At 35.1% G+C, this 72,089-nt stretch overlaps 2 protein-coding genes and 3 pseudogenes across 2 annotated transcripts; 1 reads left to right on the top strand and 4 right to left on the bottom strand.

The window, feature by feature from the left end:
• Nucleotides 1-22,371: 22,371 nt before the first annotated feature.
• LOC116117843 lies at nt 22,372-24,232 on the top strand. The gene is made up of 2 exons (XM_031403853.1): nt 22,372-22,654; nt 23,964-24,232. Exons 1-2 carry the CDS (start codon nt 22,372-22,374, stop codon nt 24,230-24,232), a joined length of 552 nt encoding a protein of 183 aa, XP_031259713.1.
• A 3,419-nt stretch (nt 24,233-27,651) lies between these two features.
• Nucleotides 27,652-28,956, bottom strand: LOC116118166 (annotated as a pseudogene).
• A 6,991-nt stretch (nt 28,957-35,947) lies between these two features.
• On the bottom strand, nt 35,948-37,302 carry LOC116118138 (annotated as a pseudogene).
• Nucleotides 37,303-55,541: 18,239 nt separating this feature from the next.
• Nucleotides 55,542-56,637, bottom strand: LOC116117837 (annotated as a pseudogene).
• Nucleotides 56,638-69,115: 12,478 nt separating this feature from the next.
• On the bottom strand, nt 69,116-70,443 carry LOC116118154 (probable F-box protein At4g22030). The gene has a single exon (XM_031404125.1). The coding sequence runs from the start codon at nt 70,418-70,420 to the stop codon at nt 69,116-69,118; it is 1,305 nt and encodes a 434-aa protein (XP_031259985.1). The 5' UTR covers nt 70,421-70,443.
• Between the last annotated feature and the right edge of the window lie 1,646 nt (nt 70,444-72,089).

Raw genomic sequence — 72,089 nt, 5'->3', positions numbered from 1 at the left:
CTCATCAAATAGACATAACTATATCTATTGAAGTCATTAGTAAATGTGATGAAGTAAGAATATCCTCCTCTTGCCTAAACTGTCATAGGACCACATACATCACTATGGATGGTCCCTAACAATTCTATAGATCTTTCATTGTTTCTAGTGAAAGGCGTCTTGGTCATCTTGCCTAGAAGGTATTACTCGCATACTTCATATGATTAAAAATCAAATGGGTCCAAGACTCCATCCCTATGGAGTTTTGCTATGCAAGTTTGATTGATATGACCAAGCCTACAGTGCCAAAGGAATGTTTGGTTAAGATCACCAGTCTTGACTTCCTTAATTTCAAGATTGAATATCCCTTTATCCCTATCTAGAGCATATAAACCATTATGTAACCTATCATTTCCATAATGAATACCATTCAAACTAAAAGGCATCCATTAGATATTCCAAAATGATATCCAAAACTATCCAAAGCAGACACCGAAATAATATTCTTAGAAATAGAAGGTACATAATAACAATCCATAAGTTCTAAGATAAGGCCCGAAGGCAAAAATAACTGATAAATGCCTACAGCTAGAGCAGCAACTCTGGCTTTGTTCCCAATGCGTAGGTCTACCTCCCCTCGACTGAGCGATATACTCTGCCATAGTCTCTACACATTAGTACAAATGTGAGATACACATCCTGTGTCAATGACCCAAGATGTGTTAGGAGATAAGATTATTTTAATCATGAACAAACCTTTAGAAGAAGATGCAACAACAATCTTTTTCTTGTTCACCAGGAAGTCCTTGCAATGTTTTATCCAGTGATCGGGATGGCCGCAATGAAGACAAATGATCTTCCTTTTCACAACTGTTCCATCCAACGACTTATGAGCTTCATGATCTACACATCTCTTTTGGTTAGTTTTGACCTTCTCTTGGGGTATGTTCCTCATTTATTGAACATTTTTTCTTTCTTTTATACATTTTTACCATTTCCAAAATATATATATATATATATCTCAGTTTAATTTTGTAAACAAAATTTGTTAAAATCATATTTATGTAGTTTTAGAATATCTTTAGTAAGCCGCCTTCAAAATTGGCTTTTGCCAAAGGTTGTCATTGTAGAATACATTTTCAATACACGAGGGTCAAAATTACAACAATTACAAATTTTAGAATTTTTAATACAAATAACGAGCAGGATACTTATATTTATTTATAATATTTATCATGATTAACACATAAATTTACTAGAGAAGTTTTCATGTTTATAATATAATTATCATTATGCATGTCTATTTCTTTCTCACTATATATTTATGTATATACCCTCTTATATTGTGGAGGTTTAATTACTCACAAACAAAACATGTTTTACTTCAAAAAATTTGTTCGTATCGATTCATTTCCTTGTACAAAACCATGTTTAGTATGATAATATATGATTAAATATGCATGGGTACATGCAAGAAATAAGGTACTAAGGTTTATCACAAAGATGATATACCTTTTATACTTTGGCTTTAGAGATACGTCTTCTATAAAAAGATGTAACTCTTAGGACAAGATAATTTAACAGTTAAATAACTTCTTTACAATTATTTGAAGTTATTTAATAGTTATGTATCTTAGGAAAGGTTATAACATTATTCATTTGATTAAATTTTATGTGTTTTACTCAAACAATAATGTTTTGCTTATAACTGAGTCATACAAATAGACAAAAATTACAAAAAAAATTATGTAAAATGACTACTTTGTCCTTTGTTTTTTGTCTGTTTGTATAACTAAATTTTATGACTCAATTACAAATATAACATTGTTCTTACTCAAATACTACTTACATATAGAAATACTAACAAAGAGAGATATACATGTATTTAAGTGCAATTTTGGTGATTCAAAATTCTTGCATGTCACAATCAACCTTACAACGGGGTCCAAGATCCTGTCATATTTTTGTTTATAGTATTGATGTTCTTTTGGATCTTAACCATCCTACTATGTGTTTATACATAGGAACTTTATTGTAGGTATTTATAATAAATAAATAAATAAAAGTAGGTAGAGAATGAAATAAAGAGATGGAAAATTTTAAGAAACAACTACATTTTCAAATGGATTGATATCACTATATTTAATTATACTTTTCAATCCAACAATAAGCTATTCTATAAAAGCATGCAATTTATTGTTATTGGAGTGGCACTCAAAGGAGATTAATTAATTTAATTAATTGTTTGTCTGCAATTATGTGGGTGGCTACATATTTAAGTAGCACCAATCCTTTCCCAACAACTCCTTAATTGTTTCGCCAAATAATTAACAAAATTAATTAATATAAACTTCATTGCTATTGGCCTTGACCTTGTACATTAACGTTAAAAAATGCTGGACTTTAATTTAATTAAGACATTATTCATCCAACACGATTAAGCCAAGTATTCAGATAATTAACAACCTCAACTTCGAAACGTGTTTCTAAATAAAGCATTAAAAAACGTTATAAAGTTAGGTGGTATTGTATAAGATAAGTAGTCCATTAACTTAGTGGCAGCCATTGTCCTGTTCGTCTTCTTCATATTGCTTTACCTTTCTCACCAGAAAGCTCCGTTAATGGTGACAAGTGTCAGACGAAGGCAGGGTTCTTTTTACTTTTAATTTTATTAAAATTAATTGATGAGACAAATTAAAGATGGTGCAATTGCACGCGACCTTGCCTTTTTATGAAATATATAAATGGTTACTTTTTAATCATACAAAATAAATAATTTATAGGCTTTAGTGGTTTTGGCTTGTGTATATAAATAATTAAAAGATTTAATTAACTAATTCATGTTGACCTATCATTTGTTAGGAGTAGTCACACACGGCTTTTTTAACTAATTAATTAATTACTTGATGCTTTTGGGATTTCTTCAAGTCCAATTCCACTAGAAATGGTGGCCCCTTTATTGCCAACCTTCCAAATTGTCAACTCACTTCTACTTTCCACCCATGCTTTTAAGTTTTTTAACAATGCAACATAAAAACATTGATTTTGTAATGTCTAATTATTTGCATATTAGATTCAACAAATATAATTCTCATTTGAATAACAATCATATCCAACTTCTAAAATTCTTCGTAGATGTTTTTTTTTATTTATTTATTTATTTATTTATTTTTATTGAATATTAATTTATAATTTTTAGCTTTAATCTTTTTAAAATTAAACATTAAAAATCAAAAATCAGACTCATCATCTCGTTTTTGTATTTATGATCTTATAACATATTTGATTTAATATCCAAATATTATGAACAATTAAAGACATAGTATCTAAGCTACCCCTCAATATATGTACATCATAAAAAGAACAATATATGAGAAAGAACCCATAAAAAAAAAAAAAAAAAAAAATCTTCAAATCTAACATTATATACTATGTTTTATTATTGTATTAGACAACTATTTACGTTGTTTAATCACCTAGTTGAGTTATAAATCATTTTTAATTTGTAAAATTGCTTAAACAAGATCATCACTCAACTTTAAATTGAGATTGAAAAGCAAAATTTTCTGTATCTTCGTGACCTGCTTTAATTTTATAAAATATTGATCTATATCTGTCATCCCATCCACAGTTTAAAGTTAACAAGTTTTATATAATTTATTCAGTAGAAAAAGCATACTATAACTTATGGTTGTGGTTAAAAGTAAAAATTAATTAATAAAATTCGCAATTTTCTCGACTGAAGGTGAAGAACATCAAATATTGTACGAAATCTAAACATATCACACCTGCCTACACAACTCGCTGTTTACACCAAAGGATTCCAGAATTGTGTACGAAAAAAAAAAAAAAAAAAAAAACGGAGTTTTTAACATTTTTCTTTTCTTTAATACTGTCTCCATAAAAATTATCCGTGTGATAGTGCTAAATTTGTTTAAAGAGAAAAACTATACTACAATCATAAACCTACTGGTTTATTTTAAACCAAAAACCAAAATAAAACACCAAACTGAAATAAAGCATGAAAGAAATTAAGGACCATATAACATACGGTGACAAGATGGTGGAATATCTTGTCACCGTATTTTATATAACTTATGCTTCCACCATCTTGTCACCGTATTTTATATAACTTATGCTTTCTCTCTATCTCGGCGAACCCTTTCAGTATCCAGATTTGTGGTGGTGAAGAGCAATGTTTCGAAACCCAAACCGAGAGCTGACCCATTCAGGCAATCAGGTCACGATTCAAGCAGTCGAACCAATGACGTTATCATAATGATGTCATGCTGACGTCAATAACAATACCCTGTCCGATGTTTAAAAATTCTTATAATGAAAACCTGCTTCTTATAACAATCTCTAAAATGAAAGACGGAAAAGAAGAGAAAGCAAAAAGAAGTAAAGCGGTACCAAATTAAATGTTACTGTAGGCACTAGGCAGACTAATATACTTATAAAATGTTAATGTAGGCACTAGGCAGACTAATATACTTATAAAATGTTAAATTCACCCACACATGGACACTCTTGCTGGCTTAAACTGGCTAGATCCCACAACCAAAAAGGGCATTTTATTAAAAGACCACGTCAAGTTTAAATTTAATTAAAAGGCTGTGAAGTTTTAAAGTGTTAACTAAATAGCCTTATTATTGATTAATGGTGATTAAACATGATTAGTGTTTAATTAAGATTAATGAAGTATTGTGTAATCTTTTAAAAATTATCCTATGTTCCCAAAAACCCGAAATTCTTGCAAACAAACCCAAACACCTTCTTCTTCCTCCCGCCATTAACGCATCCCTACCCTGGTTGCTGTTTCTTCTTAGCTTCGTCTACATCTTCTTCTTCCTCTGCATCTTCTTCTTCGTCTACATCTTCTTCTTCCTCCACATCTTCTTCTTCCTCCTTCCTCTACATCTTCTTCTTCTTCATTCCTCTATATCTTCTTGTTCCTCCGCCATTAATACTTTCTTCTTTCTCCACCATTAACATCTTCTCCACCAAAGATTCGTCTCTTTCTCCTTCTGAAATTTCGTCCAAGTATGTGTATCTCCTCTTTACACTTTATATTTAGATTTACAAAGATTTAATAATAGATTAGGTTGGGTTATGATTTTGATTTAGTTGTTTAAGTTGTTGGGTTGTGTTTGATGTAATGCAAGTTGAAAGGAGTGAAATTTGTTGAATATTTTCTTGCATTGTGGGTAGCTAGGGGTGGTAGCACCGATTGTAAGTGGAGATGGCTGAAAATGTGTTTTGGATCTGATGGATCGCTTAAGCGATCTGGTGTAAGTCTGATATATAGTAGCAGATCGCTTAAACTATCTAGTATATGACAAAAGATTGCTTAAGTGATCTGGTATATGGCAGCAGATTGCTGAAGCGATCAGGTATTTGGCAACAGATCGCTTAAGCGAGCAGGCTTATTTGTACTAGATCGCTTAAGCGATGCAGTAGATCGCTTAAACGACTCTCCAGATGTTTTTTAAAATATGTCAACCCTTAATATATTAGTTAATAATTTTTTTTTTCCTTGCATTATAGGTACTTGACTATTATTAGACATGAGATGTTGTTTTGGGTGTTGAATATTTCGGTGAGTGGCTAGATGTTGTTTCGTTACTTGTTCACTAGTTTCTCTTGGTTGTATGTCAATCTTTTGTGGTGCATTAAAATGATTTTATGTCCTTGTATTTTCAGCTATGCCATTAAAAAGAATGATGAAATCGAGAGAGTTGCCAAGGCCAATCGTTGAAGACTTATTAGTGAATCATAAAACAATTTTAATAGTTTTTATGAGTACTTTATGAGATTCCCTTTTTGGTCTCATGGACTTGTTATGAATGCTTTGTTGTTTTCAATTTTTTATGTTGACAATTGGATATCTTTTTGTTTAAAGTTTTAAATAGATGATAGTAAGGATGCTTCTAGTTACTTAATTGTTGCTTTTACTGTGCTACTAAATTCATTCAATATTGAGATATTATTGTGCATATAAATTCATTCAATATTGAGATGTTATCAATACAAAATCACTTAAGCAAGCGATGACATCACTTAAGCTAATTTTTATGAATTTGAGAAGGAAATGTCAAGTACAAATAAAATTGGCCTTGGTTGTTTAAGCGAAGTCGGCTATCACTTAAGTGATCACGGCTTATCTGTACAGGATCGCTTAAGTGAGATCTGACATCGCTTAAGCGATCTTGAATTTGAGAATGAATAGACAAGTACGAAGAAAATTGGCCTTGATCGCTTAAGTGACATCAACTATCGCTTAAGAGCGATCACGGCTCATCTATATAGGATCGCTTAAGCAAGAACTAACATTGCTTAAGTGATCTTGAATTTGAGAAGAAATAGTAAAATACAAAGAAAATTGGCCTTGGTCGCTTAAGCGACGTAGGCTATCGCTTAAGCGATCACGACTTATTTGTATATGATCGTTTAAGCGAAAGCTAATATAGCTTAAGCGATCAAAGGTAATTTGCTTTTGTACTTAGAATAATCCTTTTCAAATACACAATCACTTGAGCGATGTCAGCTCTCGCTTAAGTGATCTAGTATAGATAAGTCGTGATCGCTTAAGCGATAGCCTACGTCGCTTAAGTGATCAAGACCAATTTGCTTCTTTTCTCCTCTATCTTTTGATATTGTAAACGTTTGAGTGAGAAATTATATTTCGTAATGTTTATTTAATATTTAGTCCTTTTTTATTAATTATTTTTTTTCATTTCAATAGAATGTGAAAATAACACTTCGGTCTTTGTCGATCAGCACCATACATAAAACTGAAAGATCTATTGTTATTCTATTATTTTTGTTAGTTCTTGGCAAGAAAGTAATATATAAAAAATATAATATTGATATAAAATTGAACTCTGCAACCATCTGCTCTGCACTCTGTAGACCAAGGCTAAACAGACGAGATCGCTTAAGCGATTAAGAGTAATTTACATCAATATTTATTTTCTTTCCATGTTTATGGACATATGTTTAATATAGACGTAAAAGAACTAATTTAATTAAAATATAATAACGGACATGGTCCACTGAACGAATCGTACACCTGATATGTTTAATATAGACGTAATATTCTACACCATATATGTTTAATATAGCCGTAAAAGAACTAATTTAATTAAAATATAATAACGGTCATGGTCCACTTAACGAATCATACACCTAATATGTTTAATATAGACGTAAACATTCTACATCATATATGTTTAATATAGTCGTAAAAGAACTAATTTAATTAAAATATAATAACGGTAATGGTCCACTGAACGAATCGTACACCTTATATGTTTAATATAGAAGTAAACATTCTACACCATATATGTTTATAGCCGTAAAAGAACTAATTAAATTAAAATATAATAACGGTCATGATCCACTGAACGAATCATACACTTGATATGTTTAATATAGACGTAAAGATTCTACACCATATATGTTTAATATAGTCATAAAAGAACTAATTTAATTAAAATATAATAACGCTCATGGTCCACTGAACGAATCGTACACCTTATATGTTTAAGATAGCATTAATCGCTTAACCGATCTAGTGAAATACAATAAAAATAATCCGAATACATTGGATCGCTCAAGAGATTTCATTTCTCGCTTAAGCGATCTTGTGTATTTAGACTTAGTCGCTTAAGAGATCTGGTTGTATTTATGTTATCGCTTAAGTGATTCTACGCTTTTACACTTGGACGCTTAAGCGATCATGAACAAGACAAAATCAATAAGTGCCCAGGCGTACGATCGCTTAAGCGATTTATTCTATCGCTTAAGCGATCCTTTGCTTTTAACCTTGGTCGCTTAAGTGATTACAAATCGCTTAAGCGTTCATGTCCGAGGCAGAATAAACTTCTGCCCAAATGCACGATCGCTTAATCGATTAAATGTATCGCTTAAGCGATTCTTCGCTTTTACTGTTGGTCGCTTAAGCAATTGTAGATAGCTTAAGCGATCACAAACAAGACAATAAATAAGTGCCCAGACGCACGATTGCCTAAGCAATTTATTATATCGCTTAAGCGATCCCTTGCTTTTAACGTTGGTCGCTATAATCGCTTAAGCGATCATGTCCGAGGCAGAATCAACTTATGCCCAGATGCACGTCGCTTAAGCTATTCTTCGCTTTTACTCTTGATCGCTTAAGCGATTTTAGATCGTTTAAGCGATCAGGTCCGACGCTTGATACCGCCATGATTTTTATGGCACCAGGGACCATGGTCAATTACAGTGACAACAAGATCATCACTGCACCATCTTCCGGCTCAAGCTCCCTCCCATTTGAAGAATAACACATCTCTACCACAAACAACCTCCCTATGGCCTCCCTTGGCTTCCCCGGTCCTTTGGAAGCCTAAAACACCCATTCTTCTGATGCCCTCCAACTAGTTGACAAAATGCAACAATGACCTAACAACAAACACCAACCAAATATCCCCAAATTAGCACTAACAACCAATAATTTCATCTTCTTCCACCTCCTTGTTGGAATTTGCGTCAGCGTCCTCCTCTTCAATTTCATTTTCAACTCCTGCCCTCCCTTGTTCCGCCAGCAGAATGTCTTCTATCAGTGTCGTCTCCTCTCCTGGTGGATCAACTTCAGTCATCAAAAGTTCCTCCACCGCAACTTCTTCTTCTCCATTTTTGGTAGACCCAGTGGTGCCTACAATTTGGGGAGTGGATGGGTTTTTTCTGTTTCTTTGAGGATCTCAGCCATTATAACTTAATTGGGAATGGCAAGGAATGACAAAAATGCAAAGAGCAAAGAAATTGAGAAATTGCAAAAAATTGGAAGAAAAAACGAGAGAGAGGACGGTGTTTGAATCCTGTTTTGAGAAAGAGAAGCTAAGAGAAATGTGTTATGTCTTTCAAATTTTAAATCAACTTCTCTTTATTATACTCTAACCCACAAATGTTTAAATCTTTTCACCCTAATCCTTTTTGCTGCTTTAATTACACTTAAGTGTGCCACGTCATATTTTTTAACCCAAACAAAAAAATCAAAAACCTTTTCAAGGTTATATTCTTAATTCGAAACTTCGGAAGGCGTATCAGTTAAATTTCCTCTAACGAAAAAGCTACATCCATTCATTCAAACTTAGTTTATGATAACCTAGAAATTTAATTTTACATACGTTTTTTTATTTTATTTTAAGCAAATTTTGTTTTACAAAATGAATGGAGAAATTCTTAAGAAAAAACTGAGTTTGAGATGAAATTTTAAGAAGATGGAAATGGGAAATCTTCAAAGAGGAGTAAAAATATGATTCGAAAAAGGCAAAAGATTAATAGTGAAGATTTTATGTTACAAATCCAAGCTGGAAGGAAGATTTCCAAATATTGTTTCAGACTTTTCAACCGAAATTTCCCAACTTTCCCACACTTTCTGAGCAACCAAACAAAATTCAATCACCAAAACCTAAAATTAACCATTCTCAACCATTCTTCTATCCAAACTAAACCAAAATTCCCGGGTTCACCAGCGTTTTCCCATAAATCAAACACAGTTCACCCACCAAAACCCACAATCAAATGCAAAAAACAGAAGAAAAAAAATCCTAATTCTGGAAACCCAAAAAACCATCAACGTGCATAACACAACATGCAAACAATAAATTACAATCAACCAATCACGAAATCACAACAAGATCTAAAAGAGACAACAAAAACAAAAAGGAAGGAGAATGAGAGAGAGATCTTGCAAAAGCTCTTCAAGTTCGTTACTTGGCTGAATAATAAAGCTCGAAGTCAAAGATTGGAACTTGAAGGAAGACGCAGACGGCAGCTCGCAGACAGCGGTTGTGAAGGGGTTGAAGTCGAATGAAGTAGAAAGGGTTAAAATTGTTTTTTAGGATCTTGATTCTTGATACTTATTGGACCGAATTTGCTGCCTGTCTTGTTGGACCGGCGATCTGATACAATAACGCCAGTCCAAAATGGTCTAATGTTAAATACCGAGTTTTAACCTTTGTGAACGATACCTGATCGGACCGGTTGGACCGGCTGGTCTGGTCTGGGTTTTAGAACATTGGTCTAGTGTTCCATTCTTATTATTCTAATTTTAAAATTTTGATTTAGACAGTCGGTTCTTAAGCCGTTCCAAACTGAGTACCCTATTCTCCGTTCCGGTTCCCGTTCTTAGGTAGGTTCTGATTTCTTAAAGTGATGGAACCTGAAACCTACGCTACCCTATTCTCGGTTCCGGTTCTCGGGTAGGCTCCAATTCCTTAAAATGGTAGAACCTGTAACCTACCCGTATAGTGTCGACTCCTTAAATTTGGAAATCGAAACCTACCATATGGAAGGCGATTCTGGGTAGGAACCGGAACTGCAATGCCAAGTACCCTGCAGTTTTGGGTCTACCCTATTTTTTTGCTCACCCCTAGTTTTTAACGAAGCAGTATAAGGCACACTTAGCACCACTTTACAGTTTCATTATAGAATTGTATTTCTTTACTCAAGGTTTTTTTTTTTTTTTTCTTTTTTAGTAAGGTTAAATGCAATTATCTTTAAATGGTGGATGTCAAAGAGGAGTGTTGTAAGTGGTGGACTTCCACTAATTTGGCACATGACCTATGCAAGCCCACTTGAAAACATATGAATTATGATTTGTTATTGGGTAATTAGTCTTTTATGGGAGGTGGGTTGACAAGCAAAGGATATAAATTGAGCAAATTTTCTTCGTTTTAGACACAACCCAATTGGTAGTTAATAAAAGCCTCTCCTTTCAACCCTCTTTATTCTGTTTTTTTACCTTTCAGTCCTTGTTATTTTATTTTATTGCAATTAAACCACTAAGATTATAACAAGTTATAATTTCTGTAAACTATAACTACTTATCAATATCCTTTTTGGTAATTACAATTTAAAATACAAAATTAATTTGAAATAATTAATAATGGAGCTGAAATAGAGTTTTACGGGTGCTTAAATAACACTCTTATTCTATCCTTAATTAAAATCAGTAAAAATGGAACTAATAAAAGTAAAAATTTCAAAAGGAACCATATTATTAACTATTAAAGCCTCTTTTTATAAAAATATCTGCAGTACAAAATGCGCAAGTTCAACATTTTGTCATGCTGATTCAACTTTTCTTTTTCTTTGTTTTCATATGTTTGTGGTACTTATATTATTATCAAATATTAAATTTTACTAAAAAAAATTAGTGTTTAAAATTTCTAGTACAACAAAAATAGGTTATACTTATATAGGTGGCCATTGGGCCAGGCCACTGGGCCAATAGGCCCTCCACCAAACCTGACTTTGTGTATAAAGGTTATTTGTTTACATTTAATTAGAGCATTGTTGGCGTTGCATTTTAAGTAAGGTTTCAAATCTCATAAACATTATTACATTGAAGGTCTTTTTTTATGGTTCTAAAAAATTTCAATCTCTTAGCATATGAAATTGATTCTATTTACTTATTCATAAAAATTAATAATGATCGTTTGATTGATTTATCAATTCACATTCATATTAACTAGTCCAATTGATCGAGTTTTTCTGGATTATACTAAAATATTCACAAAAGACAAATCCCACTTAAGCTTTGTAATTAAGTAATGTAAACTATTTTGAAATAGAAAAACCAAATCAAGTATATAGATATGGAGACAAACATAACATGACAATTTTATGTTTGTTTTATTTAATGGAATGTGAATGGTAATAGCAACGGACTGTAAAATGGAATGGAATATATAAAGGAACATTAATGTATATTATTATAATGGATTTTGTTTCATTTATAGTTTTAGTTCAATTTTAATTAATTGATACCTATTAAATTTATTTTAAATAAAAACAAAATCACTTACCTTAACAACACCTGTTAACTCCATAAAAAAAAAAACAATTATTTTAAATTGATCAAAACAGGATATTCTCCAAATCTAATCATATTATATTCAACTCAAAATATTTAGATATTTTTAACCCCCTAAATTTGTTAATTTAACTAAACACCGCCAACAATAAAAGTTTATAAATTGACAAAAACATCCCCATCCACCCACATATTCCTGACAATCGACCACCACTGCCAAAAGGTAGCCGGAATCTGTAGGAATGACGCACGATCAGCTAGTTATGGCCGGTCGTATGCCCATGGCCAGATCCGATCACATCTAGTCATCAACAACGACCATATCTTGGTCGTTGTTGACGACCAAACGACGGCCAAGATCTAGTCGTCGCTAACGGTCAAATCGTTGGTCGTAGATGTGGCCATTTTTTGCCAGATCCATGGTGGATCTGGTCGAAAAAGGCCAGATCGACGTACTACCGGTTGTGCGCCATTCCAAAGACTTCTAACCACCGTCCGACAGTGGTGACTGGCTATCAGCAATTAATGGGTTGGTGGGGGTGTTTTTGTTAATTTTAAAATTTTTATTGTAAGGGTGTTTCACTAAATTAACAAATGTAGAGGATTAAAAATAATCTAAATATTTTCAAAAAATGTTTTCCAAAAATTTAGGCTTCGTTTGGTTGGATTTTGGGAATACTACTTTTAGTATTCCCAAAAAAGTTAAACAGTAAAATACCCAAAAACTCACAATATTATTCAACTTTATTCAACATTTTTTAAACCCCCTAAATTTGTTAATTCAATTAAATACCCCAAAATATTTTTAATGTTTTTGTTACGGCGACTCTGGCCACCCTCCGGCGGTGGTGGCCAGTTGTCCGTATTTGAGGGTGGATTAAGGGTGTTTTTGTTAACTTTTAATGTTTTATTATAAGGGGTGTTTTGTAAAAAAACAAACATAGGGGGTATTTTATGAATTTGTAAATCCTACATCGTAATACCCGCCAAATTCAACTTTTTTTTTAACTTTTTTCAAAAAACTTTTCCCAAAAACATAAAATTGTGAACCAAACGGAGCCTTACCAAACACATTTTCAAATTCAAATCCTATTCTCGTAATAACATTCTAATTCAACTTTTTCAAAAATACTCTACTCATCACCACTGCGCTCTTCACCAATGTTCTGAAACCCGAACCGAACCGGCCGGTCCAACCGAGTTTCATTCACATTTCCGGTTCACAAAGGTTAAAAACCCGGTATTTAACATTTGACCGTTTTGAACCGTTTTGGACCGGCGTTACTGTCCAGACCGCCGGTCCAACCGGACAGGCAGCAAATCCGGTCCAATAAGTATCAAGACTCAAGATCCTTAAAAACAATTTTAACCCTTTCTCCTTCATTCGACTTCAACCCCTTCACATTCGTCGTCTGCGAGCTGCCGTTGCGTCTTCCTTCAAATTTCGATCTTTGACTTCGAGTTTTATTATTCAGCCAAGTAACGAACTTGAAAAGCTTCTGCAAGATCTCTCTTTCTCTTTCTCCTTCCTTTTTTTTTTGTTGTTGTCTCTTTTAGATCTTGTTGTGATTTCGTGATTGGTTGATTGTAATTTATTGTTTGCATGTTGTGTTATGTCACGTTGATGGTTTTTTGGGTTTCCAGAATTGGGATTTTTTTTCCTCTATTTTTTGCGTTTGATTGTGGGTTTTGGTGGGTGAATTGTGTTTGATTACTGGGAAAACGCTGGTGAACCCGGGAATTTTGGTTCAGTTTGGATAGAAGAATGGTTGAGAATGGTTAATTTGAGGTTTTGGTGATTGAATTTTGTTTGGTTGCTCAGAAAGTGTGGGAAAGTTGGGAAATTTCGGTTGAAAAGTCTGAAACAGTATTTGGAAATCTTCCTTCCAGCTTGGATTTGTAACGTAAAATCTTCACTGTTAATCTTTTGCCTTTTTCGAATCATACTTTTACTCCTCTTGGAAGATTTCCCATTTCCATCTTCTTAAAATTTCATCTCAAACTCAGTTTTTTCTGAAGAATTTCTCCATTCATTTTGCAGAACAAAATTTGCTTAAAATAAAATAAAAAACGTATGTAAAATTAAATTTCCAGGTTATCATAAACTAATTTTGAATGAATGGATGTAGCTTTTTGGTTGTGGGATCTGGCCAGTTTAAGCCAGCAAGAGTGTCCATGTGTGGGCGAATTTAACATTTTAGACGTATATTAGTCTGCCTAGTGCCTACAGTAACGTTTAATTTGGGACCACTTTACTTCTTTTTGCTTTCTCTTCTTTTCCGTCTTTCATTTTAGAGATTGTTATGAGAAGCAGGTTTTCATTATAATAATTTTTAAACAGGGACAGGGTTTTGTTGCTGATGTCATCGGTTTGACCTGGCGGTCGAATCGGTCTGATCGCCTGAATCGTGACCCATCGCCTGAATCGTGACCCAGTCGCCTGAACGGGTCACCTCTCGGTTCAGGTTAATATTTTGAAAATCGGACCAGACAATGACCCGTTCAAGGGTCCGATTTCCGGTTTGACCCATTGTTTTAAAAATCGGACCATTCTTTGACCTGGTCAAGGGATTGATTCCCGAGTTGACCGGTTCAACTGGTTGGACCAGTTGGTCTGACCGGTATACAACATACAGATCTCTAAATAATTTTCAGTTCTTATAAGTTTAAAAACCCACAAATTTACTCCTAAAATTTACACATGAGTCCCTATATATTTAAAATAACTTGCACATGAATACCCGTATATTTGAAATAATACTTTTATTATTAATTATTTTTTCTCCCCATCACTTTCATCTTTCTTTGCTTTTCTCTCTCTCCATCACTTTCATCTTTCTCATTTTTTCTCTTTCTCCCCGACATTCTCTTCTTTCTTCTATCCCTTTCCCCTTTTTTCCAATAACTTTTTTCTCTTTTCTCTTTCTTCTTCCTTCCTCAGTTCCTCTTTCTCTTTCGTCTCCTCTTTTCTTTCTTCTAATCTTTCTTCCTTCCTCTATTCTTCTTCATCTCCTCCTCTTTCTTCTAATCTTTTTCCTTCCTCTATTCTTCTTCGTCTCCTCTTCTCTTTCTTTTTCCTCTCCTCTTCTCTTTCTTCTTCCTTCCCCTCCCCTTACTCCTTCTTCTTTACATGACAGATTTTAGAATAAGAAAATGAAATGAAATGAAAGAATGTTTGCTGGCTCAATGAAATAGAGAATAAAACGATATTGCAAATCTAAATTAGGAATTATGGATCAGATTAACCCCTAAACAGTGAACCATTTTAACCTCTAAACCGATCGAACCGGCGATTTTTACTGTTATGACGGTCTATTAGTAGTCTAAAGCGGGTTTATGTTATTTTCGGTTTTTACGTTAACTCGGACCAGAGTTCAGGCCAGGTCCAGGTCTAACCGGTCAGACCGACAAGTCCAGTTCGGGTTTTAAAATAGAGGTTTGATCGGTTGGATCGGTCCGTTGGACCGTAATTTATAAAATTATAGTTAGTCCCTGAAGGTTTGAAATTCATCAAAAACACCCCTATAATACTCCTTTAAGATTTGAAATCTATCTAAAACACTCCTGTTGCACGAAGATTCTGGTGAGTGGTGGCAGCAGCGACGATTGACGGCCAATCGAAGCTGGAATCTTGGGGCTTTTGATGTGTAGGTGCCGACGACTCTGATGGTGGTGCTAGGGAGTTCCATTGGCGTCAGAACTCGTCGGAATCAACAAAAGAAATCTGCTGTCGCGTAAACTTTAGGTGGACGGCGATCGACGAAGGCTGGATGACAATGACTGAAAATGGATGGGTTTGGTCGTGGAGATGTCGTTCGTCGAATGGGAGTATTTTCTCCGTCGAAAGATGCCAGAATCTGGCGGGGTTCAGCTGCGATTGGACCGCGATTTGGCGCTATTCCGACTGTCCAACCGCAGTCCAATCCGGTTTAAATCAAAATAGCGGTTTTTTTATATATACCAGACCGGATTTGCCGTCGGTTGCCGGTCCGACCGAACGGTCCGATTCGATTTTCAGAACATTGGTTCAGGTTTCAGAACATTGCACTAGACTTCTAGATCTAGATCCTTCGAAATGAGGTCTTATCCAATTGTGTCAATGAGCTTTTATGGTTTTCAGTGTCTTAAAATTCTTTTATGCATTTATTGAGACCATTAGTCCATTACTTGACAAATAAGTGAATAACCAAATCAGTTAGGGTTTTCTTTTTGCCCCTATTCACTCATTCGACATTTGGACGATTAGATAAAATTATCAAACTTTAAACCTATCGGATTTGGATATCGCAACGCAAACGGCAAAATATTGAAAACAAAATTCCATGTTCCAATGCCACCACGAGCCCGCTGCTTTCTTCCACCCCTGTTGTTGCCTGTCTTCCACCCCTGCTACTGCCTACTGCAGTGCTACCCTTGTGTCGTCGACATCTCTGCGTCACCGTCAATCTCTAGCTCTCTACCACTGCCCTCGTTAGCAACCTGGTAAGAATGCCTTGAACTCCCTTATTCCCTCATTTTCCATACCTCTAGAATTGGGACCTTCAGGTTGGAGCTTGGTAATCACTAATCAGTGGTTTGTGCTATGTTTTTCAAAATCTCTTTTTAGTATTATATTTATTGGCAACCAGATGAACTATTATGAAAGTTTTGTTTACAAATTTCGATTTAATAGGACTATGGCCGGAAACCATTGCATCAGCTCTCATTTTTAGTTGCTATTTCTTTAATGAATTTTTTGTTCTGCTATTTTTCTTTAAAGAACTTTTTGTTGCTATTTCTTTATTATTTTTTAACCTGCCTCTTTTTGACAGGTTTATTAATTATTAATAAAATTTGTTATTTTCTTCTGTTAGAGGAACGATGTCATCAGGTAAAGATATAATTGTCGAGATGCCTAATATTGGGGAGTCTACATCAAATTCAAATGTAACTTCTAAGCAATCTGCAAGTCTAAAATGTGGCAACATTTTGAAAATTTTGTTAATGAGACAACCAACGAACGAAGTGTATGTACTGTGAGAAGAAGTTAGTGTACAATGTTGTTAATGGTACTTCTGGATGCACAAGCATTTGTTAATACCCTCAAAATATAGATAAAAAACAAAAACTTCTCTTATCTTTCAAGACCAACAACAAAGGAGGAGGGGATAGTAGTTGTCTTACCACTTAGAGATTTAATCAAGAGTATTCTGGGTATATGCTTGCTAAAATGATAATTGTTGATGAACAACCTTTTCATTGGTAGAGCTAACTATCAAATGCACTGTTTGCCTATCCTCTTAATGCTCAAGAGTTCACTGTGCGCGGCTATGGTCCGGATGCCGTAGTTAACCTTGTTAGGAAAACTTGTAGCTGTAAAGTGCTTGACATTCAACATTTACCTTGTCCTCATGCACTAGCAGTACTGAAACACCAACGGAAGCCGGATTTTGGTTCAAGAATTTACATGGAACTTTGCTCCCCTCTCTATATGACAAATCACTACATGCTAGCTTATTCAGAAATGATATATCCAGTGCCTCCAAAAGAGCAGTGGGTAGTGCCGCCAGAAATGGCTGACATTATCATCCAGCCGCCATTCAAGAAGACAGAAAAAGGGAGAAAAAGAGTTAAGCGTATTCCATCAGCCTTTGAGGTTCCCTGAAGATGAATAAGTGCTCAATTTGCAAGCAACTTGGTCACAAGAGAAGCAGTTGCCAGAAGTAATAAAAAGAAGACAACAAAGGGGAGAAAAAGAGTTAAGCGTATTCCATCAACTTGTGAGGTTCCCCGGAAGATGAATAAGTGCTCAATTTGCAAGCAACTTGGTCACAAGAGAAGCAGTTGCCAGAAGCAATTACATGCAGATCTAGAAATTTAGGTTCGAAGAAGGATGAAATTCAAGGAGTTGCCAAGGCCAACCGTTGATGAGTTATTGTTTTCAATTATTGAGGTTTTAAATTTTATTGGTACCTTTAATAAATCATTCTTTATATTTATATTCTTGTTACATAGCCTAAATATTTGTTGGTGATTCTAGTTTGGTATTAGGTTGTCAAATTGAGGAGAAAGTATGGAATTAATACGTGTTGGTAATTTTAGTTTGTCAAAATTCAGGAGAAAAGCTGGAAAAGTATATATTACCCATGATTGCTTAAGCGACTAAGTGTATCGCTTAAGAGACAAAGGGTTTTTCAAACCAAATCGCTTAAGCGATCGTGCATCTGAGCAGATATTGATTCAGCCCGTCACATGATCGCTTAAGCGATCGATGATCGCTTAATCGACCAAGTGAAAAAGACAAGAATCGCTTAAACGATACACTTAGTTGCTTAAGCGATCATGCACCTGGGCAGATTTGATTCTGCCCATCACATGATCGCTTAATCGACCAAGTGAAAAAGACAAGAATCGCTTAAGTGATATCACGGATCACTTAAGCGATCATGCACCTGGGCAGATTTAATTCTGCCAATCACATGATCGCTTAAGCGATATCTACGATCGCTTAATCGACCAAGTGAAAAAGACAAGAATCGCTTAAGCGATATCACGGATCGCTTAAGCAATCATGCATTTGAGATCGATTTGATTCTGCCAATCACATGATTGCTTAAGCGATATCTACAATCGCTTAATCGACCAAGTTAAAAAGAAAAGCATCACTTAAGCGATATCTACGGTCGCTTAAGCGACCCTGTGTAAACGAAGTTGTAATACTCTGTATTTTCTTTGTGGGTTTTACTTAATTTTATTTATGTGAATCTAGGGGGTAATATGTAAGAATTGAAACTTTTTAGAGATGTTTTAGTAAGAAATAAGGCATGGTGGGTTATTAGGTAGTTTTGCAAGAGTACTTGTGCGAAATTGGAAGTGTGAAAATCTTTTAACAACTTTATGAAATTGNTATCCTCTTAATGCTCAAGAGTTCACTATGCAAGGCTATGGTCCGGATGCCCTAGTTGACCTTGTTAGAAAAACTTGCAATTGTAAAGTGCTTGACATTCAACTTTTACCTTGTCCTCATGCATTATCAGCACCGAAACACCAACGGAAGTCGGATTTTGGTTCAAGAATTTACATGGAACTTTGCTCCCCTCTCTATATGGAAAATCACTACATGCTAGCTTATTCAGAAACGATATATCCAGTGCCTCCAGAAGAGCAGTGGGTAGTGCCACCAGAGTTGGCTCACATTATCATCCATCCGCCATTCAAGAAGACAACAAGGGGGAGAAAAAGAGTTAAGCGTATTCCATCAGCCTCTGAGGTTCCCCAGGAGACAAATAAGTGCTCAATTTGCAAGCAACCTGGCCATAAGAGAAGCAGTTACCAGAAGAAATCACATGCAGATCCAGAAAATTAGGTTCAAAGAAGGATGAAATTCAGGGAGTTGCCAAGGCCAACCGTTGATGAGTTATTGTTTTCAATTATTAATGTTTTAAATTTTATTGTAACCTTTAATAAATCATTCTTTATATTTAGTATTCTTGTTACGTGGCCTAAATATTTGTTCGTGATTTTAGTTTGGAATTAGGTTGTCAAATTGAGCAGAAAGTATGGAATTAATACGTGTTGGTAATTTTAGTTTGTCAAAATTCAGGAGAAAAGCTGGAAAAGTATATATTGCCCATGATCGCTTAAGTGACTAAGTATATCGCCTAAGCGACAAAGGGTTTTTCAAACAGGATCGCTTAAGCGATCGTGCATCTGCGCAGATATTGATTCTGCCCATCACATGATTGCTTAAGCGATCTAGGATCGCTTAATCGACCAAATGAAAAAGACAAGAATCGCTTAAGCGATATCACGGATCGCTTAAGCGATCATGCACTGGACAGATTTGATTCTGCCAATCACATGATCGCTTAATCAACCAAGTGAAAAAGAAACCAATCACTTAAGCGATATCTACGATCGCTTAAGCGACCCTGTGTAAACGAAGTTCCTTTGACTATTAAACAGAATTTTTGTGCAAATGGTTTTGCATCGTTACAACTCCGTACATAAAATTGTTAGTTGTTGGCAATAAAGTATTCTTTATTGAACGAATCTTACTGAGCTGTAATTTTACAAAACTATCTGTACAAACAATCCGTTGATTAGTCTTTTTATCTTCGTTTACTCCTTAAAATAATAACTCTTTTAAAATCAAACCGAGAAGAATCTCAAAAGAGTTTAATATTTATCAATGCTCTAAACATTTCACCATCTTCTTGTTTATTCATATCACAACTGTGAAGCCATTTTATTGCTCGAACTCTTAACATATAGGGTTTACGATTCGTTCAGTGGACCATGACTGTCATTATATTAATATTAAACATATAGTTCTTTTACGTCAGTATGAAACATATACGATGTAGAATGTTTACGTCAATGCTAAACATATAAGGTTTACGATTCGTTCAGTGGACAATGACTCTACACCATATATGTTTAATATAGCGGTAAAAGAGCTAATTTAATTAAAATATAATAACGGTCATGGTCCACTAAACGAATCGTACACCTGATATGTTTAATTTAGACATCGTACACCTGATATGTTTAATATAGACGTAAACATTCTACACCATATGTGTTTAATATAGCCGTAAAAGAAATAATTTAATTAAAATAGGTCTATTGAACAAATCGTACACCTGATATGTTTAATATAGACGTAAACATTCTACACCATATGTGTTTAATATAGCTGTAAAAGAAATAATTTAATTAAAATAGGTCTATTGAACAAATCGTACACCTGATATGTTTAATATAGATGTAAACATTCTACACCATATATGTTTAATATAGCCGTAAAAGAACTAATTTGATTAAAATATAATAACGGTTATGGTCCACTGAACGATCGTACACCTGATATGTTTAATATAGACGTAAATATTCTACACCATATATGTTTAATATAGCCGTAAAAGAACTAATTTAATTAAAATATAATAACGGTCATGGTCTATTGAATGAATCGTATACTTGATATGTTTAATATAGACGTAAACATTCTACACCATATATGTTTAATATAGCCGTAAAAGAACTAATTTAATTAAAATATAATAATGGTCATGGTCCACTGAATGAATCGTACACCTTATATGTCTAAGATAGCGTTAATCGCTTAACCAATCTAGTGAAATACAATAAAAATAATCCAAATACACTGGATCGCTTAAGAGATTTCATTTCTCGCTTAAGCGATCCTGTGTATTTAGACTTAGTCGCTTAAGAGATCTGGTTGTATTTATGTTATCGCTTAAGCGATTCTATGCTTTTACACTTGGTCGCTTAAGCGATCATAGATTGCTTAAGCGATCACGAACAAGACAGAATCAATAAGTGTCCAGACGCACGATCGCTTAAGCGATTTATTCTATCGTTTAATCGATCTTTGCTTTTAACCTTGGTCGCTTAAGCGATTACAAATCGCTTAAGCGATCATGTCCGAGGCAGAATAAACTTCTGCTTAGATGCACAATCGCTTAAGCGATTAAGTGTATCGCTTAAGCGATTCTTCGCTTTTACTATTGGTCACTTAAGCGATCATGGACAAGACAATAAATAAGTGCCTAGACGCAGGATCGCTTAAGCGATTCTTCGCTTTTACTGTCGGTCGCTTAAGCGATCTACGATTGCTTAAGCGATCTACGATTGCTTAAGCGATCATGAACAAGACAATAAATAAGTGTCCAGACGCATGATCGCTTAAGCGATCCTTTGCTTTTAACGTTGGTCGCCTATAATCGCTTAAGCGATCATGTCTGAAGCAGAATCAACTTCTGCTCAAATGCACGATCGCTTAAGCGATCTTCTATCATATACCAGATCGCTTAAGCGATCCTTTGCTTTTACTCTTGGTCGCTTAAGCGATTTTAGATCGCTTAAGCGATCATGTCCGACGCTTGGAATTTGCATCGGCATCCTCCTCTTCAGTTTCAATTTCAACTCTTGCCCTCCCTTGTTTCGCCAATAGAATGTCTTCCGTCAACGCCGTCTCCTCTCCTAGTGGAGCAACTTCAGTCATCGGAAGTTACTCCACCACAACTTCTTCTTCTCCATTTTTGGTAGACCTAGTGGTGCCTACAATTTGGGGAGTAGATGGGTTTTTTTTTTATTTCTTTAAGGATCTTAGCCATTATAACTTAATCGGGAATGGTAAGAAATGACAAAAATGCAAAGAGCAAAGAAATTGAGAAATTGTAGAAAATTGGAAGAAAAAACGAGAGAGAGAAAGGTGTTTGAATCCTGTTGTGAGAAAGAGAAGCTTAGAGAAATGTGTTTTGCCTTTCAAATTTTAAATCAACTTCTCTTTATTATACTGTAACCCACAAATGTTTAAATCTTTTCACTCTAATTTTTTTTACTGCTTTAATTATACTTAAGTGTGTCACGTCCATATCTTTTAACCCAAAAAAAAATCAAAAAGATTTTCATGACCATTTTGTTAAATGGAAACTTGGGATGGCCGGAAGCTAAATTTTCTCGTAAAAATCGCAACTTCTTTACTTTTTGTTGTCAAAAATTTGAACTTTTGTCACCGGAAAACGATGCAACAGCTCTTGTTCACTGTGATTTTTTCCGAGATGGTATTGATATTGGTGTTATCGTTCAAGACCCCCTTGAGGAAGCTTGTGATCATGAGCCTTGATCGTGTGAAGCGTGGCCGTGGGCCTGTGGTGATCAAAACGGTGGCCGGAACGGTATTTGTGATGTTGATTTCGAATTTATATAGTATGGTGAAGATCCAGAAGCGTTGGATCGATGAGGGTTCGGTCAATCCAACGGACCAGGTCCTCATGGGCAAGCACCTTCTTGAAGCCACTCTTATGGGTAATTATTGTTTTATTGAATTGTGTTTTCTGTTTTTTTTTTGGGGGGGTTGTAACTAATAAAGTTGCGAGCTTTATGAGGTTTGATTGATAATGTAGATTGGAATGTGCTTGATTTAGCGTTTTGGGAAGTGGGTTGTGTTTGAATTTGTGAATTTTTTTTTTCATGAATTGATGGTTTGGAATGGTTGACTGCAAGTTTGAAGCTTGTTCTGTTATGTGGATACTGTTGATTGGCATATTGTGAAATACCATGTCTCTGAACTTTGAGGAATTAGAGTAACTGAAGTATCCAACTTTGTATCTCAAATGATGTGGCTGATTTGAGATTCGATGCCTTCATTTATATATGCTTTTATCGTGTTGATCAAATTTTACATCGTCTGAAATACAAAATTGAGATGCTTACTTTGTAAGTGTAGTATTATAGCAATATTAATATCTAGTTTCGATAATTGTGGCGACTATTTGATCTAGCATATGCATATGATTGTTTCAAGCATAAAAAAAAATGTCTTTTTTTCGTATATGAATTAGGTGACAGTGATATTGTCTAGGTCATCTAAGGTGTTAAAAATCACGCGGCAAAAAATTTGGGCCTGTGTATAACAGTGTGCGTTGCCTTGATCTCTGTGTATCGTTTTGGATAGTCAGAGTGGTTTTCTTTCTTGTGAAATGGTTATACATACATGTACTGTAAAAATTTTCTTGACTAATAAGTTTTATAAAAGCATCACTTAACCAAGCTATACTATGCCATCTCACATTACCTTCTTCTGAATACCATGTCGAACCAATTAATTTTGTGCTCTAATTAAAAAAAGTATATGTCATAATCTTTGAGTTGTAAGATATTGCCGTAGCTTTAAGTGTGGTGGGAAGGTTTTTCTTTGGCCATTGGAAAGTTATGTTTGTTATGAGTGTCAGAAGTTAGAAAAACTGGTTGTTTTCCTTTTTGACCCTATTTTTAGCCCATGTAAACTTAGTAGAAATTTGAAGTTATTCATTTGATGGAAATTGGTTAAGAAATTTTTGGCATGAGTGTTAGAAAGCATTGTCTGGTCGCTTTATTTCGGGAATGCTTGTTATTCTATCTGTACGAGATTGCATGAGAATGCTGTTGACATTCTGTCATGTTCTTGCAATTTCTCTTTTAAAATGAGAATAAAAATCCCTGTTGTGATTTATTTATGTTGTTTTGACCTCCGAGTGCTTCCTTTTTATTTAAATAGATATCTTTAATAATTCCTCTGCATATCATGTTCCTTCTGGCACTTGGACCTTTATTAATTGTGGATAATTGCTTGCAGGAGCCTCTCTGTTCCTTGCACTAATGATAGACGGACTACATCACTATATCAGAGAACTTTGCATTCGAAGGAAGAGCATGGAAGCTGTAAAGAAACAAAGCCGAGATTTTGAGAATGGGAAAGCTGCTGGTTCAGAGGAAAAAAAGGCCTTGGAGGAAGAGATGACTACACTGAAGACCAAATTTGAGCAGCTGGAATCTGAGCTTCTGACGAAGAGCAACACGAAGATGAATAAAAATGGCTATCTGAAACTTGTAGAGAAGCCATGAACGGTATCTGATATTTGATCATCTTTGTTTGTGATTGTTATTGTGTTTGTGTATGGTATCTGCCTGTATTTATACTAACGAACTATAACTGATCAAAGATACATAGAAGAGGTCGTCGGCTGACTGGACTGGGTGCGTTTTGGAATGTGACTTGGCATAAGCTGACTTTTTCTCTTTGTAATTTTCGTCTGCCCCTCAAGTCAATATTATCTTCTAAGTTCTACGTACGCAAGAGTACTTGAACTCAATATTTCAGTATCTAAGTTTAATCATCCCAAACTTTTTACTATCCAAGTGACATATTTCGTTTTAAAATACGACTCTCCATGTTTAATTAGGAATTCCATTGTTCATGTTTTGTAAAATCCTTGTATCCTATTATTAATTAGTTGCTTCCATCTAATAAGAAAATTTTTTATATACATATTTTTGTTAACTAAGGTGCTCAACTCAGTTTACGCACATTTCGACTATTATTTAACCCACTATCACAGTTCCCTAGGTTAATCATGAGTAAATGTACTATCTTTGCATCTAGTGGGGAATGAAATGTGGGATTGAGGGTTGAAGTCATACATAATCCCCTAGGTTTATCTTGATTGACCATTGAATAAGCCTGGTTGACACTTGGTAAAGGGTTCATCGGCAAGATTTGGCTTCGAACCATTGAATAAGACTCATTTAATCTCATTAAAAACTACAACAGCTTATGCTGATTTAAGTGCTCCAAATATATCTTTGTTGAGACACTATTAGATGCAAGGAGGCTGACCAAAGAATCCAGTTCATCCCACAATGACTTGAGCTTGCTATAGTAGCTAGCTACTATATTAGATCCTTGAGTTAGGTTAGAAATTTATTGATGTAATCCAAAAACTCTAGTCCCATTCACTTTGTTGTACTGCTCCTTCAAATTTTGCCAAACTTGTGGAGCACTTGTGGAGTATACCATACCATTAAAGATCTCCTTTGAAAGTGAATTAAAGATCCATCAAGTACTAATGAGTTGCATCTCTCCTATTGTGAAACCAAGCTAGGATGCACAGTTGATTTTGTGCAAGTACCATTAACAAATCCGAGTTTGTTTTTGGCAAAAAGAGAGATTGTCATGCCTCCAATGGATGGACATAGTCTCGTGTATCCAATGGATGAACATACAAGTGTGAGTTGGAGTCAATCGTCTAAACAGTTACTTCTTCTGTTAGTGTTGCCATGTCGATTAACCAATATCAAATTGATTGTTCCAAGATCAAATTCAAATAGAAATCAGTAAAGAATTCAGGTTGAATCAAACTTGATTCAAGATTTCAAGCTAGAACAAAACCTAAAATCCAAGATTTCAAACTAGAAATTCAAGGAATGAAATGAAGAAATCAAATATTTAAGCTTGAATGAGCTTAACTGACGTACAGAGGATTGATTCAAATTGACCGATTTCCTAGATTAAGGCTGAATCTCCGATGCTCTAATACCATGTTAATAAAGCAAATAGGATTGTATCAAACTGAATTTTGGGAAAATGCAATCACACTTTACTAATACATCACTGTTTCTTTATATACAACACTATATCTCATTAACTAATTGAGCTGAATATGAGTTAACTAACTCAACTTCTCTAAAACTAACTAAACAGTAATTAGCTATAAATTACATAAATGTCCTTTATATCTAATAGTCAGGAGGAAACACACCTAACGTCTCATTTTTCATACCCCATGTGAATGCTTTGCGAAACCCCTACGCTCTCCACACTTGTTCTTGCCACAACATTGCGAAATAATGTTGTGACACAAGGAAGACTCTTTTCTATCAGCGACTTACTTTATAATATATCATTTAAATAATTAATGTGAAATCATGAATTAGGATCCTCCCCTATATTGATTTATGGAAAGAGCAAATAATTTAATTATTGGTGTAGTGGTATACAACTATGAATATTAGCAACTTAATTATTCATTTAATTTAATGCACATTAAAAATATCAAACACGTTTTACTTTATATTGGTTACTTTACTTGAACTAAAACTGAATAAAAACATATATACACTTCACAGGTTTTCGCAGAGTCAAGTTTTCTAAAACATAAAATTGAGTTGAATGTTTCTATAAAGTGATTAAATAAATAAAAGTCTAGCAGCAGGCAGACATGCAGCGAGCTCGATTAACTGGAATATGTCTAAACTTTTGACGGCTATTACCAAAATTCAGCTGGCCAAATATCTGATTTTTACTGGGTAAAGTTAACTAGAATCTTAGCAAAGCCCTTTGATTCGTGGTTTAAAGAAAACCAAAAAAATGAGCATAAATAAATATGCAGATAAAAGTTTGACGTAATAAGGGGTCGATTTTGTTGTTAGTCAAAAAGGCAAAATTTTTGGGATAATCATACTATCATAGCCGTTGAGTCGCCTTTTGACTTCTTAAGGTTTTACAAGTTTATTAACCATCAAACTATTTTGTCTACAGGGCCTCGCCCCACTAGTTTGAAGCCTAGACAATTCAACTCATATTTATATACACAAAAATATCTAAACATAGAAAATATATGTATTTTATAAAATCAACCATCCGGGCAAAACACCTCTTATGATACAGATTTTCCTTCTCTTAAGAAAACTATTACTCAGCAACCGAAAGTTGTACCTTCCCAAACCATACAACCTGAAGTAGTTTTTGAATAAGATTGCTTTCTCTCTGAAGAGGGAGAGAATTCCGGTTCATAACACTTTTCTTTATGTTTTCTCTAAGCCCTTAAATTCAGTCTTCAACCTAAAAAATGTGGCCAAAATAATATTAAATAATAATTTTTTTTTGGTAAATTTTGATGTAATACATGAAGTTAAAACTTTTATCCATTATGTTAACCAGCGATAAATTGTAATCATTAATTAATAAGGTTTGTAGTTGAGACTGACAATATATTTATATACATAAAATTAAACTACTATTTGAAATTTGAAAGTGGCAATATTGAAATGATAAAAGCACTCTTAAGTGGGCGGACAAGGACTCTTGAGTGTATTATTTAAGAGATCCTAAGTTCAAGTCACCTCGATTGTTAATAGAGATGACCATTAGAGAGTATTTCCGATTGCTAACTTCAAGACTTTAGAAGATTAGTCGAAATGCATTCAAGTTGGTCTGGACACTAAAATGATTTAGTTGCCGTTAATAGCAAAAAATTAACTTGTTTGTTTCCGAGGACAACATGAACATATGACCATTAATAGAATCAATAATTAAGGAGTATGTCTTATATATCTGAAAATGGAATGAAATTATTTCTGTTGTATGAAAATTAAAAAATAGTTTATTAAATTAGAGGCTATTAATATCTTCTCTATACATGATTACACAGTACTGAATATATATTTGTTATCACAAGAATCAACAATACGTAAATTATCTCCGATCAGAAAAGTTTACTTGCAAACTCCTCTTGTTCGGCTCCATCTATGCGAGAGTAAATTGATTTTTCGGAAAGATCTCTCAGTTGAGAAGTGCTTCTTCCCAACTGTAAAGCTACTTTCTGTTCAAACATCTCCCCATTTTCTCTCTTCTCTACATCACTTTCATTGACAGTGGTTTCGATTGATTCTTCCAAGAGTGTGAAGAAGCCAGCGCAGTTTCTATACATCTCCAACACCATGCCAACTTGCCCACCGTGCTCTGAAGTGTTAACTGTGGTAGCTAATGCGCCTGCAGCCACCGTGATAACAGCAGCCCATGACCCGTGAGGAGACCCCACGAAAGCCGACCCAACAGCTGCAATGCCGGTGAGTAATGGCCCTGAGATGGCTAGAATCTTGTTTATCTTCAACGCCAAGTTGCCTAGTCTCATGTAATCTTCTGTATCATTTGTCTTTAACACTCAAATAATCTCTCTCATCTCCACTTCCAGATCTTCACCCCATCCATTTTTCTCCGTATTCATGCTACTTTGCTCTCTTTTATATGCATTTTTGTTTTTTGCCTGGGAGTGATTTGATGGCCACTAAACAGCAGGCTCAAATGTTTTAGGGAACTTCTATATCATTTTACCCAGCAAGGGAAGTGGGTATGCTTGGTCAAGTGCCAAAACTTTCTCCATTGCTTCTTTCACGTCGGCTTCACTGGGAACCCTTAGAGCAAGGACGGTTTGTATTTATCTCTGGAGCTGCTTGAACAATCTTGTTGCGTTACGTTGCTCTTCTGCAAGTTGTGAGGGCTGGATCTTGTTCACCATAACCATCATCCCAGCGGCTGCAGAGAACAGGAGAGTTGATGATAATTTCAAAGCCAAAAGTGATGAAACGCCTGCGCCACCAGTTGCAGCAACACCAGCCATGGTGGTAGCAGTGAGAGAAATCATGTTGATAGAGTTCAACGGATGGGTGTTCCAGTTGTCACGTTGCTGGCCGAGGTTGTTGTGCATCTCAACTCTATCAGCAACAGACTCTAAGATAGCGTAAAGTTGGGCTGTCACCATTGAATTAGTAGAGTCGTCAGCATTGTTTTCTTGTATTGCTGTGCTAGGGACAATCTTTTCTACTGGGATTGAGCTTGTGTTTTTATTATCTCTCATCCTCAGTTTCTCAACCAAGTCTATACTCTTTTTTTTTGGAGGAGACAAACTGATTCTTGGGAGTTTTGGGACAGATATAGCAGCATTTATTCTATTTGGAGAGCGACATGAAGATGAATAAGAAAGGCTATCTGAAACTTGTAAAGAAGCCATGAATGGTATCCAGGCCCGGCTTAACCCCTAGGCAGGTAAGGCACCTGCCTAGGGCCCCCAAAGAAGGGTGTTAAAAACAGGGGCTCCAAAATTATATTTTAAAATACTTTTTAATATATTTATAATTTTATTTTTTTCATCAATCCCACCATTTAGCATTTACTCGCCTATGCCTACCTCTACCTCTACCCAAAATGATTTTTTTAAGAGTTCTTTAATATAATTATAATTTCTCAACTCCCCCCATCCAATCAACCATGCCTATCTCTTAAACTTAAAACATAAATGGCAGCTCACTTTTCCGTTGCAAATTGAAACACTTTCACGCAACTCTCTAACTCTCAAATATCAAATCACAATCTCCTCTCCCCTCTAAATCAACATCTCTTATATAAACCTTATTTCAGTTTTCTAATCTTTTACTCTTATTATTCTATCTCACTTTACTCTCGTCTATCCTTTCTCATATATTGTCTCTCTTTTCTCATCTTTATTACATGAATTTATGAAGTGAATATGATTTATATTATTATTTTTATGCAATGTAATATTAAGAGTTTTAAATCATTTTACTCTTAGCATTGTTAACTGATTTTACTTTATATTTGATCAAGTGATTTACATTATTATTTTTATGTAGGGTAATAATATAAGATTTTTGAGTATTAGCACAGCAAAGAGCAAAATCAGGAGCATAAATTAGGTGCTAAAATTCCTTCTTAATTTTTATAATTATTTTTATTTTAGCAAAATAATATTAAGAGCTCTAAATTATTTATTCTTTGAATATAGATGTCTACTAGGAAGTGTGAATCTGGATTTGGAAAACGTAAGAAAAAAAAGAATAGAAAAACTAATTCAATCCCAAAAAGTTGCACTTGATAAATTTGTTATTAATACAAAACACCAAATGCTAGAAAAACCAAATGAAGATCAATTGAAAATTGTGAAGAAATTATTAAAGATAACAATTCAAATTCATCAAATACTAGTGAAGAGTCTCATGAAAATTTAGAAGAAGAAATTTCATTCGTAAAAAATGAAAATATTAATGATGAAGATGAAACAACTATTAAAAATATTTATGACCCGGTACACTGGAATAATTTAGACACAAATTTATGTGATTTATTAGTTGAAAACGGTCCAATTAGACAAGTTTTAGATTTTCCAAGAGATGAAAATTCTAGAAGCTTTTCTACAATTCATTACATTCGAAAATTACCAAATGGAGAAAAATATGATAGATAATGGCTAGTATATTCAAAAGAATTAAATAAAGTATTTTGTTTTTGTTGTAAATTATTTAGTTTAAAAGCAAATACGATTCAATTAGCAAATGAAGGGTGTGGAGATTGGAAAAATCTTAGTACCAAGCTTAAAACTCACGAAATAAGTAATGAACATGCTATAAATATGAACATTTGGGTTGATGTTGAGATGAGATTGCTTAAAAACAAAACAATTGATAAATATTTACAAGAGAAAATAAATAAAGAAAAAGAGCATTGGAAGAATGTACTATTAAGAATTATAGCGGTTGTAAAAAATCTTTCAAAAAATAATTTGGCATTTCGTGGTACAAATGAGAAGATTTATCAAGAAAATAATGGAAATTTTTTGAGTTTAATTGAAATGATTGCTGAGTTTGATCCAATAATGCAAGAACACCTTAGACGTATTCAAAATGGAGAAATTCATACTCATTATCTTGGTCATAATATACAAAATGAGTTGATAAATATTTTAGCATTAGAAATAAGAAATACCATTATTAAAAAAAAATCAAAGAATCAAAATATTTTTCAATTATACTTGATTGTACCCCAGATACAAGTCATCAAGAATAAATGTCATTTATATTAAGATGTGTAGATATTTCAATAAGTCCAATAAAAATAGAAGAGTACTTTATAGATTTTATAAAAGTGGATGATACTTCTGGTCAAGGCATTTTTAATGTTCTCACAAGTATATTAAAAAATCTTGAACTTGATGTAAATAATGTGAGAAGACAAGGATATAATAATGGGTCTAATATGAAAGGTAAACATCAAGGTGTGCAAAAAAGATTATTAGATATAAATTCTAGAGCATTTTATACACCATGTGGTTGTCATAGTCTTAATTTAGTTCTTTGTGATATGGCTAATTCATGTGCTAATGTTATTACATTTTTTAGAGTGACACAATGTATATACTCATTATTCTCTTCTTCTACAAGACGATGGAAAATTTTGCAAGATCATGTTTCTAATTTGACACTTAAGCCATTATCACAAACATGTTGGGAAAGTCGTGTTGAAAGTGTTAAAGCAATAAAATTTCAAGCTCCACAGACCACAAATAAGAGATGCTTTATATCAATTAGCAGAAACTAGTGAAGATCCTAAAACAAAAAGTAAAGCTATTTCTTTAGTAACGTATGAGATAGAAAATTTTGAATTTCTATTAGGCATGAATATTTGGTATGAAATGTTATTTGCTGTTAATGTGGTTAGTAAATATTTACAATCTAAAAATATGCGTTTAACTATGTCACAAGAAAGATTAGGTAATTTAGTTATATTATCAATTGAAAAAGATTTGAGTTCTAAACTTGAATATAAAAATTTAATTAGTGATTTTGCATCTCAAAAGGTAAGAAAAATAAATTTGAAATAATTTTTTAATATATACTTATATTATTAGAAGGCCTCTAAAGCAACTTTTGCTTAGGGCCACAAATGTTCTTGAGACGACCCTGACGGTATCTGATATTTGATTATCTTTGTTTGGGATCGTTATTGTGTTCGTGTATGGTATCTGCGAGTATTTGTACTAACGAACTATAACTGATCAAAGATATATAGAAGAGGTCGTCGGCTGACCAGACTGGGTGCGTTTTGGAATGTGAGTTGGCCTAAGCTGACTTTTTCTCTCTGTAATTTTCCTCCCCCACTCAAGTCAAGATTATCTCCTACGTACGCAAGAGTACTTGAACTCAATATTTCGGCATCTAAGTTTAATCATCCCAAACTTTTTACTATCCAAGTGACTTATTTTGTTTTAAAATACTACTCTCCATGTTTAAATTAGGAATTCCATTGAATACACAATTATTTATGTTTTGTAAAATCCTTATATCCTATTATTAATTAGTTGCTTCCATCTAATAAGAAAAATTTGTATATATATTTTTGTTAACTTAAGTGTTTGAATCAGCTTACACACATTTTGATTATTCTTCAACCCACCGTCACGGCCCCCTAGATAAATCATAAGCAAATGTATTATCTTTGCACGTGAGACTCAGGGTTGAAGCCATATACAATCTCCTTAATTTGCCCTTACTACTGCCCCTTGGGCTAGTCATGGGTGGGTTTCCTCCAAATTTTAGGATCACGGTATCAGATCTTTTGGAGTGTGCTTCATTCAAAGGGTTTAGAAAAGGTTGAGTATTATGAGTTATCTCTGCATCTTTGGTTCATCCATTATCCTTTGAGATTTTACTAATTATATTTAGTTAAACTTGTAATAAATAAGTAAATAACATGTTAATAGAACATGGTGGTGAAAGTTATATATACATATGTGTTGTAAATCAATACCAGTCCTTCAACCTGCAAGATTAGTCACAATACAAAACAGAAACTGCAAGAACAATGAACAATCACACAACACAAGATATACCGTGGTTCGCTTGTTCAATATAGAACAAGTTACATCCACGTTGAACTCCAGAATATGGAGCTCGCTGCACTAGTATTGATCACCTCAAAGATTACAATTTACAGAAGAATCTTCTTCATTGTCACTCACAGAATCAAACACTCATTCACTTCCCTGTATCTCGCAAATCCCAACAAACCCTAGAGTACTCTATACCCTTTAAGGAACCCCTGCACTCAAACAATACTATAGAAAGATTCACACAAAGAAAACCCAGAATGAGCGTGAAACCCTAACCCAGATGAAATGATTTTTCAGAGGAAACGAAACGAAGACCTAAAACTCGATTACTGCCAAATGCATGAATAGTCCCCTTTTATACTGTTGACTTCTGATTGCATTTGAGCCGTTGGATTCTCTTTAACTTTGATGGCTGTGATTCATTTGGAATAATGGACTAAACGACAACGTTTTGTTACCTGGTCTAAACTACGTCGCATGCTTCACTTATTTAACAATCTCCACCTTGAAGTATGTGGTAGTCGTTTCAGCAATGTCAATTCAGTTGTGCAGCAAGCATTTCCATACTCCTTCTTAGTTCTGATTTGGTTATCCCACATGTAATAAGTTCAAGCAGTTTCCTCCCAAAGTAAACTGATATGCTGTGGTGGATTTCCATGAATCTCTATCACCTGCAAAATCAGAATCTACATACCCAACTAGATCAAGTGTGGAGTTTCTTTTACAGAAATTTAGACCAACATTTTCTGTACTTTTAATATATCTTAGTAGCCATTTCAAAGCATTCCAGTGATCACACCCAAGATTTGACATGAATCTACTTATAAGTGATATTGAATATGATAAATCAGGTTTTGTACTGATCATAGAGTACATAACAGAACCAATGGCATTTGCATATGGTATGGTTTCCATTTTTAGTCTATCAGGTTCTGTTTTAGGACTTTGGGCTTTACTAAGGATGAAGTGGCTTGCTAGGGGCATTGTGGCACACTTAGAGTCACTCATTCCAAACTTTAACACAAGTTTTTGCAGATAAGGCATCTGATGCAATTTTAGGCTGTAATTCTTCCTGTTTCTTTCTATTAGCATACCTAAAATTTTCTTAGCACAACCCAAATCCTTCATGTCAAATTCAGCATGCAATTTCCCTTTCAANAAAAAAAAAAAAAAAAAAAAAAAAAAAAAAAAAAAAACTCAATATTGGGAGTTGAGTTAAAACAATTGTTGAATATTTTTGTCAAACTTATGTTGTCTATGCGCACAGCTACTCTGTGTGTGTACACATTGAAGTCAGACATATGCGTATTGCATTTTATCTCGCATTTTACTTCGTGTGTATGCCCACTCTTCTTCTGTGCTAAAATCGCATGTCTGACTCATTTTGCACAAGTTGCCTTTTTTACTTAACAGCTAAGATGTTTTCTTTACATCTTTTGTACTGTCATTTGGACCACTTACAAGTGTCCCAATATCCTTTAGTGGTCAAAGGAAAATCAGACTTTTTCCCTTTTTGATTGCGGTCCCCAAAGTTAGGTTGTGGTCGCAAAAGATAGATGAAATATTTTTCATTTTTAGACCAACATATGTCAGCTCTTGTTTGCTGACTTGGCAAGAATTAGGGAGCACAAAATTGGTCTTTATCATTCTTGCTCATTTGTAAAGCCAACCTTTGATATTGTATTTGTTTGTACTCTGATTTTTTTTACACATGTGGCGTCTTTTTTATATTATCTTGTCCATCAAGTTTTATCTCTTTTATGGTTTTTGTGTGAGTTTTCTTTTTATAGGTGTCTACCTCTCCTCTTGTGGTCCTCCAAAGTTGGTAAGCATTTGTTTGTGGTCCTAATAAAAGATGAAAGAGATTGTCTGCCACTTGTCTTGAAGAGATTGGTCAAGCAAGGATTATTTAAACCCATCTCCTTCTTCCTTTCATCTTTGAACCTAGATATTATTTTGTTTGTGCTCCGAAATTTTCAAATAGTCTACTCCTTGACAGGTTCCATGTATGGTTTAATGCTTAAATCATTTTGTTGATCTTTGTTTATTGTTTGTTGTTGCTGGAACTTGGTTCCTATGCTAAGAGCTTGAAAGGAGCTCAAGCCGTGGAAGCTGGAGGTGTTCTTCGACGAGTGAAGCTTGGGTGGAGGTCAAGCATTATCCGAGAGTGTTCCTGGTGTGGAGTGATCCTAGAAGCGACGAAGTATTAGAGATTCAGAGAGTAGTGTTTAGTGTAACGTAGAACAGGAACTTCTCTTTGCTGTAGCTAAAATCAACTCTGAGTGATATCTTGTAATGTTTGTTATTATAGTCAATTAGCTTCAATTTGGATAAGGTCCAATAGATGTAGGCTAAAAGTGATTTTAGCCAAACCATGTATATGCTTATGTGTTTTATCTATACTGCTTGTGGTTGTTGATTCATGCTTAACTTGATAATCATTAATCAATTTAGTGAAATCTTCCGTTGTACTTTAAAAATTGGTATCTAACGTTAAATAAAGTTCACCAACTCTAACAAGAATAATATAATTTATATTGAGGGTAAAAAGGATGCGAGATAAACACTAAAATTGCGTCTCAATAAACATTAACAACTTTTCATACCGTCAGAGTATTTTAATGATAAAACTTCATATGGATTCAGTGTCCTTTCATCTTCAACGATTGGCCCAACATTTCATGTTTCAATTTAACACTTTCCATTTTTTTATTATTTTTAAAGGAGAAGATTTTTTTTTTTTTTTTTTTTAACTAATCATCTATGGATCCGATCACACGTTTAGACTTGAGTAGGTTGAAAAAAGATATACAACCTTAGCAAGAACGACGTTCTATAGTATATATAACTCTTGCTCCTTTAGGTTCTTTAAATACTGTGCAAACCAAGGAGAATGATGACTTTGTGTTCCACTGAAACCGAGCAGATGTGTATCATGACATGTCATATTTGTGCTTATTTTTATTTATATTTATCAAATATACTCTCAAAACATTATAGTATATTTGCCTCCCCAATTCTTTATCAAGAATATATGATTAAATTAAAATATGCATCCTCAGTGCTTTATAAAGAATTATTAAATATGCAAAACAATTGGTTGCGGTTAAATCAAATTAAAATAATCCAAAAATGTTTTAAAATAAATATTTTTTTAAAAACTGGAAAATGTAAAAAAACTATTCCTTTAATTGTAAAAAGAACGAAAAATTCATTAAGTCAATTCTCTTTACATAATTATACAAAGAATTTGGTTGTCCATGTAGAGAACCAATTAAAGTTTACGTATGGTCAAGGAATAAATCTACAGCCGGTAAAATCAGAAAAGTTTGCTTGCAAATTCGTCAATCTCGGCTCCAGTACTGCGAGAATAAATTGAGTTTTCGGCAAGATCTGTCAGCTGTGATATGCTTCTTCCCAACTTCAAATCTACGTTTTGTACAAACATCTCTCCGTTTACTCTCTTCTCTACTTCACTTTCATTGAGAGTTGCTTCAATTGATTCCTCCAGAAGTGTGAAGGAGCCAGCGCAGTATCTGTACATCTCCAACACCATACCGACTTGTCCACCATACTCCAATGTGTTAACTGTGGTAGCTAATGCTCCTGCAGCCATCGCAACGACAGCAGCCCATGACCCGTGAGAAGGCCCCACGAAAGCCGACCTGACAGCTGCAATGCCGGTGAGTAATGGCCCTGAGATGGCTAGAATCTTGTTTATCTTCAACGCCAGGTTGCCTAGTCTAATGTAATCTTCTGTATCTTTTCTCTTCAACACTTCAATAATCTCTCTCATTTCCTCTTCCAGATCTTCACTCCATCCATTTTTCTCCATCTTCGAGCTACTTTGCTCGCTTTTAAATGCTTTTTTGTTGTTTGCCTGGGAATGATTTGACGGCCACCACACAGCAGGCTCAAATGTTTTAGGGAAATTCTCAATCATTTTACCTAACAAGGGAAGTGGGTATGCTTGGTCAAGCGCCAACACTTTCTCCATTGCATCTTTCACATCTTCTTTATTGGGCACCCTTATAGCAAAAACAGTTTGTATTTCTCTCTGGAGCTGCTTGAACATTCTTGTTGCGTTACGTTGCTCTTCGGCAAGTTGCGAGGGCTGGATCTTGTTCACGATAACCATCATCCCTGTGGCTGCAGAGAACAAGAGTGTAGAAGATAAATTCAATACCAGAAGCGAAACACCTGCGCCACCCGTTGCCGCAACACCAGCCATGGTGGCAGGTGAGGGTAATCATGTTGATGGAGTTCAAGAGAAGCGTGTTCCAGTTGTCACGTTGCTGGCCGATGTTATAGTGCATCTCAACTCTATCAGCAACAGCCTCCAATACGGCATAAAGTTGGGCTGTCACCATAGAATTAGTAGAGATGTCAACATTGTTTGCTTCTTGAAATTTTGTGCTCGGAACAAACTTTTCTACTAGCACTGAGTTTGTGTATCCATTATCTCTCACCTTGAGCTCCTCAACCAAGTCTCTACTTGGTTTTTTCAGAGGTGAGAAACGGATTCTGGGAACAGATATAGCAGCATTAATTCTATTCGAAGAAGAGCAAGAAAACAGTGGATTTGAAACTTGTAAAGAGGCCATGAATGGTATTGACACTATAAGCTATTAAGCTGTATTTCTGGGTTGCTATCTGGTTTTGTTTCTTTTGTTTGAGTTTCTGAAGAATGATAATGAAAATAAGAGAGCGCCATGGCTGTATTTATAGCTATAAATTTAACCATGAATTGACAAAAGAAAAGGTCGTAGTCTCGCAGATTGAATTATTGACCTGCTGGATGACTTGGCCCACGGCTGAACTCTTCCTCTTTTATCAAAATTCTTATAAATTTCTTTTTGACTTCTTTGTCAACTGTCGAATATTCAATATTTAAATGTTTCAAGGTGAGAATTCATTTTCGGTCCCTATAGTTTATGTTTATTTTGAGGACACTTGTTTGAAATGTACTAATATTTTTGGTCATTTGACTCAGTTGATTAACTTAAAAATTATGTTGAAACAATGAAAAGAAAAATAATGAAAAATGCATTATACAAATAACATTTGTGTGCAATGGGTTCTGTTGTGAGGGAAATTCGGAGCAGATAAAATCCTCGTTTGGCATACAAATATTTTGCGATCCCATAATCAAGGTTGAAGATCACGCAACTCCTCGTTTAATCAAATTTAAGTTTGTTTCCAACTCAATCATGTATCTGACCCTATATAAATCCAATTGTAATATGTTTTTAGGGATGGAAAATAAGTCACAAAAAGCAAACTAAAAATTTCTTACAAAACATAATAATTGACGTAGGTTTTACATTACGAGTAGACGAAACACTTTAAGAAGTTCTTTGTGTTTTGTGTTGATTCTAGCATATTCATCATCATATTGTTCTATCGCCGTTCTATAGGGATCACGCACATATCCTACGTGATTTTAACACTATCAATCACGTACCTACCTTTATTTATAGAAGAATATGAGAGTTTATATGTTTTAAAATCATTAACAAAAGTCCATTTTAATTCAAATTCTCATATTTCTTATTATTATGTTTTAATTAATTAAAACGTGTTTAGACTGAAATCACGGGTAATGAGTTGATATTAAATAGGTATTTTTCAAATAATAGCAATTGAAATGGGGGTCTAAAATAAACCGAAACTAAAGGGAGGAAAATGTACTTCTTCTTTGTTTCAATAACATGAGCTTGTCTCTTTCATGCTATACATCAACGTCAACATTTTCAGGTACCACATCAATATTTTTTTTAATTCTGATTTATATAAGATAACAAAGTTAAAAAATCAAAATTTTACAATTTTTATTGAGCAAAAATTGATTATTTTTTTCATTTAATATTAAATAACATTTTAAGATGATATAGGGGTTTTAGTAGAAACCACTCCCAAATGCTAACTTAAGAGAGAGGGGATGAGTTCGAGTCCTCATGGTTGCTACAAGGAGTGACCACTAAAACTCTTATCCGATCGATAGTTTTAGGGTCCCTGTTAGCTCAGACACTTTCTACATTTGAAATTAAGCATGAAATATATGATCACCCCTCTCATACACAATTTTGAAACTTAAAAGAAAATTCAGCTTGTGAATAAAAAGAATAATAGTAATATATTATCATTTAAAGAATTTAAATCTATTTTTAATACATTAAAGTTTGATATTATCCAAGGGTTTCTCTATAAAAGATTATTTTACAAAAAAGAATTTTTTATCACAAATCAAAGAATGTATATAAATACAGTTATGGACTAAATTTCTGAATCTCCTCGTACGAGATTAGAAAAGTTTACTTGCAAACTCCTCTAGTTCGGCTCCATCTATGCGAGAGTAAATTGATTTTTCGGAAAGATCTCTCAGTTGAGAAGTGCTTCTTCCCAACTGTAAAGCTACTTTCTGTTCAANAAATAAATTGTTTACTATATGGTTTTGAGTATAACTCATTCCCAAAAGTTAGCTTAAGAAACAAGGGAGTCCAACCAGATTTATTCACCATAACGGTTAAGGGTGAGCATGCGTAAAGGATAGAACCAGAACCATAGGTACCCACCCACCCTGGGTAGGAACTAGAACCGGCCCCATTAGGGTTTGGTTTCAATTCTAAAAAATTGGAATCAGGAATTTTGTAACATCTACATCAAGGTACGTAATTTTATTTACGCCCCAATACCCTTAGTTGGATTTCTGTGAAGTTACCTTAGACAAATGTGAAAAAAACTCCTTAAAACTTCATTAGGGGTAAAATTGTATTTTCACTCATAATTAAATAAAAAAGTGGGGAGTGAAAGGAAGCAAAATAATGTAAAGAAGATAATAGAAATAAGGGTATTTTGGTAATTGACTAGAGGATATAGATGGGATTTCTTAGAAAGTGTAAGGGCAAAATGAGAATACATGTATATATTATTAGTTATAAGGTTTCATTAGAATAAAACCTAACCCATTTTTAGCCCTTGTACACGCCACCCTCATCCCTTTTTCTCTTAAATTTCTTCACCAAATCTCAAAGAAAATTCATAGGATTGGCTTAGATTTTTGTAGATTTTCAATCCTAAAACATCCAAAGGTAAGATTCTAGTACAAGATGTGTGATTAAACTTTAAAGTTTTAAATTCTTATGGTTTTATATGATCTAGGTCCAAGAGGAAGAGACTTTTAGCAAAGGGAGGTTATATCACTAGTGTTGTACACATTCAAGGTAAGTAAACCCAATTTTAGTTTTGATTTGAGCAATAATTGTGTAGAATGATTTTTTGCATGTTGTGTGTGATTGTATGGTGGGAATTATTGGCTGTTTTAATGTTGAATGATGTGGAAATTTCCAGCCATGAGAGGTAGTGTATGAGTATGTGGTGATTTGGTGGAGTTATGAAAGAATTATTGTTAAAACTTTGAAGTGTTGAAGAATTGTTGAAACCGGCTCGGTTTAAGGCTAAAGTTAGTGAGTTTTTGTTCAAATTTTGGTGGATTTAGAGAGATGTGGAAGTCTGGCCAACTAAGTATTTGCATGTACATATTGAAGAAATGGTTAGAGAAAGGCAAGAATTGGAGTAGAAAAATTATGTTGGGCTTAACCAAGTGTAAATTTGAGTAGTCAAGAGTGAATTTTGTTCTGCCAAAATTTAGAGTATCACTTGGTTATGTTAGTTCAATGAGATAAATGGATTTTAGTGCATGGTTCAAGTTACTTGACCCTTTAGTATTCCTTGAATAGCACATTATATTTTAGTTATTGAATTAGAAATTGTGGAACTTATGGCCTTGGGAAAGTGTTAGAAAGGAATTGTATGTTAAATTGTTACTTTGATATGGCATCGTTGATAGTAAAGAATAGTAGAATATGTCATGACATATCAATATGCCAGAATGAAGTCTCAAGTTTGTGCATTTGAACTTGGAAAGAACATCGAAGAATGGGCTTGATCATGCATATATTGTGCATATATATATATCCTTGATTTGGTAAGTGAGAATATTAAAGAAAATGCTAGCAAAGAGTGAGAGAAAGAAAGATGGCTTATAGATTCTTTTTAAGCTAACATGCAAATATGCACATTTTCTTATGTAATAAAGAATGCAATTGTAGAATTTCCATAGCTTGGAAATTTATTTAGAAATGTGTATAGAATCTCTTTCTATAGAATGTTATGTTTAAAGGTTGTTGCGATGGGGAACCTGTGAGTGACAAAGATGCAGAAAATTCCTACATGCACGCCGCCATCAGTGAGCGGCCTCAGAATAGAAAAACAGAATTTGTACAGTCCGTTAGAAGTGCATGTGGATGAGGACTGTACCCAGAAAGAATTTCATAATACACTCACACGGCCAGGGTTTCAAATCCATGCCTCGGCCTAGTCTGATCGAAAAACCAGAATAGAATAAAGAAAAGAAATAGAAACAGAATAAGGGACAGAAAACGGAAAAAAAAAAAGAAAGTTTATTTCTTAGAAAAAGTTTATTATTTTGCATATGTATTATGCTACTTGCATTTTTTAGAATTTCTTATGTGCTCGACGATGTACAATTTTATTCATTGTCCTTGCACGTCGGTAAGTAGCAAATTAGAACAATAGAAAACAATGCAGAATATTAGAAAAGAATGTAGAATATTAGAAAAGAATGCAGAATAGTAGAGAAGAATGCAAAATATGGTAATAGATGATTTACGGAGGAAAAACAGTAGTGTAGTTTGGTTTACTTATTGAGCAATTAATGCTCACTCCGTTATTTTACTGTTTTGCAGGTACTAGATGATTTACGGTTGGGTGGGACGCCAGTAAGCGGAGGAGTTTGGTAGCACTGTCCAAGAATTTTTTGTACTTATTAAAGTATATTAGTTATTTTGTGTATATATGTACATGAATTAAAATTAGTGCTTTTTGGATTTTACATTATATATATAATATATATATATATATATATATATATATGTTTATGTTTTCAAAAGTTATTTAATGGATGTTAACATAAATCTCTCAAAGAATTACTAGCTAGAGAGAATATTACATTTTTGGTATCAGAGCAACAACTTTGGGAAAAGTATGATCTTTTTATGAAAATGAATTGACAGTGTGCCTTTCCTGCCGCATTGACGTACCGTAGTTAATCGTTGTAAGTTATTTCTTTTTTCTCACCTGTATTAGACGAGTTAACTTAGTTGACTAATAGTATTGGTACTATGTTTTTTAGATGAGACGTAAGACTCGATCCGATAATAAGAATGCTGAGCCATCCAACCCGTTAGGATCTACTCCCCTTGTTCTCGATGAAGTGAGGATTCGTAACATCATTTAGCAGGTATTCGCAGAGAGTTAGGGGAGACCTATATCGGAGATAGTTGAGACACTAGTTGTTGTACCGACCACTAGAGATGAGAGAGAAAGTTCGGTACCTCTGATAGTACAGAGCCGTCTTGAGCCTATTTATAGATTACCTAGTCAGCATAAACCATCAGAATTTAGAGGTACGCCTGACCCATTAGTGGCAGAAGAATGGATTAGATATGTGGAGCATACGACAACAATTTTTCCCATGACAAATTGCGAGAAGATCCAATATGCTAGTTTTTTGTTTAGGAGTGATGCCCGGATATGGTGGGAGCTGATGGAGGATACTCATGATGTAGCCACTATGACCTGGAGATATTTTAGACGACTTTTTGAGGCAGAATTCAGGACAACTGATAGAGTTCATGAAAAGATACAAGAATTTATTAGCCTACGACAAGGGATCAATTCAGTGAAAGAATACTCCATTAGATTTAATTCCTTGGTGAGGTTTGCACCAGGTATAGTGAGCACACCAGAATTAAGGATGAACAAGTTCGTGCATGGCTGAATCCAAAAATAGCTCGAGATGTGATGGCAGGTGCCCAACCCCCTCAGACTTACAGTGAGGCTTTGGAGCAAGCTTTACAAGCTGAAGTATTTGTGAATAAGTTAACTCCTGAGTCCAGTTTTGGTTTTGGGAACCAAAATCGGAACCAAGGTCTAGGCAGTTGGGTAGGAATCGAGACTAAATTATAATTTTTGTAAACTGTTAGAGGTGTATTTGTTATTTTTCAAAAAATAAGGGGTAACTAAAATTTACCTGGTTACCCGAATGTAGAACCTATGTTTCAGGTTCCAATTCCGGGTTTCAAGGAATTGAAATCGGGTTTTGGTTCCAAATCTTAAGAATTGCAGAATACCCATAACCGATCACCTCTATTCACTAAACTGGCATTGTGAAGGTAAACACAACTTTTAAGTTAAAGAAATACCTATTAGTGCTATATATAATGCCCACCATTTGAAATTAAGTATGAAATATATGATCAAACTGAAATCTAATAACAGTGAAAAATGAGTAGCTTGTTTTTGCTTGCTACTAGAACCATATATTTTATTTGGAGCTTCTTATTCCGTCGTTCGACTCCTAAATTTTGAATGATCACCCTCTCTCAACTACGGCCTCGTCTTAGAGCTATTTTGAAACTTAAAAGACAATTCAGCTTGTGAATAAAAAGAATAATAATAATAATATATTATCACTTATAGAATTTAAATCTATTTTTTATACATTGAAAGTTTGATATTATCCATAGGGTTTTTCTATACAAGATTATATTACAAAAAAAGAATTTATTATCACAAATCAAAGAATGTATATAAATATAGCACTTTTCATACTGTCGGAGAATTTTCAAGGTAAAACTAACATTAAGAACTTTTCATACTACTGGAGTATTTTTAGGGTACAACTTCATATGGATTCGATGTCCTTTTATATTCAACGATTGGCCCAACATTTCATGTTCCACTTGAACACTTTCCATTTTTTATTATTCTCACAAGAGAAGGAATTTTTTTTTTTACCAATCATCTATGGATCCAATCACACGTTTAGACTTGAGTAGGTTGAAAAAAGACATACAACCTTGGCAAGAATGACGTTCTGCGGAATATATGACTCTTGCTCCTTTAGGTTCTTTAAATGCTATGCAAACCAAAGAGAATCATGACTACTATATGTATCAATCTAGGTTTTTTTCATTTTTAGACTCCATAAATATATCAAATATACTCTCAAAACAGTGCTAATAACTCAATATCACGAATGACCTTAATTTTAATCTTTATCAAGGAATTTAACATTATAGTATATTTGCCTCTTGAATTCTTTATCAAGAATTATTAAATATGCAAAACAATTGGTTCTGGTTAAATTAAATTAACACAATCCAAAAATGTTTTTAAATTTTTTTGTTTTGTTAAAATACTAGAAAATGTAAAACTATTCCTTAAATTATAAGAAGAACGAAAAATTCAGTAAACTAGAGAATATATATTAACATCTAAATCAATTCTCTTTCCATAATTATACAAAGAATTTGGTTGTCCATGTACAAAACTATTAGGCAAAAGCCGAGGAGTATAGTAGTTTGGGTTAAAGTGTAAAGATTAGAAGTAGGTTGGGTTTCAATGTCAGAAGAAAGGGGTCTTAGGCCAATACGGTGTGTTTTGTATGTGTTGTATATTTGCTCAATACGGTGTGTTTTTATAATCATCTTCTTGATATAAAAACGCAAAGGTTCTCTATACCTAAATCAGTTAACAAAAGTTCAATATACTCATTCAGTTAGCTCAACTGTTTTTCTCTCAAATTCTTTATTTTTGTTAATTTCTTTTTCAAATCCACTCAAGAATCTTCATGGTATCAAAGCTATAGACAGACATCCATGGCTAATTTGAGTTTTGGATCCTTGAATTCTAGCTCCAAGGTAGTGAACGAGTAATCTGACAATGCAAACGCAATGAATTCAGTTGCTTATTCCTCTCTTCCAACTCTTTTAGTCAAGCTAGGAGAGAGAAATTACAATCACTGGAGGTCTCAAGCTTTACATGCGTTAACCTCCTATGGCTCGATGGTTTCATCACAGGTGTGCATGTATGTCCTTCCATGTTTTTAACTGAGCAAATACAAGATTCTGAACGAATAATCAAGAAACCTAACCCTAAGTATTTTGATTGGAAAAAGACAAACCAATTTCTAGTAAACTGGTTAAATTCTTCCATTTCCGAGTCTATGTTTAGACAGGTTGCTAAATGCACTAGTGCGTATGAAATTTGGAATACGTTGGAGTTGCATTTTCAGTCTTTCTCAAAGGCAAGAACACTTCATTTGAGAAATCTATTGCAAAACACTAAGAAGGAATCTACGAGTGTTAATCAGTATATTTTGAGGATGAAAGAGCTAGGGGATGAACTAGTGGCCAGTGGAGTTCAAATTGGAGATGAGGAGCTATTGTTGTACATTCTGGGTGGCTTAGGTCTAGAGTTTGATGTCATGGCAGCTAATTTGGTGGCCAATAGTAGCACTGCCACTCTCTAAGAAGCTCAGATACTACTCCACAAAAATGAGATGAGAATTGAGAAGCAGAATAGTGCATTATCAAATTTTCATGGGATGACGTCTACACTAATAGCTGCAAAAAAAGCTTCGACTAATGCTACAAGTGTACAGCAATTCCAAATCCCTACTACACCACAATTCCAAAATACTGGGTCTGAAGGAATTGCATTTCAGAATCCTGGTTCTCCATCTATTATTCAACCAACTACGTGGCAGAATCCTAATCCTTCACCTATGATTTCACAAGGCATGATAAATTACCAACATCATGGAGTTTATCCTCAACAACCCCCTAATGTAGCCATGTATATTGCCATTTTTCCTCATCCTATCACTACTCAGTATTCTGCTTCTGGTGCCATTCAATTTAACAATAATGGGATGAGAGGCAGAGGATACTTTAGGCCTCGATTAGTCTGTCAAGTATGTGGGAAGAATGGTCACTTAGCTTTACAGTGCTATCACCGTTTTCACAATGAATATCAGGGGTTCATGAACACAAACCATAGCAACTATAGTCATTCTTCAGCTCAGACAACAACTCTCCCACCTCCAGTTAGTAATAATCAACCATATTCAAGGATTTCACATGACTCTAATGCCCAAGCTCAAGCTCTCTTTGCAGAAAATTCTCTACCACCCAAGCATCCTTCAAATTCTTATGAGGGATTTCATGATCTCTCGGCTGTTGGGGTGTCTAGAAATCCTTAACCAAATTACAATACTCCACAATTTCAACTATATCCACCTGAGCACTACTCACTAGGCCATAATGCCAACATAACTTCAACTAATAATTCAATCTTGATGTCTGCTTCTTCTGCACCTGTATTCTCCAATGCCACTGCTCCAGCTACTGCTACTGCTACTGCTACAGCTACACCACAAACACTCACAGATCAGTCCTGGTACATGGACTCTGGCACCTCGAACCATATGACTGTCGATGCAAATAGCATGCTGATGAAGTCTAGTTATCACGGAGGGTCCCAAGTACAAGTTGGTAATGGTCAATCCATTCCCATTACCCATACGAGTATGATATTGTTACCTTCTGCTGATTCTAATAGAATTTTGCAACTCCATAACATTTTGTGTGTTCCACATATTACCAAAAACGTACTGAGCATATCTCAAATCACTAAAAATAACCATGTGATAGTTGAGTTTTATACTGACCACTATTTGGTAAAGGATAGACAAAGCAAGGCTATTCTCCTTCAAGGGATAGTAAAGGACGGTCTTTATCAACTTACCTTGCCAACCATTGCTTTTCCTTCTGCTGGTTCTCAGCTAAGGTCTACACCCTATGATCCTAGTTCTGCTTCAGCCTTTAATACTCATGAAGTCAGTTCATTCAAAACTAATAAAGAGTACTTTTCAGATAATGATTTAGATTTTGATCCTGCTTGTAATTCAATTAATAAATTCTTACTTAATGAGCCATCTAGTAATGTTTTTCCATGGCATGCTAGATTGGGCCACCCTACTAGTAAGATTCTAAATAATGTACTTGCAAAGTTGAATGTAAGAAATCAAGTACTGGAAATAAAGATTTCTTCTGTGAAGCCTGTCAATTTGGGAAACTACAGCAATGCACATTTTCTACCTCTACTTCCAGGGCTAAAAAACCCTTAGAGATAGTTTACTCTGACTTGTGGGCTCCTGCTCCTGTTTTGTCCATTGAAGGGTATATATATTATGCTATATTTGTGGATGATTTTAGTAGGTACACAAGGATCTATCCACTAAAACTAAAGTCTGAAGTTCTTAGTGTTTTTACTCTGTTCCATTGTTTTGTGGAGAAACAATTGGATGCAAAACTGAAATAATGCTTACAAACAGATTGGGGAGGTGAAATTCCACCCTTTACTAGTTATTTGGAGAAACATGACATCCTGTTTAGGCACCCTTGTCCATACCTTCACCAGCAAAATGGTAGAGTAGAATGCAAACACAAAACAATTACTGAGTTTACGTTATCTCTTTTAGCCCATGCAACGATGCCCTTGAAATTCCGGTGGTCAGCCTTTAGTACAACTGTGTATCTACTCAACAGGCTTCCCTCAATAGCTATTAACTTTGTATCTCCTTTTGAAACTCTATTCCAACAAACACCAGCTTACACTGACCTTAAAGTGTTTGCTTGTTACTGCTATCCATTTCTCAAGCCTTATCAAAAGCATAAATTGTCATTTCACACATAAAAATATGTTTTCTTGGGTTATAGTCTTGTCCATAAAGGCTACAGATGCATGAACTCTAATGGTAGAAGTTATGTTGTTAAGCAAGTTCATTTTAATGAGACTGACTTCCCATTCAAATATGGTTTCCAACTTGACCTATCTTCTCCATTTTCACCTGAATTTTGTAAGGTCACTAAGTCTTGGATCTTGCCATCACTTTCACCATCATCCAAGTCTTCAGAGTTAGTTTCTAAACCTGTTCCTCATACAACCATCAGTCAAGAGAGTTCTTTTACAGAATCCATTCAGGATTGCAGGGTGTCTTCACCACAAATTGATACTACTAATACTACTTCTGGCAGTCATAGCCTTATCTTGTCTCTTTCTAAAAATATATCTGCAGTGTCCACTTCAACACAAACAAATCCTGGAATTCATCTTGAGGTTGTTCTCCCCATGGCTCCTCCTAGGTGCTCTATCTTAGCTAATAGCAAAACTACAAATGTCCATCCAATGGTTACTCGATCTAAGGCCTGTGTTTCAACTAATATACCTTAGGCCCTTCTCTCTACACATACAATTCTACGCGAGCCATCCTCGGTTACTGAAGCTTTGCAAACTCTAGAATGGAAAACAGCCATGGAGGCTAAATATCAAGCCCTATTGAGCAATCAAACTTGGAAATTAGTTCCCTATGTAGATGGCATGAATATAGTTGGTAGTAAATGGGTTTTTAAAACCAAACTAAACTCAGATGGCTCTCTTTCTAAGTATAAAGCTCGATTAGTAGCCAAGGGGTTTCAGCAAACCCCTGGTCTTGACTACTTTGAGACCTTTTCTTCAGTAGTCAAGGCAGCAACTATCAGAGTTATCTTGTCCTTAATTGTGTATAATTAGTGGGAAGTGCAGCAACTAGATGTGAATAATGCATTTCCAAATGGAGAATTGACTGAACATGTCTTTATGATGCAACCAGAAGGTTTCTCTGATTTTTCTCAAACAAGGTAGGTTTGTCAGTTGCACAAAGCCTTATATGGGCTCAAACAAGGTCCAAGAGCTTGGTTTGAGAAGCTGAAGCATGCTCTATTAAGTTGGGGTTTCTAGAATTCAATCTCTAATGTTAGCTTGTTTTTCTACAAAAAGGAGTCTTGTGTAGTCTATCTATTAGTGTATGTAGATGACATTTTAGTAACAGGAAACAACTCTCAATTAGTTGATCAGATAGTGGTAGATTTGAATACCAAATTTGCTTTAAAAATCCTAGATCTTATAAGCTACTTTCTTGGGTTTGAAGTTAAGAGAAATGACAAAAGGTTACTACTCATACAAAGTAAGTATGCTCAAGATCTCTTGATAAGAGCTCGTGTGAATGAATCTAAACCTTGTGTTACCCTTATGGCTACTAACACTAGGTTGGGGAAAGAAGACAGTGATCAGTTTGATCAACCTTCATTATATAGAAGCATTGTTGGAGGGCTGCAGTACTTGACATTGTCCAGACCTAATCTTGCTTTTGCTGTGAACAAATTAAGCCAGTTCCTTCAGCAGTCCGCTGTCAATCATTGGAAAACATGCAAAAGGGTTCTTAGATATGTAAAGGGAATAGTGAATCATGGGCTATTATTCACTAAAAAGGAACATTTTCTATTAGAAGCTTATGCGGATGCAAATTGGGCTAGTGATGTCAATGATAGGAGATCTACAAGTGGTTATGCTGTGTTTATTAGAGGAAATCTAGTTCAATGGAGTTCAAAGAAACAAAAGGTAGTCTCTCTATCATCTACTGAGGTAAAATACAGATCTTTAAGCTAAGCTTCTACAGAACTTGTATGGATCAGAAATCTGTTTGAAGAAATTGGTCTTATTTTGAATGGTTGTCTTGTACTTTGGTGTGACAACATGAGTGCTGGAGCATTGTCTTCAAATCCTGTATTTCATGCTCAAACAAAGCACATCGAAATTGATGTGCATTATGTGAGAGACTTAGTTGCAAATAAAAGCTTAAGTGTGCAATATGTGGCTTTTGAGTACCAAGTGGCAGATATCCTAACCAAAGCTTTACCTGGGAATCAGTTTAATTACTTGAAGGAGAAACTTACTATTACAGACTCTTTATCTGATTAGATTTTTTTTAAGCAGTTACTTGAGAATGTAGGTTCTGTGTTAATGCTTGTAGTCATGAGAATGAGTTGTTGCATTATATATTGCTGATACTTGTAAGATGAGCTGCTGTGAAGTGGTTTCTAGATATGATAGTGTTAATGTTTGCAGTCATGAAAATGAATTGTTGTATTATATGTTGTTGATTCTTCTAAGATGAGCTGTTGTGAAGTGGTGTCCAGATATGATAGTGTTAATGTTTTGGAGACAAGAAAATGAATTGCTGCATTATATGTTGTTAATACTTGTAAGATGAGCTGCTGTGAAGTGATGTCCAGATATGATCTGTAGAAAACGAAGATTGTCAGAAATGGAGATGGTGTGTCTTATTCCTCTGCTGTGTTGTAAGAGTTGTGAATATAAGAAGCAGGAATGGAACTTAACAATGGAGCTGCTATGGAGTGTTATGGTATGCTTCTCTGCTGTATTGTGAGTATAAAAGTAGCTGATAAAAATTGGTGATGTACTCAAATGCAGTTGTTTTGTGTTACTATGGTAAGTATTACTATGGTGTTCATTTCATTGGAAGCCTGCAGGAATGGCATTGTTGTGTGTTAGTTGCTGTACCTGACGAAAAATAAATGAGAAGGAGATGTGGATACTCAACAAGAGGAGATCTTGTAATCAACAAAAGTTAAGGCATTAAGGATAGTTTTGTTTATAGGGAAATATTAGAAAGAGTTAAGACCAAGATCCAGAGATGTTCTGTTTAAGCGGAAATATTAGGCAAAAGTTGAGGAGTAGAGTAGTTTGGATTAAAGTGTAAAGATTAGAAGTAGGTTGGGTTTCAATGTAAGAAGAAAGGGGTCTTAGGCCAATACGGGGTGTTTTGTATGTGTTGTATATTTGCTCAATATGGTGCGTTTTTGTAATCATCTTCTTGATATAAAAACACAAGGGTTTTCTGTACCTAAATTAGTTAACAAAAGTTCAATATACTCATTCAGTTAGCTTAACTGTTTTTCTCTCAAATTCTTTATTTTTTTTAATTTCTTTTTCAAATCCACTCAAGAATATTCAAGAACCAATTAAAGAATACGTATAGTCAAGGAATAAATCAACATCAAGTAAAATCAGAAAAGTTTACTTGCAAACTCCTCTAGTTTGGCTCCATCTATGGGAGAGTAAATTGATTTTTCAGAAAGATCTTATTGGAAGTTAAATATTGTTGATATAGTTGGTAGTTAGTTATTGTTGTTAACCGTAGTTAGTTAGTTAACTCAAGTTAGTTATTAACTAACATTATTGTATTTGTATATAAGAGGTACAATACATTCAATAAAGAAGTAATTTCAGTTTTCCCCAAATATCATTCTCTGCTTCATCATATGAAAGTTAACATGATATCAGAGCATCAAGATTCTGTTTTTTGATCAAAGAATTAGATTAATCAAGTTTGTTTCTGTTTCCGATCAAACTCAAAAGAATCAAGAACCTTCAATTAGAGCTCTTTTGCCCTAAATTTTTCTTGTTATCAATCGAAGCTTGATTTAGCTCAGAGATCTTCGATTAGTCTTCAATTTCATTCTGATTTAGTTCGAATTTCTTTCATTCATCTTCATTTTCAGCTCATTTTAGCTCCAATCATACTGTCTTAAGCTCAGTACCTATGGCGAGCTCAACTGAAGAATTAGTAGCACCTTCAATTGACGCTTATTCACCTCTCTATGTTCATCCATCTGACACTCCTGGCTTTGTTTTGGTATCTGAAAAACTTATTGGAACTGAAAACTATGGGATTTGGAGTTATGCCATGGCAGTTTCCCTTTGTGCAAAAAATAAGTTAGGGTTTGTCGATGGAACGTGCACCAAATTGTCAATTCATTCGCACCTTGTTCCACAATGGGAAAGGTGTAACTCATTGGTTCTTGCCTGGATTTTCAATTTCGTATCAAAAGAGATTTTTTACAGCATAGTTTACTCTACAAGTGCGGCATAGGTTTGGCAAGATTTAAAGGAGCAATACAACAAAGTGAATAGAACCAAAGTGTTTGCTCTTCATCGAGAAATCATTAATCTAACACAAGGTACAAGCTCAGTAGCCATTTATTACAATAAGCTTAAATCGCTTTGGGATGAACTTGATTCCTTGGTTAGCCTTCCTGCTCCTGACGGTATTTCATCAAAAGCCTATTTGGAACACTTGAACCAACATAAACGATTACAATTCTTAATTGGATTGAATGATTCTTACTCCATGGTCCGTAGTCAAATTCTTTTGAATCCCTTGCCATGTTAAGCAAGCTTACTCTGTGGTTCACCAAGGTGAAAGTCAAAAAGTCTTAGCTGGAATGAATCAGAATTTCAATGTAACTACTACCCTGTATGCTCACAATAATGGAAAGGTTCATAATCAAGGCAAAAAATATAAAGGCAAAAAACCATATATTGAGTGTGATTTTTGCCACATACTTAGACACAAGAAGGAGTCTTATTATAAACTCATTGGCTACCCAGCAGATTATCAATTTACAAAGAAAAAATCCTCCTCCAAAACAAAAGTTTCTGTTAATCAAGCCCACGCTCTAAACTCAGCTCCTGATTCTGTTGAAGGTAGAAATTCTACTGCTGTGGTAGGTCCAATGTTGACAAGCGAGCAGTTTAATCAACTTCTTCAATTGTTGGGAAAGGAAAATGTCTCTCCACCAGCTGCTAATCTTGCAGGTATACCTGTTGCTCTATTTTCTTATCTTGATAATAGTAAGTGGATAATAGATACTAGAGCAACTGATTACAAGACCTTTAACTATTCTCTTTTAAAATCACCTGTTACTGTAGAACAATCCTATAAATTTCTTGTAGGTTTACCAAATGGAGCCAAGACTTATGTGAAACATATTGGAACTGTTGATCTAGACAGAAATCTTTGTTTGTCTAATGTCCTACATGTTCCTGAATTTCATCACAATTTACTTTCTGTTTCAAAACTTACCAAATCTAACAACTGTTTCATCCTGATTTTTGCCTAATTCAGGATCTTTGCAGTGGAAAATTGAAGGGGATTGGTAAGCATAGTCAATGACTCTATTACTTTGATCCAAATTTGCATATTTCTCCCTCTGTATCAGTTTTTGAAAAGCCTAATAAAACTGACTGTAAGCCTTTACTTTCTTCAAAAGCTGTACACTCCAGTTTACAATTTAATAAAATGCCTGTTTTTTCTAATTCATGTGTGTCATCTTCTATGTCCAAAACTATCACATTATGGCACCAAAGATTAGGTCATGTTTCCTATTCTACTTTGTCTACTATGCATTCCAATTTGCCCAAAATAAACACATCACATCTTCCTCCTACACACTATTCTATGTCTTTTAGCCAAACAAACCAGGCTTCCTTTTCCTAATAGTGCATCACAATCACAACATAATTTTGATCTTTTGCACCTAGATGTTTGGGGACCATATAAGATTCCTGCCAATGGTAATGCTAAATTTTTTTTTTACCATAGTAGATGATCATTCTAGGGTGACTTGGTTGTTTCTTATGCAATTCAAGTCAAACACCTTTTCTACACTCAAACCGTTCCTCCAAATGGTTCACACACAATATCATATGCATCCTAAATGCATTTGAACTGATAATGGGTCAGAGTTTTTTAATACTTCTTGCCATGATTTGTTAAGTAGTAAAAGCATAATTCATCAAAGTTCTTGTGCCTATACTCCTTAACAAAATGGCATAGTTGAAAGGAAGCATAGGCACATTTTAGAAGTAACTAAGCCTTGCACATTCAGTCTCATGTTCTTACTAAATTTTGGGGATATTGTGTCTAAGCAGCAGTTTATATAATCAATAGACTGCCTACTTTGGTTCTTAAAGGATTATCCCCTTTTGAAAAAAATTTTACTAAACCTCCTGCATTGGATCATTTAAGGGTTTTTGGATCTTTGGCATACACTACCATTTTACCTTCTAAAGACAAACTGTCTCCTAGAGCCATACCCTCAGTGTTCTTGGGTTATTCCTTGACTCAAAAAGGGTATATCCTTTATAATTTGTCTACTCATTCCATAACAGTTACCAGAGATGATGTGTTCTATGAACACATTTTCCATTTTTCCTTTTCTCACCCGTCACAGGTTACCTTTCCACTTGACTCTGCTTTTATTGACATAAAACCAAATCAGTCTCCTTCTCTTATTTTTCCAGGTCATGATTCCCCTCTTGTCCAAATCACAGAACCAATTACTTCCCGTACCAACACATTATCCACTGACCTTTCTTCCCTAAATACTAATAATCCTATTCCTTCTCCTGTTCTTCGGAGATCCAGCAAGAGTGTCCATCCTCCTATTTGGACACAAGACTTTGTCTGTTCTACTATTCCTTATTCCTCCTCAGCCAATCATATACACTATCCCATCTCTAATTTTGTTTCTTATGACACTATTTCACCCACAAATAAGGCTTTTTTATCCAATCTGTCCTTGTTTGAACCCTCCAATTTTCATCAAGCATCACAAGACCATAATTGGGTGGATGCTATGAATAAAGAAATCCATGCCTTAGAACTGAACCACACTTGGTCTTTAGTACCCTTACCTCCTGGAAAAGTTCCCATTGGTTGTAAATGGGTTTACAAGCTTAACTACAAAGTTGATGGAACCTTGGACAGAAAATGGTTACTGTTAGACCATTTTAGCTTGGGCTTCTATGCTTCATTAGCCTCTATTTCAACTTGATGTTGATAATGCGTTCTTGCAAGGGGATTTGCAAGAAGAAATTTACATGACACTTCCTCAGGGTTTTACACAGCAAGGGGGGCAAAATAATCTTGTGTGCAGGCTGCATAAATCCTTATATAGTTCAAAAGAGGCCTCTAGGGCTTGGAATTATAAACTGACTTCAGCTTTGTTGCATGATGGTTTTCGGCAGTCCAAGTCAGACTACTCTTTGTTTATTAAGACACTGAATTCTCATATTGTCATTTTAGTGATATATGTGGATGACATTGTGATAACTGGAAATGATCAGAATTTGATTCCTCAAACTAAAGAGCTATTGCATTCCAATTTTAAGTTGAAAGATTTGGGCATGTTGAGGTACTTTTTGGGGTTTGAGGTAGCTAGATCAAATAAGGGCATTAGCTTATGTCAGAGAAAGTATGCCTTAGAGCTTGTTTTTGAGCTTATGTAAGAGAAAGTATGCCTAGAACTTGTTTCTGAGTCTGGACCATCAACTCCTAAGCCATCTAGTGTTCCTATGGAGTCCCATTTGAAACTTACATCAACAGCCTATGATGATCAATTTCCCACTGGCAGTGATCCTTTACTTCCTGATCCATCAGTCTATCAGATATTGATTAGCAAGCTCTTGTATTTGTGCATGACTATACTTGATTTGAGCTCCTCTATGAACTTAATAAGTCAGTTCATGCATCAGTCTAAACAATCACACATGGCAACATCCCTTATAGTTGTTAGACATGTGAAATCTACTCCAGGTTTGGGTCTCTTTTTTCCCGCAACCAACTGTTTGCGTTTATCTGCCTATAGTGACTCTGATTGGGCCTCCTGTTTGATGACTAGAAAATTAGTTACAAGCTATTGTCTTTTTCTTGGTTCCTTACTCATTTCCTAGAAATCCAAAAGGAAGGCTACTATCTCAAAATCTTCTTCAGAAGCTAAGCATAGGGCCACGACCTCAATTGTTTATGAAGTGATGTGGATAGTCCAACTTCTCCAAGAAGTTGGTTTCTCCAATTTGTCTCCTGTTCCTCTGCATTGTGATAATCAAGCTGCTCACTACATTGCTTCAAATCCCATGTTTCATAAGCGGACCAAACATATGGATATAGACTGTCATATTGTATGGAAACAGCTTCAAAAGGTCCTCATTAGCACTACATACATCTTTTCATCTGAGCAGCCTACTGACATTTTGACTAAGGCTCTTGGGAACCAACTTCATCATCATCTTTTAGGCAAGTTGGTTGTGCTTGATCTCTACCACCCTCCAACTTGAGGAGGGGTATTGGAAGTTAAATATTGTTAATATAGTTAGTAGTTAGTTATTGTTCTTAACCGTAGTTAGTTAGTTAACTCAAGTTAGTTATTAACTAACATTATTGTATTTGTATATAAGAGGTACAATACATTCAATAAAGAAGTAATTTCAGTTTCCCCCAAATATCATTCTCTGCTTTATCATACGAAAGTTAACAGATCTCTCAATTGAGAAGTGCTTCTTCCCAATTGTAAAACTACTTTCTGTTCAAACATCTCCCTGTTCTCTCTCTTCCCCACTTCACTTTCATTGAGAGTTGCTTCAATTTATTCCTCCAAAAGTGTGAAGGAGCCAACACAGTATCTATACATCTCCAACACCATACCGACTTGTCTACCATGCTCCAATGTGTTAGCTGTGGTAGCTAATATGCCTACAGCCATCGCAACGATAGCAGCCCATGACCAGTGAGGAGAACCCATAAAAGCCGACCCAACGGCTGCAATGCCGGTGAGTAATGGCCTTGAGATGGCTAGAATCTTGTTTATCTTCAACGCCAAGTTGCCTAGTCTCATGTAATCTTCTGTATCTTTTGTCTTTAACACTCCAATAATCTCTCTCATTTCCACTTCCAAATCTTCACCCCATCCGTTTTTCTCCGTATTCATGCTACTTTGCTCTCTTTTATATGCGTTTTTGTTGTTTGCTTGGAGTGATTTGATGGCCACCAAACAATAGGCTCAAATGTTTTAGGGAACTTCTCTATCATTTACCTAGCAAGGGAAGTGGGTATGCTTGGTCAAGTGCCAAAACTTTCTCCATTGCTTCTTTCACGTCGGCTTCACTGGGAACCCTTAGAGCAACGACGATTTGTATTTCTCTTTGGAGCTGCTTGAACAATATTGTTGCGTTACGTTGCTCTTCTGCAAGTTGTGGGGGTTGGATCTTGTTCACCATTACCATCATCCTAGTGGCTGCAGAGAACAAGAGAGTTGATGATACCTTCAAAGCTAAAAGTGATGAAACACCTCCGCCGCCAGTTGCAGCAACACCAGCCATGGTGGTAGTAGTGAGAGAAATCGTGTTGATAGAGTTCAACAGAAGGGTGTTCCAATTGTCATGTTGCTGGCCGATGTTGTTGTGCATCTCAACTCTATCAGCAACAGACTCTAAGATAGCATAAAGTTGGGCTGTCACCATTGAATTAGTATAGTCGTCAGCATTGCTCTCTTGTATTGCTGTGCTAGGGACAATCTTTTCTACTGGGATTGAGTTTGTGTTTTTATTATCTCTCATCCTCAGTTGCTCAACCAAGTCTATACTCGGTTTTTTTGGGGAGAAAAACTGATTCTTAGGAGTTTTGGGACAGATATAGTAGCATTATTCTATTTGAAGAGCGACACGAAGATGAATAAAAAAGGCTATCTGAAACTTGTAAAAAAGCCATGAATGTGATAATTATACAGAGAAAGTGAAAAACGAATTTGAGAGAACAATGTTTTGGTATTCAATTATCTAAGTTTTCAATATAAATGAGGAAGAGCCACTGTACACTTTATACAAACGCTGATACAAAGTAAAAAGTAAAGTAAGCTGAAATTTTACTTAAAACGACACCACTTTGGCCTATTATCAAAGGCCTCCAAACACTTAGAAACTTTGCACTTTCATCCTCTTATATCAACATCTCCCCTCAAACCAAACCTGGTTTAAAGTCAACATTTCCAGTTTCAGTTATCAGCAAAAACCACAACTCATAGCTCAATTCTAATTAAAATTCACAACTCTGATGCACAACACAACAGCTCAACTCTTGATTCATTCAAACTCAACATTCATCCTCTTATATCAACATCTCCCATCAAACCAAACCTGGTTTAGAGTCAACATTTCCAGTTTTAGTTATCAGTAAAAACCACAACTCATAGCTCAATTCTGATTAGAATCCACAACTCTGATGCACAACACAGCAGCTCAACTCTTAATTCATTAAAAAAAAAAATCAGCTTGCCAAAATCAAAACATATTCTGATCCTGCATTTCCAAACTCTCAACACAGCAGCATAACTTCTAAAATATCAGTTTGCCAAAATCACAACACATTCTGATCCTACACTGCCAAACTCTCAACACAGTAGCATAACTTCTAAAATATCAGCTTGCCAAATTCATAACACATTCTGATCCTGCACTGCCAAACTCTCAACACAACATCATAACTTCTAAAATATCAGTTTGCCAAATTCATAACACATTCTGATCCTGCACTACCAAGCTCTCAACACAGCAGCATAACTCTAATTCTTTACTGCCGAAGTGAGTTATAAGTAACTCCACCAATATTCATTATCAATCATGAGAACTTCACCAACCAAAAAAAAAAACATTGACAAAAAAAATAAAAAATCAGCCAGTAGTTTCAGTATATATATAAAAAAAAAAACACCAGTTGCTGTAGAAAGTTACTACAGAATCAGTAACTAGAACTCAAACCTGCACCATCAAATTACTGCATAATTAGTAACCAGAACTCAAACTGGCACCATCAAGAACTGTCATTTTTTGTCTGAGCTCACTAAATTGAGTAGCTGAGAGGGGTTTTCTTAGGAGATCAGCAATTTGAAGTTTTGACGAAACATATTGAACCACCAGCTTCTTAGCTAAAACTTATTCACGAATGTAGTGTGCATCTAGTTCAATATGTTTGGTCCGTGCATGGAAAACTGGATTACAAGCAAGTGTTCTAGCACTCACATTATCACACCATACCACTGGAGTTGTAGGAAAAGTTAGGCCTAATTTAGAGAACATATTCTGTAACCAGGCTACCTCAGTGGCAGTTTGAGCAAGTGCTCTGTATTTAGCCTCAGTTGAGGACAATGCTACAACTTTTTGCTTGCGAGAACTCCATTGAATGAGATTTGGACCTAAGAAAACACAACACCCACTTGTAGACCGTCGATCATTGGGACTACTTCCCCAATCAGCGTCAGCATAACACTCAATATTTAATGATACTGTTGGCTTAAAATGTAACCCAAACTGAAGAGTAGCTTTGATGTATCTAAGGATCCTCTTGCAGGCCTGCCACTGCAGATTTGTTAGGGCTTGCAAGTGTTGACTGAGTTTGTTAACCGAGAAGCTAATGTCAGGATGAGTAAGGGTTAAATACTACAGAGCACCAATAGTGCTTTTGTATAAATTGGGATGTTCAAAAAGTGGGTTGTCAAGTGAAGATAACCTTGTACCAACAGCCATTGGAGTAGAGCAAGGATGAGCTTCAAGCATATTAGTCTTCACAAGTAAATCAGTTGCATACTTAGTCTGTTTAAGATGAATACCAGCTAAAGTTCTGGTTGCTTCCAAACCCAAGAAATACTGCAAAGACCCCAAAGTTTTCAATGCAAATTCATCATTCAGATCTGTCATCAGTTGACTAATATAAGTGGAATTGGACCTGGTAATGAGAATATTATCAACGTATACCAAAACATAAGTGACAGCAAAGTTTTCCTTGAAAATGAACAAGCTAGAATATGAGATGGAGTTATGAAATCCCTTAATCTGCAGTGCAATTTTTAACTTGTCAAACCAGGCCCTGGGAGCTTGCTTCAATCCATACAGAGCTTTATTCAGTTTGCAAACAAAAGAGGGATAATCAGATGATTCAAAACCAGGCGGCTGTCGCATGTAAACTGTCTCATTCAGTATGCCATTAAGAAAGGCATTGTTCACATCAATCTGCTGAATGTCCCAAGCATTAGAAACTGCCAACATAAGAATGATACGAATGGTGGATGGCTTGACAATTGGACTGAATGTTTCAAAGTAATCCAATCCTGGTGTTTGTTGAAACCCCTTTGCCACTAGCCTGGCTTTGTACTTTTGTAAACTGCCATCTGCATTGAATTTAGTCCGGAAAACCCATTTGTTCCCTACAATATTCATATCAGAAGAAGGTGGAACAAGAAACCAAGTGTTATTCTGGACAAGAGCATCGAACTCAACTTGTAAGTGCTTCAACTACAGATTTAGGTTCAGGTTCAATGACATCCTGACCAATGGTAAGAAAAGCTAAATGCAACAAAATGTCATCTTCATTTGAAGCTGGACCAGCTGAATCATATGAATCAAATTTATTCTGCACAGCTGCTGTCAAGGTTGAACTTTCAAGAGCTTTAACTGATTTTAGAACAGTAGTACCAGACTTGGATCTTGTAATCATGGGGTGCAAATTGGAAACATTTTGTGATGGCATGAGACCAGCAGTAACTTGTGCTGATGATAAATCAACTTCAAGATGGCAGGTGGGAGGAACACAATCTGATCTAATTACAGGTAATGAAGAAACTGATGGTTACAAGAAGGAGTCTAAAGGGCTACTACAAGATGCGGTATGTAGTGGATATGTAGATGGTAAGGTAACAGTCATGGGTACAGGTGTTAATGGTAATGTAGGTGAGCTGATATGTTGGTTTGGAGAGTGTATTTTTGAATTTTTGACTATATTGGAAGAAGTGATATGAGTAGCAACTGTTGAATCATTAAGAATAGCCTCGTCTGTAGGCTTTGTTACTGCAAGAGGAACAGGAGAAACTAAAGAAGAGACAGGTAAGATGAAACAAGGTAAATGAGACGAGGAAGAGGTGTTGGAACTATCTTGTTTATTAAGAGAAATCTGTTTGAAGGAAGAAGTGTCATAAGGATCAATAAATTGTTTATTTTGGAATGGAAATTTTGTTTCATTAAAGGTGACACTAGGTGTAACAAAAATTTTCCCATCTTCTCTTAAACACTTGTACCCTTTATGAACTAAACTATATCCTATAAAAACACACTTGGAAGAATGAAAACTAAACTTATGACTGTTAAAGTGACGAAGGTAAGGAGAACAAGTACACCCAAATACTTTAAGACTCTCATTAACAGGCTGTTTGTGAGAATTATATAGAGAAACTGAAAAACGAATTTAAGAGACCAATGTTTTGGTATTCAATTATCTGAGTTTTCGATACAAATGAGGAAGAGCCACTGTATATTTTATACAAACACTGATACAAAGTAAAAAGTAAAGTAAGCTGAAACTTTTACTTAAAACGACACCACTTTGGCCTATTATCAAAGGCCTCCAAACACTTAGCAACTTTGCACTTTCATCCTCTTATATCAACATCTCCCCTCAAACCAAACCTGGTTTAGAGTCAACAATTCCAGTTTTAGTTATCAGCAAAAACCACAACTCATAGCTCAATTCTGATTAAAATGCACAACTCTGATGCACAACACAGCAAATGCACAACACAGCAGCTCAACTCTTGATTCATTCAAACTCAACATTCATCCTCTTATATCAACATTTCCCATCAAACCAAACTGGTTTAGAGTCAACATTTGTAGTTTCAGTTATCAGCAAAAACCACAACTCACAGCTCAATTCTGATTAAAATCCACAACTCTGATGCACAACACAACAGCTCAACTCTTACTCATTAAAAAAAAAAATCAGTTTGCCAAAATCACAACACATTCCGATCCTACACTGCCAAACTCTCAACACAGCAGCATAACTTCTAAAATATCAAGTTGCCAAATTCGTAACACATTTTGATCCTACACTGCCAAACTCTCAATACAGCAGCATAACTTCTAAAATATCAGTTTGCCAAAATCACAACACATTCTGATCCTACACTGCCAAACTCTCAACACAGCAGCATAACTTCTAAAATATCAGCTTGCCAAATTCATAACACATTCTGATCCTGCACTGCCAAACTCTTAACACAGCAGCATAACTTCTAAAATATCAGTTTTCCAAATTCATAACACATTCTGATCCTGCACTGCCAAGCTCTCAACACAGCAGCACAACTCTAATTCTTTAGTGCCAAAGTGAGTTATAAGTAACTCCACCAATATTCATTGTCAACCATAAGAACTTCACCAGCCAAAAAAAAAAAAGCTTCATCAACCTTCGCTTCATCAACACTCATTAACATTGACAAAAAAAATAAAAAATCAGCCAGTAGTTTCAGTATATAAAAAAAAAAAAAAACACCAGTTGCTGTAGAAAGTTATTGTAGAATCAGTAACCAGAACTCAAAACTGCACCATCAAATTACTGCATAATCAATAACCAGAACTCAGACTGGCACCATTAAGAACTGTCATTTTTTGTCCGAGCTCACTATATTGAGTAGCTGAGAGGGGTTTCGTTAGGAGATCAGCAATTTGAAGTTTTGACGGCACATATTGAACCACCAGTTTCTTAGTTAAAACTTGTTCATGAATGTAGTGTGTATCCAGTTCAATATGTTTGGTCCGTGCATGGAAAACTGGATTAGAAGCAAGCGCTCCAGTACTCACATTATCACACCATACCACTGGAGTTGTAGGAAAAGTTAGGCCCAATTCAGAGAATATATTTTGTAACCAGGCTACCTCAGTGGCAGTTTGAGCAAGTGCTCTGTATTCAGCCTCAGTTGAGGACAATGCTACAACTTTTTGCTTGCGAGAACTCCATTGAATGAGATTTGGACCTAAGAAAACACAACACCCACTTGTAGACCGTCGATCATCAAGACTACTTCCCCAATCGGCATCATCATAACACTCAATATTTAATGATACTACTAGCTTAAAATGTAACCCAAACTAAAGAGTAGCTTTGATGTATCTAAGGATCCTCTTGCAGGCCTACCACTGCAGATTTGTTGGGGCTTGCAAGTGTTGACTGAGTTTGTGAAACAATTTGAGATACATCAAATTTTCCTATCTTCTCTTAAACACTTGTTATGAACTAAACTATATCCTATAAAAACACACTTGGAAGAATGAAAACTAAACTTATGACTGTTAAAGTGACGAAGGTAAGGAAAACAAGTACACCCAAACACTTTAAGACTCTCATAAATAGGCTGTTTGTGAAACAATTTGAGATAAGGAGTATCACTGTTTAGGACATCAGTAGGCATTCTATTAATTAAGAATGTAGCAGTCTCAAACGCTAACCACCAATAATGCAGGGCAATATATGCATGTGCAAGTAATGTTAAACCAGTTTCTACAATATATCTATATTTGCGTTCACTACGCCCATTTTGTTGGTGAGTGTAAGCACATGAATGTCTAAATTGAATGCCTAAGTAATTTAGATAAGGAATAAGAGTTTTATACTCTCCTTCTTGATCATATTGAAGATACTTTAGTTTAGTATTAAATTGCCTCTCTGCGAGGTGATGAAATTTAATAAACACAGACTTAACTTCAGCTTTTGTTTTTAAAGGAAAAACCCATGTAAACCTACTGAAATCATCTAAAAACTAAACATAATACCGGAAACCTTCAATAGACACAGCAGGGGTAGGACCCCAAACATCACTATGAATTAAAGCAAGCAGTTCAAGAGTACGTGACTAGGAGGCAGGAAAGGGATTCTGATGCAGTTTACCTAATTGACATGCATCACAAAAGAAATTTTCAGATTTTTGGAATTGGGAAACTTGTGATTGAGAACCTAAAAAACTGCTCATGATTTTTCGAAAAACAGTAGAGTTGGGATATCCCAATCTTCTATGCCAAACCATATGAGAAGGAAAATGTTTATTAACAGCAAGGCAGTGAAGATTGGGTTGACTCTAATGCAGATTAATATGGGAAACATTGGATGCATGCAAAGTAGGTAATTGCACATTTTCGGGCAAACTTAGTTTATTTTGAACATCATGAGACAATGTAGACTTAGAACATAAAAATGCATCACTAACAGTTTGTGCTTCAGGCTTATCCAAAATAGTTTCACAAGTAGATTGAGGTTGATCAGAATTGTGCATGTTAGAAGCAGACATATCAACAGCAAGATTAAAATCAGAAACTGAAATAGTTTGTGAATCACAAGAATGATCAATTTTATTAGTACTAAAAACATTGCAAATTTCTTTACAAGATGAGGATGAACAGTTATTAGTAGCTTGCATTTGAGACTGATTACAATGGAGAGTATCATCAGTAGATACAACTAACCTATTTTGAGTACTAGGCCTATGGCACTGACTAAACAGTACGTCTCCTGAGAATTGGATAGAAGGAGTTGCTTTATTAGATGATGAACTATAGGTAGGTGATACGTGTGAAGCTGTGGAAGTTGAAACAGCAGAAGGAAACAAGGCAGGTGGAATATTCAGCTGGTAAAGACCTCCCTTAAGGCCCCCTTGCAGTAACATTGCCTTTGTGGATTTGTCCTTAACAACACAACAATTTGCATCAAACTCAACAATAACATTATTGTCTTTGGTAAACCTAGAGATGCTAAGCAAATTTTTTGTAATGTTTGGCACACAAAGTATATTCCTAAGATGTAAACATTTGGAATGCAATGAACTAGGTAAGATAGAATGACCTGTATGAGAGATAGAAAGGTGCTCACCACTGCCTGCTTGAAGTTGAGCATCACCTACATAAGTCTTACTGATTTGTAACTGTCCAAGATCAAAGGTCAGATAATCGGTTGCTCCAGAGTCCATATACCATGCTGGATCAGTGGAAGAGAAGACTGTAGTACTATCAAACACATGAGAAGGTTGACAGCAATGATTCCCAGATTGTCCACAATTTCCACCATTATTAGTATGAATTCCATTCCCTTGTCCAGTAGAAACAAAATGGGCTTGACTATAACCAGAGTTCTGCTGACTAGGTACTCCAAAACAGCCAACACCTGAAGTAGGAGCAAACGTATTGCTTGGAGCAAATGAATTGCTTGACTGTCCAACGGTGGAAGAAGGATTGAAGTGTACTGAACCACTGTTTGGGACTGGTGGTGAGTGGTCATTATGCAGTTGATTAGCAGCAGAGAAAACATTGTTCTGAACATGCTGAGGATTCTGAGCATGCTGAGGATAAGTTGAGCTCTGATTATATGGAGGTAACACACTTTGGTAGCCTTGATGAGTAAAACCAGGGTGCTGCTGTTGAGACACATGAACAGGGTGCTGCTGCTGTGAAATTCTGCTGTAAGCTGCATTAAAACGATGGTAACACTGAACAACAGAGTGTCCAGCCTTATTAGAGACCTGACAAATGAGTCTGTTTCTTCCACTACCATAGCCCCTGCCTCTTCCATAAACAAAAGGTCCAGTCTAGTTTTGATTCAGTCCATTACCAACAAAAGGTATAAAAGTTTGAGGCTGAGAGGATGTGAAGGCTGGTGGAGGGATATAGGTCTGTGAACTATGAGGATTTCCCAAAGACATTAGGGATGGTACAATGTGCTCAACATTTGTAGCTTTGTTGTAACTAGTCTGCTCTTTTGCTCCGGAAAAACCAGGTACATTAGAATGACTGGCTAAGGCTGCATTAACAGATCTATTATAGAGATCAACTGAGTTAAATTTTTCTAATCTCAGCTCATATTTCTAAAGTAAAAATTCTGCCTCTTGAAGTGTAACATTATCAACTTTAGACTCTAATCTGGAAGTGAGGGTCATTACAGTAGCATCATACTCAGGTCCTAACCCATCTAATATGTATTAAAGCAAGTCCTCATCAGATACAACCATTCCACTTGCTGCTAAACTTTCAAAAATCTCTTTCATCTTTTTAACATAATCACTAATATTAAGACTACCTTTTTGAGTTATCTGAAGTAATTTTTTAAGATGAAGAGCTCGAGCCTCGGAATCTGTTACAAATTCATTTTCTAAGGCTAACCAAATTTCAGTGGCTAATCTACATTTTGAAACAACACAGAACATGCTTTCCGATATTGATGCAAGTAGCCAGCTAACTAAGCATTTATCAACTCTTTTCCACAAAACATAAGCTGGATTAAGTTGTTCACTAACCTCAGATTCATCGATTAGAACTGGTGAGGGGCAATGAGCTCTACCTAAGAGATGATCTTCCAATTCATGAGAACCAACAGCAGATAACACTTGGGAGCTCCAAAATCGGTAATTATTTCTTGTCAGCTTAGGTTTTATAACTTGCAAACTCGAATTGAGAGCTTAAGTAGATCTATTTGAAGAATCTTGCAACATTTCTTGATTGCTTTTAAGCTTGTGAGAAGAAGAGGAATCCTTAGCCATTGACGCGAGTCTTGGCTCTGATACCATGAGAATTATACAGAGGAACTGAAAAACAAATTTGAGAGAACAATGTTTTGGCATTCAATTATCTGAGTTTTCGATACAAATGAGGAAGAGCCATTGTACATTTTATACAAACGCTGATACAAAGTAAAAAGTAAAGTAAGCTGAAACTTTTACTTAAAACGACACCACTTTGGCCTATTATCAAAGGCCTCCAAACACTTAGCAACTTTGCACTTTCATCCTCTTATATCAACAGAATGGTATCTGATATTTGATTATCTTTGTTTGTGATTGTTATTGTGTTTGTGTATGGTATTTGCTAGTATTTATACTAACAAACTATAACTGATTAAAGATTTATAGAAGAGGTCGTCGGCTGACTAGACTGGGTGCGTTTTGGAATGTGACTTGGCATAAGCTGACTTTTTCTCTTTGCAATTTTCATCCGCCCCTCAAGTCAAGATTATCTTCTACATACGCAAGAGTACTTGAACTCAATATTTCAGTATCTAAGTTTAATCATCCCAAACTTTTTGGCATATTTCGTTTTAAAATACGACTCTCCATGTTTAAATTAGGAATTCCATTGTTTACGTTTTGTAAAATCCTTGTACCCTATTATTAATTAGTTGCTTCCATCTAATAAGAAAAATTTATATATATATATTTTTGTTAACTAAGGTGTTCGCGTCAGCTTACGCATATTTGGACTATTCTTCAACCCACCATCGCAGTCCCCTAGGTTAATCATGAGTAAATGTACTATCTTTGCATCTAGTGGGGAATCAAATGTGGGACTGAGGGTTGAAGTCATGCACCATCCCCTAGGTTTATCTTGATTGAACATTGAATAAGCATGTTTGACACTTAGTAAAAGGTTTATCAGCAAGATTTGGCTTCAAACTATTGAATAAGACTCATTTAATCCTATTAAAACTACGTACAGTGGCTTCTGCTGATTTAAGTGCTCCAGATATGCCTTTGTTGAGACTCTATTAGATGCAGGGAAGCTGACCAAGGAATCCAATTCATCCCATAATGACATGAGCTTGCTATACTAGTTAGCTACTGTATTAGATCCTTGAGTTAGGTTAGAAATTTCCCGATGTAATCCAAAAACTCTAGTCCCATTCACTTTGTTGTACTGCTCCTTCAAATCTTGCCAAACTTGTGTCGCACTTGTGGAGTATATTATACCATTAAAGATCTCCTTTGAAACTGAATTAAAGATCCATGCAAGTACTAATGAGTTGCATCTCTCCCATTGCGGAACCAAGCTAGGATGCATAGTCGATTTTTTGCAAGTACCATTAACAAATCTGAGTTTTCTTTTGGCACAAAGAGAGATTGTCATGCCTCCAATGGATGAACACAGTCTGGTGTATCCGATGGATGAACATACAAGGGTGAGTTGGAGTCAATCGTCTGAGCAGTTACTTCTTCTATCAGTGTTGCCATATCGATTAACCAATACCAAATTGATTGTTCCAAGTTCAAATTCAAGTAGAAATCAGCAAAGACTTCAGGTTGAATCAAACTTGATTCAAGATTTCGAGCTAGAACAATACCTAAAATCCAAGATTTCAAACTAGAAATTCAAGGAATGAAATGAAGAAATCAAATATTTAAGCTTGAATGAGCTTAGCTGAAGTACAGAGGATTGATTCAAATTGACCAATTTCCTAGATTAAGGTTGAATCTCCAATGCTCTAATACCATGTTAATAAAGCAAATAGGAGTGTATCGAACTGAATTTTGGGAAAATGCAATCATACTTTACTAATACATCACTGTTTCTTTATATACAACACTATATCTCATTAACTAATTGAGCTGAATATGAGTTAACTAACTCAACTTCTCTAAAACTAACTAAATAGTAATTAGCTATAAATTACATAAATGTCCTTTATATCTAATAGTAAGGAGGAGACACACCTTACGTCTCATTTTTCATACCCCATGTGAATGCTTCGTAAAACCCCTACGCTCTCCACACTTGTTCTTGTCACAACGTTGCGAAATAATGTTGTGACACAAGGAAGACTCTTTTCTATCGGCGACTTACTTTATAATATATCATTTAAATAATTAATGTGAAATCATGAATTAAGATCCTCCCCTATATTGATTTATGGAAAGAGCAAATAATTTAATTATTGGTTTAGTGGTATACAACTATGACTGTTAGCAACTTAATTATTCATTTAATTTAATGCACATTAAAATATCAAACACGTTTTACTTTATATTGGTTACTTTACTTGAACTAAAACTGAATAAAAACATAAATACACTTCAGAGGTTTTTGAAGAGTCAAGTTTCTAAAACATAAAATTGAGTTGAATGTTTCTATAAAGTGATTAAATAAATAAAAGTCTAGCAGCAGGCAGACATGCAGCGAGCTCGATTAACTGGAATATGTCTTAACTTTTGACGGCTATTACAAAAATTCAGCTGGTCAAATATCTGATTTTTACTGGGTAAAGCTAACTAGAATCTTGGCAAAGCCCTTTGATTCGTGGTTTAAAGAAAACCAAAAAAATGAGCATAAATAAATATGCAGATAGAAGTTTGACGTAATAAGGGGTCGATTTTGTTGTTAGTCAAAAAGGCCAAATTTTTGGGATAATCATAGCCGTTGAGTCGCCTTTTGACTTCTTCAGGTTTTACAAGTTTATTAACCATTCAACTATTTTGTCTACAGAGCCTCGGCCCACTAGTTTGAAACCTAGACAATTCAACTCATATTTATATACACAAAAATATTTATATATAGAAAATATTTTATAAAATCAACCATAGGGGCAAAACTCCTCTTCTGATACAGATTTTCCTTCTCTTAAGAAAACTATTACTCAGCAACCGAAAGTTGTACCTTCCCAAACCATACAGCCTGACGGTTCAGAGCCAAAACTCTTTCAAGCCGAAGTAGTAATAAGATTGCTTTCTTTCTGAAGAAGGAGAGAATTACGGTTCATAACACTTTTCTCTATGTTTTCTCTAAGCCCTTAAATTCAGTCTTTAACCTAAAAAATGTGACTAAAATAAATATTAAATAATAATATATATATTTATATTTTTTGGGGGTAAATTTTGATATAATACATGAAGTTAAAACTTTTATCCATTATGTTAACCAAAGATAAATTATAATCGTCAATTAACAAGGTCTGTAGTTGAGACTGACAATATATTTATATACATAAAATTAAACTACTATTTGAAATTTGAAAGTGGCAATATTGAAATGATAAAACCACCCTTAAGTGGTCAGACAAAGACTCTTGAGTGTGTTATATAAGAGATATTAAGTTCGAGTCACCTCAGTTGTTAATAAGAATGACTATCAAAAAGTATCTCCGATTGTTAATTTCAGGATCTTGAAATATTAGTCAATGTGTGCTCAAGCTGGTCTGAACACTAAGATGACTTAGTTGTCGTTAATAGCAAAAAATTAACTTGTTTGTTTACGAGGACAACATGAACATATGATCATTAATAGAATCAATAATTAAGGAGTATGTTTTATATATCTCAAAATGGAATGAAATAATTTCTTTTGTATGAAATTAAAAAAATAATTTATTAAATTAGAGGCTATTAATATCTTCTCTATTCATGATTACACACTGGATATATATTTGTTATCACGAGAATCAAAGACTGTAAATTATCTCCGATCAGAAAAGTTTGCTTGCAAACTCCTCTAGTTCGGCTCCATCTATGCGAGAGTAAATTGATTTTTCGGAAAGATCTCTCAGTTGAGAAGTGCTTCTTCCCAACTGTAAAGCTACTTTCTGTTCAAACATCTCCCCATTTTCTCTCTTCTCCACTTCACTTTCATTGAGAGTTGCGTCAATTGATTCCTCCAGAAGTTTGAAGGAGCCAGCGCAGTATCTGTACATCTCCAACAACATACCGACTTGTACACCATGCTCCAATGTGTTAACTGTGGTAGCTAATGCGCCTGCAGCCATCGCAACGACAGCAGCCCCTGACCCGTGAGGAGACCCCACGAAAGCCGATCCAACAGCTGCAATGCCGGTGAGTAATGGCCCTGAGATGGCTAGAATCTTGTTTATCTTCAACACCAAGTTGCCTAGTCTCATGTAATCTTCTGTATCTTTTGTCTTTAATACTCCAATAATCTCTCTCATTTCCACTTCCAGATCTTCACTCCATCCATTTTTCTCCGTATTCATGCTACTTTGCTCTCTTTCATATGCGTTTTTGTTGTTTGCCTGGGAGTGATTTGATGGCCACCACACAGCAGGCTCAAATGTTTTAGGGAACTTTTCTATCATTTTACCTAGCAAGGGAAGTGGGTATGCTTGGTCAAGCGCTAACACTTTCTCCATTGCTTCTTTCACATCGGCTTCACTGGGAACCCTTAGAGCAAGGACGGTTTGTATTTCTCTCTGGAGCTGCTTGAACATTCTTGTTGCGTTACGTTGCTCTTCTGCAAGTTGTGAGGGCTGAATCTTGTTCACCATAACCATCATCCCAGCGGCTGCAGAGAACAAGAGAGTTGATGATAACTTCAAAGCCAAAAGTGATGAAACGCCTGCGCCACCAGTTGCAGCAACACCAGCCATGGTGGTAGCAGTGAGAGAAATAATGTTGATAGAGTTCAACAGAAGGGTGTTCCAGTTGTCACGTTGCTGGCCCAGGTTGTTGTGCATCTCAACTCTATCAGCAACAGAATCTAAGATAGCGTAAAGTTGGGCTGTCACCATTGAATTAGTAGAGTCGTCAGCATTGTTTTCTTGTATTGCTGTGCTAGGGACTATCTTTTCTACTGGGATTGAGCTTGTGTTTTTATTAGCTCTCATCCTCAGTTGCTCAACCAAGTCTATACTCGGTTTTTTTGGAGCAGACAAACTGATTCTTGGGAGTTTTGGGACAGATATAGCAGCATTTATTCTATTTGAAGAGCGACACGAAGATGAATAAAAAAGGCTATCTGAAACTTGTAAAGAAGCCATGAATGGTATCTGATATTTGATTATCTTTGTTTGTGATTGTTATTGTGTTTGTGTATGGTATCTGCCAGTATTTATACTAACGAACTATAACTGATCAAAGATATATAGAAGAGGTCGTCGGCTGACTGGACTGGGTGCGTTTTGGAATGTGACTTGGCCTAAGCTGACCTTTTCTCTTTGTAATTTTCGTCCCCCCCTCAAGTCAAGATTATCTCCTACGTACGCAAGAGTACTTGAACTCAATATTTCAGTGTCTAAGTTTAATCATCCCAAACTTTTTACTATCCAAGTGACATATTTCGTTTTAAAACATGACTCTCCATGTTTAAATTAGGAATTCCATCGAATACACAATTATTTATGTTTCGTAAAATCCTTATATCCTATTATTAATTAGTTGCTTTAATCTAATAAGAAAATTTTTGTATATATATTTTTGTTAACTGAGATGTTTGGGCCAGCTTATACACATTTCGACTATTTTTCAAACCACCATCACGGTCCCTTAAGTAAATCATGTGCAAATGTACTATTTTTACACCTAGTGGAAAATCAAACGTGGGATTGGGGTTGAAGCCATATACAATCCCCTTAATTTGCCCTTACTGCTGCCCGCTGAGCTAGCCATGGGTGGGTTTCCTCCAAATTTTTGGATCAGGGTATCAGATCTTTTGGAGTGTGCTTTATTCAAAGGGTTTAGAAAAGGTTGAGTATTATGAGTTAGCTCTGCATCTTTGGTTCATCCATTTTTCTTTGAGATTTTACTGATTATATTTAGTTAAACTTGTAATAAATAAGTAAATAACACGTTAACAGAACATGTTGGTGAAAGTTATACATACATATGGGAAGGATAATGAATCTGATTATCATTCTAGCTGGCACAAACGAGTAAAATGTGAAATGAAAAACTCAGACTCTCAGTCTTTTAACTTATAAGAAGGTCCATTAATGTGGTTGGTAATTAACAAATACAAGGTTTAAATTCGACATTCTTCGATCATCAAATCCTTGCAACCAATCCCGTTTCTAACTTGTTATCTCTGCTGCTACATTTGTTTGCGTATATGGATGGTTCAACTAGTTAATTTAGGGCTTGACTTCTCATTCAACTCCATGTTTTTTGAACCACACAGTCTCAACTACGACCTCATCTGATGAATCTAGTTTGAAACTTAGACAATTCAAAAGCTTGTGAGAATATTTATTTAATATAATACAAGCAAGAAATAATTAACCTCCAACATATGAAGCATAATGAAAAATTCATTACTGTATAATTATGTTACGCGTACAGCTTGTTCCATACTTTCATTCGTCTTCTAGTTTACAATATAATGAAGAGATTTTTGATTTCTTGGTCTTAGAAAATGGGATTGAAGTGATATGGTAAAAGTTTTGATGAATGAATAGACAACGACTTGTGTTGTTGATATGGTAAAAGAGAAAAGGTCAATATTGAAAATATTGACAACCCAAAAGACTTTTATTGGAATAAGATGAGTTACTAATCCATTGGTGACTTGCCATTCACAAATAATAAGATGATGATGAGTATCATTAACAGGAATCAATAAATTTATTGGTCTAAGTCTAACTCGAAATAGACTAAAGCAGTTAAATTTATTGGTCTAAGCATTAATAGGAACAATAAATCATTTGCTGCACG

Source organism: Pistacia vera, unplaced genomic scaffold (assembly GCF_008641045.1).
Source record: "Pistacia vera cultivar Batoury unplaced genomic scaffold, PisVer_v2 Contig124, whole genome shotgun sequence".
Taxonomy (NCBI): domain Eukaryota; kingdom Viridiplantae; phylum Streptophyta; class Magnoliopsida; order Sapindales; family Anacardiaceae; genus Pistacia; species Pistacia vera.
Note: the sequence above shows the minus strand (reverse complement) of the source record. Positions and strands in the feature narration are given on the sequence as shown.

Bases quoted from the DNA above. Each gene is read 5' to 3' on its own strand.
- LOC116117843 (XM_031403853.1), top strand. From the start codon at position 22,372: ATGCAACAGCTCTTGTTCACTGTGATTTTTTCCGAGATGGTATTGATA. The intron at 22,655-23,963 runs GTAATTATTGTT...AATTGCTTGCAG, and splicing joins TCTTGAAGCCACTCTTATGG to GAGCCTCTCTGTTCCTTGCA.
- LOC116118154 (XM_031404125.1), bottom strand. From the start codon at position 70,420: ATGGCTTCTTTACAAGTTTCAGATAGCCTTTTTTATTCATCTTCGTGT.